Below are 72,089 nucleotides of genomic sequence, written 5' to 3'. Positions count from 1 at the left end.
GTCTACCAAACCATTGCAGTAACAATGACTGTGCGAATAAGACCCTTCTTTCAAATAAAGAACACCTGAGTATCACCTCTTCAAAGAGCATTTAGTTCCTGAAACATCAGAGTGGAGACTGATTCAACGTCAGTGATCACCCAGGGAGAAGGCTGTTCCTTGGCCTTTAACCAAAAGGACATGTGAAAATCAAGTGAAAAGGGGAAAGCTGAGAAGTGGGACTTTATTTCTAAACTACTTGGAAGAACAGAATCTGAAGCCAATACAATCTGCGACCCTAGGTAAAAACACCTCTCCAAGCCTCTGTGTTCTTACTTCTAACATGGGGATAATGAGACCATTCCTGCCCGCCTCACAGTTGTGTTACGTTGATCACATCAGGTCATGGATGGAAAAGCTCTTTGTAAATTTTGTGTGTAGTTGTCCTTATAATGACCATAAACTTCAAAAGAAGGGTTAGAGGAATCACTACATAAAAAGAATACCATTGCTGCTTTTTAAATGTGTGTATCTATTTAAGAGGGAAAGATAGGGGTGCCTGGGTGGCTTGATCCAGTTAAGCGTCTGACTTGAATGCTGGTAGTGATCTCGAGCCCTGGGATTGGGCTCTGCGCTCAGCAGGTTGTCTGCTCGTCCCTCTCCCTCCCTCTCCCCCTCCCCCTGCTTCTGCTCAGTCTTTCAAATAGATAAATAAAATCTTAAAAAAAAAAAAGAGGGAAAGAATAAAGTGCCTATGCCACTCAATACCTCAAATCATATTTTTTCCCTCTTCTTCCTTTAAAAAAAAAAACAAATTACTTTTTATTGACTTCCTGTTGTTTTTTTGCACATTTCCATCTGGTGCTCTTGGGTTCATATTCCTGCATTATATGCATGCATTGACCTGCTTCATTCCCTAAGCCTTGATGGTAAAGAAAAAATGAATATAACTCTACCTTAATGAGAGCTACTTTTTAAGAATGTCTGTCTGCAGACTTGCATTTGGCCTCATCAATCAAGCAGTGGCTTCTGTGGCAGTCCCGTACTTTGTTCCCTGATCTATTTTGTACTCCTACATTCCCACAAACGTTCCAGCTACAATCTTTGTGGAAGTTAACAATGACAATCAGAAAAAACAAAACATTACCTTGTACATCTGGTATTTGAGATTTTTAACATTTCATTACCCAATAAACTTTTCAGACAGCGATCCTTCAGTGCCTCGGCATCTGGAGCAGTTACCTCCTGGCAAAGCTGGCTGTGCAGCAGCAAATTAATAGATTAAAATCCAAGTGAATTCTCACTGGCAAGGAATCTGTGAGTAAGGACCATGGATGAGTCAGGTTGTGCACTAAGTGATGAGGACAAAGGCTCAGGGACGTTCTAGTGTTAGGCCTCCTCTTGGCGGGGGCCGTAATCATCAGGAGTGAATTAGAATAGCATTCGGCATTCAAGACTCTTACCTGTGGGAACACTCGGACCATCTCTTTGCCCTTTAGTGTGAAGCCATCGGCAAGGAACCTAGCCCTTATCTCTGCTGTGGTCTTACACCTCTCGAAAGGACAAGATTGCATACCTGTAAGGAACTTAGAGCCTCGCCCCCCAGAGACCAGAACTGAGTTGCTCAAGGGGGCCTGAAGGGCCGCAGCAGCATTGGAACAAGAAGGCTCGTCTCCAGACTCCAAGGACAGCACTCCCTCCTGTCCACCAAGCCGTTCTCCTGACCCTCTTCATCCTTCTCCCATCAGTGGCAAAATAAAGGCAATGGTTTTGTTGTGTGGCAACAGAGTCCCCCCATAAGACTTGGCTAGAATCTGGCAGTTGGGTCAGGGTAGGAGAGACTGGCGCTTGTGCTCTTGCTGTAGCAAGGCAGAGCAATGTCCCCCTTCGGATCAGCACAGGTCGCCTGAGGAGAGTCTGGGAAGACAGAAGAAAAAAGGGGAGGATAGGTGAGAGGAAAGGCAGTGACGTGGCTTCGGGGCAGACTCCCCCTGTAAGGGGAGACCGTAGCCACCACAGAGGAGAGCTCCATTCTGAGGCTGCCTTGAACATCCCTAGAGGCCCATAGGATTGCTCCTAGGACTGGGGAAACTGAATCATCTACTGCACAGAGGCACTGAGGCACGAACCTTCAATTTTGATAAGCTGGTTTGAGTCACTGAAGACAAATAAAAACCGCTTCCTCTTCCCACCAACCATCAAAAAGTGCTTCAGCAAATGCATTTGCCTTGCTCAAAGAAAGGAGATGATTTCAAGTTGCGAGGGAGAGAAGTTTGATTTGCTTTTATGTTTGCCGATCTTGCCACTGCCTCTCAAATATGTCTCTGCAGAGATGCCAGAAGCCCACATTTGGTGTTTGTAAGCACTGGGGATTTTCTGAGGGGAGGGGGCTCATAAATGGAAGCCAGCTGTGTCTCTTAGAGATCGGCAAGACAAAGGAGTACCTGGGTCAACAACTTGCCCACCACCAAATTGCACCATCTGCTTGTGACACTACATTCCTGGAACTCCTCTGTGTCTGGTAAAACAGCTGTCACGAGAACCATTTCTCCCTGACACTGATCCTTTTATTGGTGACCTATTGGTCAACAACACAGAGTAACGCTGTTTGTTAAACCTCAGGGATGACCTCATGATCTTTGCTCCCACCTTTTTATGTCAACCTCATAAGCCTCCCTTAGCACCCTGCAAATTAGCAGCAAATGGTATTGAAGGCAATGATAGAAAATATCACAAACACTGTCTGAAAATGATTAACCCATGAACATTAAAGAGACACAAACTCATAACAGAAAGATGCCCTGCAGGGTGTTGTGGCCATGTAGGCATCCTTGATTGAAAACTGGTTAGGAACAGAGAATTTTAATAGACTTAATTTAAACTGAGATGACTTAAAAATCGCAAACAAAAATTTTCTGCATGCAGCAGCACCATTCAATTTAGACTGAATTACCCAATGATGAATTAATTTGGGACAGTGCTCACTGAAAAATTGCCATAGATGTGCACCTGTCAAAGGAATTTGCCACAGATTGTCAAACCTTCGTGACATGAATGGCACAAATTCAGGGGGCTGCCCACTCAGTAGACCTCTTGCTTTTCTAATGAGAGTTGTCCTCATTGCCAAATATCACGAGCTCCAGTTAGAAGAAAGAGCAAAAAGGTGGGAATGGTACCTAGACTTGTACGAGCTACTGGGTAGCTTTTCATCTGGTACCTGTGACTCCCAATGTGGGTCACTGTGAGGCTATTAAGGTCACTGCATCTGTCCAAGAAGTTCTTAACAGTCACAGCCCCAGTGACCAGAGCTACTTCCTCTGCCCTGCACTTGGTAGCCAGAGGTCTGCCTTTGGGATGGGGTCAAGAGGTCCCACAGGCATCTGGGTACATCTGGGTTTGTCACCTTAGATTGTCTGAGTCTCTCCGGGTAACCACTGAGCTAGCCAGAAGAGTCCACTCATTCCTTCTGATCCACTATACAAATCCATTGAATTGACTCAATTACAAGAAGAGTAAAGGAAGGAAAAGAAAAAGAATAAAGGAAATAGGCCAATGCATTGGCTGCCACAGACAGAACTCGCACCAATAATCTGCCCCATGTTCTTTCCTTTTAATCACAGCACAAGACACTATCCTTAAACTCCTAGCAGTACCCCCCTTGCCATGGGTATGGCTGGAGATAGAGACCATGACTGCACTTGGACCATGACTTGACCTCCTTGGACCCTTGCCACTCCAGGGAAAGTCCAAGAGGTCAATTTGAATCCTAGGGCATGCAAACAGGAACAATATACCAACCTCAGCAGGCCTTGCTGGAGACCTGGACTCCTTTCTTTTTAGTTTTCTCCTTCTATCCTCTTCCACTCATTGCCCTACCCAACCCCCACTCACACTACTGTCTGTCAGAGAAATACCTACTCTTTACCAAACCCTTTCCCTCAAGCCTATCACATCAGAGCTTGGGCTTTAGTGCTCATTGGCTTATTTATCCCAAAGACCTACTCTAAGACATAAGGGTCTAATGTTATTGGCCCAACTACCTTACATTGCTTATGGACACAAAGATTAATTAAGGTTAGAATCTGAAACATTTTTGTGGTCACTAAATTATCTCTAAATTGTTTACTCAAATTCTTTAGTGTCTTCTAAAATTAAATCATCTCAATGCTTGACTTCAATACATGCCATGATGTCCTCATTTTATGTTTTCATAAAGAAAAATATCATAAGGATTCTTATTATATGGAGATTCTCCCTGCAATAGATGACTATTTGGATTGTGGGTAGAACCAAAAGAAGGTTCTAGTTTTGTAGTTTAAACAACTGTCTGCTCCTTTCCTTAATGATCAAGAATCTGGTTATTAGTTGCTGAATAACTTAGGCCATACAGCACATGAATGTAGAGAGCACCAAACATTCACTGTGGTATAGATCATGTGATGACAAGCTTTATAAATGGCTTCCAGACCATAACAAAGATAGCGGGACATAGCAGAAGGATCTGAAGCCAAAAATCTGGGTTCAAATGGAACCCTAACACTACCTAATCATGTGACCTTGAACAAATTACCAAACTACTTTTGAATAACAGGCTCATTGTTTATAAAATGAGAACAATAATAATACCTACTTCATAGTGTATTGTGAAAACCCCCTAAGATTATATTCGTTATAGGGGTGCCTGGGTGGCTCAGTCAGTTAAACGTCTGCCTTTGGCTCAAGTCATGACCTCTGGGTTCTGGAATGGAGCCCCGCATTGGGCTTCCTGCTCTGGGAGAGTCTGCTTCTCTTTCTCTGCCCCTCCCCACCGATCGTTCCCGCTCTCTCAAATAAATAAAATCTTGAAAAAAAGATTATATTCATTATAAATGTGAAAGGTAATGAGATTATTAGTTATGAGAACCATCATTAACACAACCAAACACAAATGAACAAGGTTCTAGCAATTAATTTCAATGCAACTACACTGAATCTCAAAGACTTGGACCTTCAAGAATCTTTCATGTGCCATATGTAGGCACACCCAAATGAGTGTGGATGAGAGATGCAGGATTTTTGTATTTCACATCTCTTCATCTTAATTGTTGTACTTATAAACCTCCTACTTTTCTTGAAATAAATCTATAGTTTCCCTTAAAAGTAAATCCACATCCCCAATATTAGCAAGAGTCCACATGGTTTGAGGTGGCTCGAACTCACAGGACTGACTCAAGTTCCCCCAAATTCACCATCCTGTCATTGGGCCCTCAGCTTCCCCTTTAGCCCTTCAGTGTGGGCATTGACCCATCTCATAGCTCCCTTTGAAAGCTTTTCTAGAGGACTGGAGATGACAGAAGGAAAACACACAGCAAATAACACACAACGAGATGATCTAGATTCCAAGTTATGACCAGTTTTCCAGAATCTATAGGCCTAGAACCACCCTCAGATGATACCAGGAAAAGAAAATGTGCTTAGTCAATTCTTGCCTTTAAACCCCTCAGATTTTCTCTTCTTTCTTTTTTTCTTGGGTTTGCAGTTCTGGAAGAACTCAAAACAACCCACCATTTACTTATGACTTACATTTGCTCTGGCAACACAAATCCTTGGTCCTGAATGGTAAAATCATCTAGAATTGGGTAGTGACTACACTCCTTATACGAAGTAGCCTCTCCAGTTTGTCACAGACCATGCATCTCTCCCTATTACTCTTTGAGGTTGAGGCCGAGTGTCAGATGCTCTTCATCACTGCATGTGTGCTGCCGTTTTTCCCATACAAAGTGGGAAATGAGATAGAATGTCTCTCACAAAATCAGGAAAACAAAAGCTAAGCAAAGAGACCCGTGTTTTAAGAAAATTAGACAAAGGCATATTCCTTTGAAAAACTGAAGAGTATGTGTAATTGTTTAATACACAGTGTATATCTGTGTTGAAAGGATACAATACATAGACCTTTTCATTTATATTACCTGCCCTACCCTGTTAAGCGTTTGTTTGCCAACCTTTTTTGAAAGTTCTGTTAGCTCTGGGATTGTGTCTATTTTCTTTCTAGCTGTCATTAGAACCTATAAGCACTAGTGCCTAAAAAGTGTTCATTAAATATTTGTGACTGCTGCAGTGGTTATTCACTGTTCTGATGTATTTGTTAACACATTTGTTAATTTCCTACCTCATCCCCCATAGGTTGTCATTTGGAAAAATTTGAGGTGCTCTCAAGATAGTTTCTAAAATTTGGATCCCAATACCTCTAAGAATATAAATTCTAGGAAGACAGGAATCTTATCTGATTAGTTCACTGTTCCCTCCAGTTCTGGCACATAAAAAATAATCTACAAACATTTTTTGAACAGCTTTGCCACTGATTAGCCATGGAAGCTTGAGATAAATCCTTCAATGCTTTGAGCCTCAGTCTTCTCACCAGTAAATGAAAGTAATGTCTTACTCAAATGGTGTTACAGGGATGAAGTGAAAATTGTGTAAAATTTTGAACTATGGCAGGTGTTCAGTAGTTTAGAAAGATGGGATAGGAATTTGGTTATTGATTACTGTTCTAATTCCTAGTTCTTTTATGAAACTGCCTCTTGCCTTACTGACTACTTTCTAAGGGTTAGGGATAATATAAAGATCTTTCATTGCCAGACAAACACTGCAATGGGAGGATGCTAAAGTTTAAAGCTGCCCATCTGTAACCCCCTAGTAGGAAGGCCATACTAATAGTTAATTTAATTTTCTTCCCTTTCTGAGTGGGCAAGAGATGATGTTTCTGAACTGCTTCCTGGGACTAATTCTAAGTATCATTGATTAAAAAGAGAATAAATATTTATTTAAATAAATAAAAATCTATAATAACCACTACAGTTGCCATGTTTTGATCAGAGTCAGAATATTCTTCAAATATCATCATCATCCCTTGAAACCCAATGTCCTTACTGAAAATCTTCAATATGAGGGTGCCCTTTAATGAAATGTAGCATATGTTCAGTAATAAATAATAATAATAATAATAATAATAATAATATTAATAATAATAGCAGCAAATACTTATTATGGGCCTGGAACTGTTCCAAGCATTCCAGGTACATGTAGTAACTTCTTTAATCCTTTCTCATCTGATGAGAGAAGCACTATTATGTGCCCCATTTTACAGATGAGGAAACCATGACACAAAAAGTTTAAGTAACTTTTCCAAGGTCACATAACTAAACATGATGAAACTGTGATTCAAACTTAGGCAGTCTACTCCAGGTGTAAGGTAGGAAGGAAATCTGGCAAATTGTGTATATTGCCTAGTTATGAATCAATCAACAAATATAATACTCCCAGAAAAGCCTAAAGTTAATAAGTCAGTCTTTTAGGAGCATCTAACTGTGTGGGTGTACTAATAATATTCTGGAGGCTGGGAATTAAACAGTGGGCTGATAGAGTCTGTCCCTCAAGGACTTTGTATTATATTAGGGGAGAGACTAAAAATAAACATGGAAACAAATACATAAAGTGGGTTTAGGTATTAACAAATGCAATGGACAAATTATAATAGGGTAATTATGTTAATAAGTGAAAGAGGGAAGATGCTATTTTAGCGAGAGTGGTCAGAGAGGGGGTGGGTGGGAGTAGGTTGGGGGGGGAAGCAGGAAGGGGTGAAAGGGACATATCTGAATTGAGACATAAATTATGAGAAGGCATCCATCCTGGGAAGAGTGTTCCAAACAGAAAGGAGCTAGCTTAATGGGCTCAGGCAACATGGCGGTTGCAGCAAAATGAAGAAGTTAAAGGTGGAGGAGATGTTAAAAAAATAAGCAAAGAATCAAATCATGCAGGCCTTTTAGGTAAGGTTAGGAGTTCTGATTTATTCTCCTTTAAATGGAAAGCAATTGGAGCATTTTAACCTGGGAAATGTCTTCTGACTTTTTATTTTTTTAGTAAGTATTTATTTATTTATTTTTTTAAAGATTTTATTTATTTGACAGAGAGAGGCACGGCGAGAGAGGGAACACAAGCAGGGGGAGTGGGAGAGGGAGAAGCAGGCTTCCCGCCGAGCAGGGAGCCCGATGTGGGACTCGATCCCAGGACCCTGAGATCATGACCTGAGCCGAAGGCAGATGCTTAACAACTGAGCCACCCAGGCGCCCCTAGTATGTATTTATTTTATTTTTATTTTATTTTATTATGTTATGTTAATCACCATACATTACATCATTAGTTTTTGATGTAGTGTTCCATGATTCATTGTTTGCGTATAACACCCAGTGCTCCATTCAATACATGCCCTCTTTAATACCCATCACCAGGCTAACCCATCCCCCCACCGCCCTCCCCTCTAGAACCCTCAGTTTGTTTCTCAGACTCCATAGCCTCTCCTGGTTCGTTTCCCCCTCCGATTTCCCCCCCCCTTCATTTTTCCCTTCCTACTATTTTCTTTTTTTTTTTTAACATATAATATATTATTTGTTTCAGAGGTACAGGTCTGTGATTCAACAGTCTTATACAATTCAAAGCACTCACCATACCACATATCCTCCCCAATGTCTATCACCCAGTCACCCCATCCCTCTCAACCCCCACCACTCCAGCAACTCTCAGTTTGTTTCCTGAGATTAAGAATTCCTCGTATCAGTGAGATCATATGATACATGTCTTTCTCTGATTGACTTATTTCGCTTAGCATAATACCCTCTAGTTCCAACCACGTCATTGCAAATGGCAAGACTTGGGGTTTTTTTTGATAGCTGCATAATATTCCATTGTGTGTGTGTGTGTGTGTATATATATATATATATATATATATATATATATATATATATTACATCTTCTTTACCCATTCATCTGTTGATGGACATCTTGGCTTTTTCCATAGTTTGGCTATTGTGGACATTGCTGCTATAAACATTGGGGTGCATGTACCCCTTCAGAGCACTACATTTGTATCTTTGGGGTAAATACCCAGTAGTGCAATTGCTGGGTCGTATGGTAGCTCTATTTTCAACTATTTGAGGAATCTGCATACTGTTTTCCAGAGTGGCCACACCAGTTTACATTCCCACCAACACTGTAGGAGGGTTCCCCTTTCTCTGCATCCCCGCCAACATCTGTCATTTCCTGACTTGTTAATTTTAGCCATTCTGACTGGTGTGAGGTGGTATCTCATTGAGGTTTTGATTTGGATTTCCCTGATGCCAAGTGATGTTGAGCACTTTTTCATGTATCTGTTGGCTATTTGGATGTCTTCTTTGGAAAAATGTCTGTTCATGTCTTCTGCCCATATCTTGATTGGATTATTTGTTCTTTGGGTATTAAGTTTGATAAGTTCTTTATAGATTTTGGATACTAGCCCTTTATCTGATATGTCATTTGCAAATATCTTCTCCCATTCTGTCAGTTGTCTTCTGGTTTTGTTGACTGTTTCCTTTGCTTCGCAAAAGCTTTTTATCTTGATGAGGTCCCAATAGTTCATTTTTGCCCTTGCTTCCCTTGCCTTTGGCGATGTTTCTAGGAAGAGTTGTTGTGGCTGAGGTCGAAGAGGTTGCTGCCTGTCTTCTCCTCTAGGATTTTGATGGACTCCTGTCTCACATTTAGGTCTTTCAAACATTTTGAGTCTATTTTTGTGTGTGCTGTAAGGAAATGGTCCAGTTTCATTCTTCTGCATGTGGCTGTCCAATTTTCCCAACACCACTTGTTGAAGAGACTGTCTTTTTCCCATTGGACATTCTTTCCTGCTTTGTCAAAGATTAGTTGACCATAAAGTTGAGGGTCCATTTCTGGGCTCTCTATTCTGTTCCAATGACCTATGTGTCTGTTTTTGTGCCAGTACCATACTGTCTTGATGATTGCGGCTTTGTAATAGACCTTGAAGTCCGAAATTGTGTTGCCACCAGCTTTGCTTTTCTTTGCAACATTCCTCTAGCTATTTGGGGACTTTCTGGTTCCATACAAATTTTAGGATTATTTGCTCCATTTCTTTGAAAAAAGTGGATGGTATTTTGATAGGGATTGCCTTGAATGTGTAGATTGCTCTAGGTAGCATTGACATCTTCACAGTATTTGTTCTTCCAATCCATGAGCATGGAACGTTTTTCCATTTCTTTGTGCCTTCCTCAATTTCTTTCATGAGTATTTTATAGTTTTCTGAACACAGATTCTTTGCCTCTTGGGTTAGATTTATTCCTAGGTATCTTATAGTTTTGGGTGCAATTGTAAATGGGATTGACTCCTTAATTTCTCTTTCTCTGTCTTGTTCTTGGTGTATAGGAATGCCACTGATTTCTGTGGATTGTTTTTATATACTACCACTTTACTGAATTCCTGTATGAGTTCTAGCAGTTTTGCGGTGGAGTCTTTTGGGTTTTCCACATAAAGTATCATATCATCTGTAAAGAGTGAGAGTTTGACTTCTTCTTTGCTGATTCAGATGCATTTTATTTCTTTTTGTTGTCTGATTGCTGTGGCTAGGACTTCTAGTACTATGTTGAATAGCAGTGGTGATAGTGGACATCCCTGCTGTGTTCCTGACCTTAGGGGGAAAGCTCTCAGTTTTTCCCCATTGAGAATGATATTCGCTGTGGGTTTTTCATAGATGGCTTTTATGATATTGAGGTATGTACCCTCTATGCCTATACTCTGAAGAGTTTTGATCCAGAAAGGATGCTGTACTTTGTCAAATGCTTTTTCTGCATCTATTGCGAGGATTCTATGGTTCTTGTTCTTTCTTTTATTAATGTATTGTATCACACTGATTGATTTGCGGATGTTAAACCAAACTTGCAGCCCAGGAATAAATCCCACGTGGTCGTGGTGAATAATCCTTTTAATGTACTGTTGGATCCTATTGGCTAGTATTTTGGTGAGAATTTTTGCATCCATGTTCATCAGGGATATTGGTCTGTAATTCTCCTTTTTGATGGGGTCTTTGTCTGATTTGGGGATCAAGATAATGCTGGCCTCATAAAATGAGTTTTGAAGTTTTCCTTCCATTTCTATTTTCTGAAACAGTTTCAGAAGAATAGGTATTAATTCTTCTTTAAATGTTTAGTAGAATTCCCCTGGGAAGCTATCTGGCCCTGGGCTCTTGTATGTTGGGAGATTTTTGATGACTGCTTCAATTTCCTTAGTGGTTGTAGGTCTGTTCAGGTTTTCTATTTCTCTCTGGTTTAGTTTTGGTAGTTTATACATCTCTAGGAATGCATCCATTTCTTCCAGATTATCTAATTTGCTGGCATAGAGTTGCTCATAATATGTTCTTATAATTGTTTATAATTCTTTGGTGTTGGTTGTGATCTCTCCTCTTTCATTCGTGATTTTATTTATTTGGGTCATTTTTCTTTTCTTTTTGATAAGTCTGGCCAGGGGTTTATCCATCTTATTAATTCTTTCAAAGAACCAGCTCCTAGTTTCATTGATCTGTTCTACTGTTCTTTTGGTTTCTATTTCATTTATTTCTGCTCTGATCTTTATTATTTCTCTTCTCCTGCTGGGTTTAGGCTTTATTTGTTCTTCTTTCTCCAGCTCCTGTAGGTGTAGGGTTGTGTATTTGAGACCTTTCTTGTTTCTTGAGAAAGGCTTGTATTGCTATATACTTTCCCCTTAGGACCACCTTTGCTGCCTCCCAAAGATTTTGAACAGTTGTGTTTTCATTTTCATTTGTTTCCATGAATTTTTAAAATTCTTCTTTAATTTCCTGGTAGACCCATTCATTCTTTAGTAGGATGCTCTTTAGCCTCCTTGTATTTGAGTTCTTTCCAACCTTCCTCTTGTGATTGAGTTCTAGTTTCAAAGCATTGTGGTCTGAAAATAGGCAGGGAATGATCCCAATCTTTTGGTACTGGTTGAGACCTGATTTGTGACCTAAGATGTCATCTATTCTGGAGAATGTTCCATGGGCACTAGAGAAGAATGTGTATTCTGTTGCTTTGAGATGGAATGTTCTGAATATATCTGTGAAGCCCATTTGGTCCAGTGTGTCATTTAAAGTCTTTATTTCCTTGCTGATCTTTTGCTTAGATGATCTGTCCATTTCAGTGAGGGGGGTGTTAAAGTCCCCTACTATTATTGTATTGTTGTCGATGTGTTTCTTTGATTTTGTTATTAATTGGCTTATATAATCAGCTGCTCCCATGTTAGGGGCATAGATATTTACAATTGTTAGATCTTCTTGTTGGATAGACCCTTTAAGTAGGATATAGTGTCCTTCCTCATCTCTTATTATAGTCTTTGGTTTAAAATCTAATTTGTCTGATATAAGGATTGCCACCCCAACTTTCTTTTGGTGTCCATTAGCATGGTAAATGGTTTTCCACCCCCTCACTTTCAATCTGGGTCTTTCAAGGTGGCTTTGGGTCTAAAATGAGTCTCTTGCAGACAGCATATCGATGGGTCTTGTTTTTTTATCCAGTCTGATACCCTGTGTCTTTTGATTGGGGCATTTAGCCCATTTACATTCAGCATAACTATTGAAAGATATGAATTTAGTGCCATTGTATTGCCTGTAAGGTGACTGTTACTGTATATTGTCTCTGTTCCTTTCTGGTCTATGTTACTTTTAGGCTCTCTCTTTGCTTAGAGGACCCCTTTCAATATTTCTTGTAGGGCTGGTTTCGTGTTTGCAAATTCCTTTAGTTTTTGTTTGTCTTGGAAGCCTTTTATCTCTCCTTCTATTTTCAATGACAGCCTAGCTGGATATAGTATTCTTGGCTGCATATTTTTCTCATTCAGTGCTCTGAATATATCATGCCAGTCCTTTCTGGCCTGCCAGGTCTCTGTGGATAGGTTGTTGCCAATCTAATGTTTCTACCATTGTAGGTTACAGACCTCTTGTCCCAAGCTGCTTTCAGGATTTTCTCTTTGTCTCTGACATTCGTAAGTTTTATTATTAGATGTCAGAGTGTTGACCTATTTTTATTGATTTTGAGGGGGGTTCTCTGTGCCTCCTGGATTTTGATGCCTGTTTCTTTCCTCAAATTAGGGAAGTTCTCTGCTAAAATTTGCTCCAATATACCTTCTGCCCCTCTCTCTTTTTTTTCTTCTTTTGGGATCCCAATTATTCTAATATTGTTTCGTCTTATGGTATTACTTATTTTTCGAATTCTGCCCTCATGATCCAGTAGTAGTTTATCTCTTTTTCTCAGCTTCTTTATTTTCTATCATTTGGTCTTCTATATCACTAATTCTCTCTTCTGCCTTATTTATCCTAGCAATTAGAGCCTCCATTTTTGATTGCACCTCATTAATAGCCTTTTTGATTTCACCTTGGTTAGATTTTAGTTCTTTATTTCTCCAGAAAGAGTTTCTCTAGTATCTCCCATGCTTTTTTCAAGCCCAGCTAGTATCTTTATAATTGTCATTTTAACTCTAGTTCCAACATCTTACTAATGTCTGTATTGATTAGGTCCCTGGCAGTCAGTACTGCCTCTTGTTCTTTTTTTTGAGGTGATTTTTTTGCCTTGTCATTTTGTCCAGAGGAGAATAGATGAATGAGAGAACAAAATGCTAACAGGGTAACAACAACCCCAGAAAAATATACACTAAACAAATCAGAAGAGACCTGAAACTGGGGGGAAAGAAAGGGAACGAAAGAAAAAACAAAAAGAAAAGAAAAAGAAAAAGATAAAAAAAAAAAGAATATGATCAAATATGATCAGGCTGGTGAATAGATCTGTGCCACACACTAGATTTTCGACGTATTTTGGTCTACTAGAAGAAACTGCCTCCCAAAATTTTAAAGAAAGAAAAACATATATGTACAAAAATAAGGGTAAATATGATGAGGGATGGAATATGATTGTAAAGATGAAAATTATAAAAGATTTTATAAAAGGAATTGATAAGAAGTTGGTTGAAAAACCAAACAAGAGAAATTTAAAAAAAAAAAGGGAGAGAATGTGATCAGGCAGGAGACCGGAACAGAGCCATACACTAGAGATTTAGGGTATATTTTCATCTGTTAGAAGCAACTATATCCCAAAATTTTAAAGAGAGAACATCTTATATATATACCAAAAACAAGGTTAACTACTATGAAGGGATAGAATATGACTCTAAAAATGAAAAATAAAAAAGATTTTTTTTAAAAAGGGATTGATAAGATGTTGGTTGAAAAAGAGAAAAAGAAAAATTCAAAAAAAAAGAAAGAAAAAGAAAATTAAAAAAAATTAACTTTGAAAGACTAAAGAATCATGGGGAAAAAAGCCATGAATTCTATGTGCAGTATTCCCCTAGTGCTGGAGTTCTGCCGTTCTCATTGATTGGTAAACTTGGTCTTGGCTGGCTGTTCTTGCTGATCTTCTGGGGGAGGGGCCTGTTGCAGTGGTTCCCAAATGTCTTTGCCGGAGGCGGAATTGCCCCACCCTTGCTGTCAGGGCTAAGTAATCTGCTCGGGTTTGCTCTCGGGAGCTTTTGTTCCCTGCAAGCTTTCCGTACAGCTTTGGAGGATGAGAGTGAAAATGGCGGCCTCCCAATCTCCTCCGGGAGAGGCTGAGAGCTCGGGGCCCCACTCCTCAGTGAGCCCCCAGAGAAAAGCAGTCAATCACTCCTGTCTCCCTGGTCTCCGGCCGCACTCCATGCTCACCCGGCCTATGACCAAGGGTTTCTATCTCTGGCACACGACCCTGTTTGGAGTCTCCAAACCCAGCAGATCCCTGCAGTGCACTCCCACACCACTCCTCCCAGGGGAGGAAGGGGAGTCTCCCCAGATCTGCTGCTTGTTGGGTCCTTGCTGGAGCAGTGGCCCAACTGTGCTGCAGACCATGGTTTGTGGCAACCCTGAGCTGAGAGCCCATTCCTTGACTCTGTCTTTGCAGACAGCTTCCCTGCTCTGATACCTGGGAGCTCTGCCGCACTCAGGCACCCGTGGTCTTTCTGTCACCCTGAGGGTCCTGAGACCACACTGTCCCAGCAAGGCTTCCACCCCCTGCTTAGCCACTGGAGTGACGTCCCTCAGCGGAGCCGACTTCTAAAAGTTCCGATTTTATGTTCCGCTGCTCTATCACTTGCCCGTATCTGGCTGACAGAGGCTCCCTCCCCCCACGGTCTATCTTCCCAAATATAGCCTCGGATTCACTTCCCTACACATCCTACCTTCCAGAAAGTGGTCACTTTTCTGTTCAGAGAGTTGCTATTCTTTTCTTCGATCTCCTGTTGAGTTCGTAGGTGTTCAGAATGGTTTGATACCTATCTAGCTGAATTCCTGGGACCCGATGAAATTTAGGTCTTCTACTCCTCCACCATCTTGCTCCTCCCCCCAATATTTATTTATTTTTAAAGATTTTCTGGCTACGGGGCGCCTGGGTGGCTCAGTTGGTTAAGCGACTGCCTTCGGCTCAGGTCATGATCTCGGGGTCCTGGGATCGAGCCCCGCATCGGGCTCCCTGCTAGGCAGGAAGCCTGCTTCTCCCTCTCCCACTCCCCCTGCTTGTGTTCCCTCTCTTGCTGTCTCTCTCTCTGTCAAATAAATAAATAAAATCTTTAAGAAAAAAAAAAGATTTTCTGGCTACTACAAGGAAGATAAACTGCAGAGGAGCAAGAATTGAGACAGGGAGAGCAGTTCAGAGGCTATCACAATAGTCAAGGCAAGAGAAGGTGGCTCCTTGGACCAGAGTGATGGTAGTAGAGATGGTGAGATGTGGTCAGATTCAGGGTATATTTGGAAGGCATAGTGGGCAGAGCTCTCCAGTGAATTGGCTATAAGACTTAAAAGACGAACTGACCCCTGGATCAATTTTGATGCCATTTACTGAACAAAAAAAGACTTGTTGGGTAACAAATTTAAGGGTAAGAAGTAGAGAAAGTAGGAGTTCTATTTACATAGGATTAACTTAAGATAAAAGCTCCTAGACATTTAAGTGGAGATGTTGAATACTGTCTGAAGTTTGGAGAGAGAAATAGATTATTGTACTTCTATGCTGTCCAATATAATAGCCATTAGCCTTACATGGATACTGAGCACTTGAAATGTAGCTAGTATGACTGAGCAACTGAATTTTTAAAATTTTAATTAATTTAAATTTAAATAGCCACATGTGGCTAGTGGCAACTATATTGGACAGCACAGATGAAGAACATTTTTTATTATCACAGAACATTTTATTGGATACCAGCCATTAGATCTGATGAGATTATCTACAGAATGAGTGTGGATAAAAAGAGAAATAGACCAAGGACTGAGCCCTGGACTATAATGCCATTAAGTCTGGAAATGAAGAGATAGTCAGAAAATGAGAGACAGTGGCCTTTGAGTTCAAGTGATCCATTTGTCACAAGGTCAAGAGAAGAAAACGTTTCAAGAAAAAGGGGAGTGGTCCAACGGACAGAGAATTCTCCATTAGCCTTGGAGAGATGTAGATTGTGGGGAAACTCATAAAGAACTATTTCAGAGGTGTGGTGAAGAACAAAAGCCCACTTAATGTAGATTGAGGAGAAAAAAATGGTGCATAGTGAAGATAGTTGGTGTTCACAATTTTTTGGAAGAGCTTTGCCATGAAGGGAAACAGAGAAATGCAGAAACATCTAGAAAGTTAAGGGAGATATTTTCCCTCCAGTTGGGCCAAATTAATGTGTTTTACACCACTGAAGTAAATGATTCAGTAGAGATGGGGAAATTGATTTCTCTTGATTGCAAGAAGAGAAAGTGGATAACAGCAGGAATGAGGTCCTTAAGAAAGTATGAGGGGCTAGAACAGGATTGTAGGCATTGGCTTTGGAGAAGACTAAAGGTTATAACTAACCCAAGAAGTAGACATTATCATATCAGTCTCACAGAAGTGAATACTGAGGCCCAAAGTTACATTAGCAGCAAATGGCATATTTGAGGATAGGAGGTAAGAAATCAAGATTTCTGTTTAATTATGATAAAATTCAGATTGTACCTATTAGACACTTACATGAAGATAGTGAGTCAGCAGTTAAAATCCAATTGTCTAAAGGTTGAAGAGAGATAGTTTTGAGCCCACATTTATCTACCTCCTTAGCTCATTTTCTTTTCCCTATATCTCACCCCAAATATGATGAGCCAAAGTACAGGGGATGAAAAACAGTAACTTCTCAACTCTAGTATTGATAAAATAAGAAAAAACAAAAACGAGCAGGAAGACCTGAAGTTGTTGCAAGGGAAATTTAGGTTAAATGCCATAAAATGTTTTGTTTTTAGTTTGGTTTGACTTCATCTTTTATTTATTTGTTCTGTGTTTGTTTTATAATTAATTAGGTTTCTTTCCTTAAGGTCTTTTAAAAGTGGAACAAGCCCTCTGCAACCAGGAAGATAAGGTAGACATATTTTTCTTATTCCCCCTGCTAAGTACAATGAAAAACCTTGGACATTAATATAAAACAAACATAAGAAGACTATAGAGGGCCAACTGGCCAGAAATCTCAAGATCTGAAAAATGGCAGTGGTGAATTCCACTGCCTCGTGTATTCCTGATTTGGAATGAAGAAGCCAGCAACCCAGAAACACCAATGGGTACAAACAAGCAAAAAAAAAAGTTCATCAAAAATCTGCTCTCTCTAGCCAAAGGACAAGGAAAAGGGAAACTTAGGCAAAATAACTTTTGGATAATAACTGCTTTATTCCAGCCAATCACCACAGAAAAAATTGTGGCCTCAACACAAATGATGCCAGCAAAGACTGAGTAGGGAGCCTAGACTTCCACCATTGTGAGGCTCTAACAAAAAAACCCAACATCTCTACCAGGATGATGTCAAAGAAGGCCAAGTAGGGTATGGGACTTTTATCCATCCTTTATTGAGACTCCCCTTCAGCAGCATCAGTGGAAATCACGTGGGGACTCTAGATTTTCCTCCCTACCTGAAATAACAAAGCCCCCCTCTCCCTTCCTGCTAGGGTATTGTCAGAGGATGCCTAGTGGAGAGATAAGAATTTTACCTTGCCCATCAGTAATGAGGTCATCCCCACCATGGTGTCAATGAAGACCACATGGGGAGCAGGAAGTCCCACTCCTGCCCAGCGTGAATGAAGAACTCTTCCACTACCTTGGGTGTCAATGTAGGCTGAATGGGCAACATGGACTTCTATCTTTACTTGGCAATAACAGATAAATCCATAATTACCATTGTAGATTCTAACACTCGTCTCACAACAATTGATAGAACAACTAGACCACAGAGCTAGAAGCACTCAACAACACCATCAACCAACAAGCCCTAATCAACATTAATCAATCATTCCACCCAACAACGGCAGAAGAGAGACACCTTTCAAGTGCTCATGGAACATATACCAAGAAAGACTATATCCTGGGCTACAACACAAACCTAAACAAATTTAAAAGAATTGAAATCATACAGAGTGTTTTTTCTGACCACAGTGGAGTAAATCTAGAAATCAATAACAGAAAGAGAAAAAACTCCCAACACTTGGAAACTAAACAATAAACTTCTAAAATAATCCATGGGTCAAAGAGGAAGTCTCAAGGGATATTAAAAAAAAATACATTGAACAGAATGAAAATTGAAATGCAACATGTCAAAATTTGTGAGACACTGTTAAAGCAGTGCTGAGAAGGAATACTATAGCAAAATTCCTACTTAGGAAGGAAGAAAATTCCTCAGCAATCAGTTAATCTCCCATTTCAAGGACCTAGAAACAGAATACCAGAATGAACTCAAAGCAAGCAGAAGGAAGAAACTAATAAAGATAAGAGCAGAAATTGATAAAATTGAAAACAGAAAAATACAGAAAATCAATGAAATAAAAAATCTGCTTCTTTAAAAAAAATCAATAAAATTTACAAACTTCTAGCAAGACTGACAAAAAAAGAGAGAGAAGACAAAATTATCACTATCAGGAATGAAAATAGATATATCACTATAAACCATGTAGACATAAAAAGAATGATAAGGGAATACTAGGAAAGACAAATTTGACAAGTTAGATGAAATATACCACTTCTTCAAAAAGCACAAACTGCCACAACTCATCCATTATGAAATCGATCATTTGCATCATCTTGTAACTAATGAAGAAATTGAATCTATAATTTAAAACCTCCCAAAAAGAAATCTTCAGACCAAGTCTGTTTCATTGGAAAATCCTACCAAACATCATTTTTATACAATCCTTTCCAGAAAACTGAAGATGACTTTTTATGAAGCTAATATTACCCTGATATCAAAACTAGAAAAAGATGGTACAAAAAGAAAACTCTAGCATTTCGCATGAATATTGACATAAAAATCCTTAACAAAATACTAGAAAATAGAACTCAATAATACACAAAATATTATACTCCATGACCAAGTGGGGCTGTTCCAGAGAAACAATTCAGATTCAATATTTGAAAATCATTCAAAAAACCATTTGACAAAATTCAATACCAATTCATGATTTTTTTAAAAAGTCCTAGAAAAAATGGGTATGGAGAGGAATTTCCTCCTGAAAGAGCATCTACAGAAAACCCAGAACTAACATTACACTTAATTGTGAGAGACTAATCCCTTGCCCTATGATCAAGAACAAGGCAAGGATATCTACTTATATCACTCTTACTCATCACAGTGCTAGAAGTTGTTGCCAGTGTCATAAGTTAAGAAAAGGAAATAAAAGACATATAGATCAGAATATAACAAATTAAACTCTCCCTATTTTCATGTGATATGATTGTCTACATAGATAAGTCCAAGAAATCTACTAAAAACTCCTAGAACTAACAAGTGAGTTCAGCAAGGTCGTAGGATATATGATGAACACACAAAAAGTAATTGTACTCCTATATTCTAGCAATGAACACTTGGACACTAAAATTAAAAATACAATACTATTTACAATCACTGAGAAAAATAAAAGAGTTAAGTATAAATCTGACAAAACATGTATAAGATTTGTATGCTGAAAATTACACCTATAAAATAAATCGAAGAAGATTCAAATAAATGAAGAGCATGTTGATGGATTGGAAGATTCAACATGGTAAAGATATCAACTGTTCCCAAACTGATATACAGGTTTAATGGAATTCCCATCAAAATCCCAGCAATAGGGCGCCTGGGTGGCTCAGTTGGTTAGGCGACTGCCTTCGGCTCAGGTCATGATCCTGGAGTCCTGGGATCGAGTCCCGCGTTGGGCTCCCTGCTCGGCAGGGAGTCTGCTTCTCCCTCTGACCCTCCCCCCTCTCATGTGCTCTCTCTCATTCTCTCTCTTTCAAATAAATAAATAAAATCTTTAAAAAAAAAATCCCAGCAATAAGTTTTTGTAAATATATATGAAATTATTCTAAATTTCATATGGAAAGATAAAGGAACTACAGATTTCAGAAAAAAGAATAAAGTGGGAGGAATCAGTCTACTGATTTCAAGACTTATATAGCTATAGTAATCAACATTCTGTGTTACTGGTAAAGAGACAGACATGTACATAAATGGAATAGAACAGAAAACCCAGAAATAAATCCACATAAATATACTCAACTGATTTTTGACAAAGGTGCAGAAGCAATTAAATGGAGGAAAGATACCTGTTCAATAAATGGTGCTGGAGTAACTGGACATCCATCCATAGGCAAAAATGAACTTCAATCTAGGTCTCACACTATACAAAAACAACTCAGCTAATCACAGACTTAATTATAATTTGTAAAATAATAACTCTTTTAGAAAAAAAAATGACATAGAAGAAAATCTTTAGAAAAAAAAGAAGAAAATCTTCAGAATGTAGAGCTAGACAAAAAGTTAAGACTTGACACCAAAAGCACAATCCATAAAAAGAAAAATTGGTAAACAGACCTTCAGCAAAATTAAAATTTTTTGCTCTGTGAAAGATCCTCTTAGGATGAAAGGACAAGCTAGAAAATGGGAGAAAATATTTGCCAACCATTTATCCAACAAAGCACAGTAGTTAAAATATATAAGAAGCTGTCAAAAGTCAACAGAAAACACACGTAAACAAACAAAACAATAATAACAATTAGAAGATGAGCAAAAGGCAAGAAAAGATTTCACCAAAAAGCATATACAGATGTCGAATAAGTAAATGATATTATGTTCAACATCCCTAACCATTAAAGAAATGCAAAATATAAGAAAGAAGCATTGACAAGGATGTGGAGAAAAAGGAACCCTTATGTACTGTTGGTGGGAATGTAAACTGGTGCAGCCACTGTGGAAAACAGGTTTCTCAGAAAATTAAAAATAGAAATACCATATGATCCATTAATTCTACTACTGAGTATTTACCCAGGGAAAATACTAACTCGAATGGATATATGCACCCCTATGTTTACTACAGCATTATTTACAATAGCCAAGACATGGAAACAACCTAAGTGTCTACCAAAAGATGAATGGATAAGGAAAATGTGGTGTATATACATAATGGAATATTATACAGCCATAAAAAAGGATGAGATAGTGCAATTAGAGGCAACATGGATGGATCTGGAGGGCATTATGCTAAGCGAAATAAGTCAGACTAAAAAAGACAAATACCATGTGATTCCACTTATAAGTGGAATCTTTTTTTTTTTTTAAGATTTTATGTATTTATTTGATAGAGAGAGACACAGTGAGAGAGGGAACACAAGCAGGGGGAGTGGGAGAGGGAGAAGCAGGCTTCCCGCTGAGCAGGGAACCCCATGTGGGACTCAATCCTAGGACCCTGGGATCATGACCTGAGCTGAAGGCAGACACTTAATGACTGAGCCACCCAGGCACCCCATAAATGGGATCCTTTAAAAAAAATGAACAATCAAAAAACAGAATCAGAACTATAAATACAGAGAACAAACTGATGGTTGTCAGAGGGAAGAGAGGTGGTGGTTTGGGCAAAATGGGTGAAGGGGAGAGGGAGATCCAGACCTCCAAGTAAGTCATGGGAATGAAAAGTAGAGGATAAGGAATACAGTCAATGATATTGTAATAATGATGTAACAGGACAGAGTAGCTACATTTGTGATGAAACACAGCATAATGTATAAACTTAGCTCACGAACTTCCACACCTGAAACTAATATAACATTTTGTGTCAACTATACTAAAAAAAAAGTAACAGTCTCATGAAAAGAAATTAAATCTGAACATGTTTTTATTCTTCTGAATAAATTAATTAACTTAATTAAATTAAAAAACAAAGAAATGCAAAATAAAATCATAATGAGATAGCACTACATACCATTCAGCATGGCTAAATTAAAAAATAGTGATGATATCCGGTGATGAGGATGCAGAGAAACTGGATCACTCTTACACTGCTGGTAGGAAAGCAAAATAGAAGTTTCTTAAAAACTAAAAATGCAACTGCTATATGGGCCAGCAACTGCACTCATGGATATTTATTCCAGAGGAGACATGTTCACACAAAAAAAGTTTGTTTTTGTTTTTTCTTTACCTGAATGTTTATAGAAGTTTTATTTGTAATAGCCAAAAACTGGAAACAACCCAGATGTCCTCAAAGGTAAGTGGTTTAACAAACTGGTACATCCACACCATGGACTACTACTCAGCAATAAAAACCAACAAACTATTGATATATGTAACAACTTGTATGCATCTTGAGAACATTATACTGAGCAAAAAGGGCAATCTCAAAGGTTATATGCTATGACAATTAGTTTGATGTATTAAATTGTAAGGGCCACTGTACCCAGATATTTGATCAAACATTATTCTGAATGTTTCTGTGAGAGTGTCTTGGACTAACCTGGTGGACTTTGAATAAAGTAGATTGTATTCCAGAATGTGGGTGGGTCTCATCCAACCAGCTGATGGTCTGATAGAACAAAAGGCTGATCTCCCCAGTGCAAGAGGGAATTCTCTAGCCTTTGGACTTGAACTGCAACTCCTTCCTGAGTTCCCAGCCTGCCGGTATCCCCCATCAGAATTTGGACTCACTGAGCCTCCACAATCATGTGAGGCAATTCCTTAAAATAAATCTTTTTCTCATATTCTCATGTATATACACACATCCTATTGGTCCTATTTCTCTGGAGAACACTGACCAATACACATACTAGCTAATTCCATTTATATTACATTCTTTAAATGACAATATTATAGGAATGGAGGAAAGATTAGTGGTTGCCACAGTTTGGGAGTCAGTAAGGATAAGAGGGAAATAGGTGTGGCCATCCAAGGGCAACATGAGGGATCCTTGTGGCAATGGGAATGTTCTGTATCTTTACTACTGATGTGAATATCCTGTGATATTATACTGTAGTTTTACAAGATGTTACCATTGGAGGAAACTGGGGAAAGGGTATATGGGAATTCTGTATTCTTTCTTACAACTACATGTGAAGCTACAATTATTTGAAAAAGTTTAACTTTGAAAAAGTAAAACAAAATATATCTGTTTTGATTATTTTATTGCAACCCTCCTTGAGGTCTGGGAGGTGAACTTAGATGATCACTCAGATGAATAAACAATCCCCCAGCACCTGTAGCATTAAATAGCATAACATCATCCCAATTTAACAAGCCAGAAACCTATCTGCCATCCCGAGTTTTTCCTCTCCCAAAACAATTAGGAAAAAGTCCAGCTTCATTGCCAAAATATATCTTGAATTTGTTACTTCTCCTTCCCTGCTACCACCATTATTTTGGTGGTCAATAGCAAGTATGAACTGTTGTAAGAGCCTTGCAATTAATTGTGTCTCTCCTCTTTCACAGGTACCCCACCCAATCCACCCCTCACTCAACAGCATGAGTAATATTAAAACATACAATGGATCATATCCCTGCCATGCTTAATCCCTTCCAGTGAGTTCCCATTGCCCTTGGCATGAATCCAAGCTCATTCCCATGGCTTTCAAAGCCCTGCCTGAATACAGCTGCTGTCTATTTCCCCAGTAGTATCTCTTGCCACTTTCTCTTGCTCCCTTGCTTTAACCAAACTTCTCTTATTCTTCAACCTAAGATTTTTCCTCCCTCAAGTTTGGCACACACTTTCCCCCTCCACCCCGCCTGCCCATTCTTCAGGTATCAAGGAAAAAGACATCTCTTCAAAGAACATTTTTCTGAACTCATTTTTCTAAAGTGGGTGCCCCCTGTTGTCCTCTTCCTCAGTATTCATTTTGTTTCTTTTATAGAATGTAAGCCCCATAAGAGCAGAGACCTGTGTGTTCTGTTCCCTGTTGTAACTGGTGCCTAGCAAAATGCAGTGTAAATACTGCATTTATTGAACGTTAAATCAATAAATGTCCAATGCCAGCCTCAGACTCCTCCTCCCCCACTGCAAGAAAGCACGTGGCAACTCTTCTTGAACTTCCTTTATTTATTAAACAAATACTTATTGAGTGTACCAGGCACTCTCACAGATGCTGGAAATAAAACGGGCAAGGTCTCTGCATTCATGGGACTTAGGCATGGTGGGGAAAGTGGAACACAATAAATAATAGACAAGTAAATAATAAAATAATAAATTTTAATTAAAATAATTTTAATATTTAAACAATTAAATATTTTAATTATTATTAATATAACAGCTAATATGTCATAGATAACAATTTTATATTGTTATAATTATTCATTAACTTATTATTTAAATGTTTAATGTTTTAATTATAAAATATTAGTAACTAAAATTTCAAGCATAAGTGCTATGAAGAAAATAAAGCAGAGTAACAAGACTGAGAATGAGTTGGAAGGTGTAGGTGGTGTCCACCTCAAGAAGCCTGGCTAGAGAGTCTGAGCTGTCATCTGAATGCAGAGGTGTCAGGCCACATACAAATCTGGAGCAGACAGCTCTAGGCAGAGGCCCATGGAGTACAAAGGTGCTGAGCCTGCAACACATTAAACAAGTCTGAGGCCAGTGTGGCTGAGCAGAAAAGGAGGAGAGGAGTAAGAGAGAAGGTCTCAGCGTCAAGAAATGAATGCTACACCAAATTCGCCTCTCCTGCCACAGTAAAGAATGTGGGTTTCCTTCTAAGGGTGATTGAGAAGCCTCTGGATACTTTTAAGCAAAGAGGGTTATGGTCTGATTTAATTTTTAAATCATTGTTGGCTGTTCTGTCAAAAGGGACTGTAGGTTAAGAATGGGAACAGGGAGGCCAGGTAGTCAGTCAGGAGAGATGCTGGTGGCTTGGACCAGAGAGTAACTAGAGAGGGGGAGAAGAGGCAAGCTACAATAAGGGCAAATCTGACTCAGCAATCTTAAAATACACTGAACTTCCTCAGGGACAAGGAGTTTCCAGTACTCCCTTGCGCTCCTAGTTTGGCCCAATTTGAACTTACTTGATTCGGTTCCCCAGAGATATCTTTGCATTACCCGCACCCGCCCCAATGAAAGAGGAATGCAGCATGCTCTTTCTTCCCTTTAATAGAAATAAGCTAAAGTCTTGTGTTACTGAAAGGAAGATAAATAATGAAAAAAGAAGAGGCTCTTTTCTATACTTGGAAACTCTCACCACCTACAGCTATTGGTATCTATTACGAAGATTAAATTAATCACGATGTAATCAAAATCTGACCTAATGGGTTTAAAGTGTGAAGCCTCAAGAACCATACAGAACTGGTTTCACCCCACCCAGCCGGGATCTCTTGGTGATTATGGGCACTGAAGCACCTCTCTGAGCGGCCCCCAGCCCGACAGCAAATCACAAAAAGCCTGACTTTATCACAGCCAGGGAAACACGAAGATACGTCCATGCCATCGGACCCGCAACTCCTTTGGTGGGCACTTGGGCAAACTCTCCTGAGAGGCCGAAATGGAATTGCAGTCTTCCCAGGGCTAAAATCCATCAAGGCAATCACCGTAGCTGACTCCCTCCACCCCCACCCCGGAGATAGTTTCAGCCCATCCCTAAACAGTGCAGAGATTACTCATTTCCGAGCAAGAGCAGAACAGGAGAGGTGCTGGCTAAACCAGAGGAAACTGGTCTGGGTGGCTCAAGGTCCCGCGTCTGTCCGGGTTAGCGAGAGCGCTCTCCCAATGAAGAGGAGGACAGCTTCCTGCACGCACGCGCAGCTCCGACCCGGCAGGAAAAGTTAAAGGCTCACCTGAACCCACGCCGCATTCAAGCCCATTTCTGTCTCTTAAAAGGAAGATTCAAAAAACAAAGGTTGGTAAAAATCAGAAGGTAACTCATTTTTCACAGCCGCCCAAAGACTTTTTTGCAGTGTCAGTGGATAGCAATCCTCCCAGGGCTAGGATTTTCTGTCCCTGGAAAATGATTGCTAAATTCTCTCCTGATTGTGGACGCTCTGACAAGTGGGCGTGCGCATCACCAGCCCAAACTGGTGCAGAAAGCCAGGCACTGGTTATGCACTAACGTCAGTGTGAGCTAACTGGGCTAACTTTGCTCCCCAAAGCTTAGCTCTACAACGGAGAGTCCCTTACGTTATGATGACCGGGTTAATCCATGTAAAATGCTGAGAGCAGCGCCTGGCAACAAGAAACAACTCAATAAAGTTTAACTATCACTAATAGTATTCGTTAGTATTTTTCTACAAAAAAAACAAAACTGTATGAGTGTTTGTGATTCCGTTTGTCTGTTCTTATACATTGTGAACTCCTAAGTGTCTTGTTGATCTCATGCATTTCAGAGCCTGGGACTGTGCTGGGCTCAAGTTTGTGGTTTGAGCTGAATTACTTATTCAGTTGGGTTGCCCCATAGAGGTAATAGAAATAAAAGGGTGGTGGTGAAATAAAAGACACATTAAATCAGAGTCTCCCTTACCTCTTCATTTTGTCACTGCTTCTTCATAACATCCTGGTTTAGGGGACTGTCAGTTAGAGATCTCCTCTGCTGGGAACTGGTTCCGGCTGAGCCTCAGTGGAACCAAGTGACAATAGTTGCCACATACAGTTCAAGCTCAGCAAATTTTGATACTGTCTGGGCTCCCACAGGGACTGAACATTATAGAGGAGACACAGAAGGGTACAGACTCGGGGTGCCTGGGTGGCTCAGTCAGTTAAGCCTCTGCCTTTGGCTCAGGTCATGATCCCAGAGTCCTGGGATCTAGCCCCACATCCACACATCCGGCTCCTGGCTCAGTGGAGAATCTGCTTATCCCTCTCTCTCTGCCCCTCCCCCCAGCTCGGGCTCTCTCTTGCTTGCTCTCTCTTAAAAAAAATAAATAAAATCTTAAAAAAAAAAGAAGGGTACAGACTCAAGCCAAATGAGCAGATTTATTTGAGACTCTACACTCCAACAAGCACCTCTAGACATACACCAAACCAATAATAATAATTGCAAAAACAATAACAACCTACATTTTGCTGAGCACTTATTATGCACTAAGCTAACCACTTTCCTATCACATTTAATCCATATAGCAAAACAAAGTGTGTTCTGTTTTCATTTTATTCAATGAAAAACTAAGGCACAGAAAAGTCACTGGGAGCCAACTGCTTAAGGTGATACCTACCACCAGTAAAACGTTGAGATTCGAACCCAAGTTCATAGCTCTCGGAAGCTCATTCAGATAATCCACTCAAGCCTACAATGGCCTCTGGCCAAACAGCCCACCTCTAAAGCACAAACAACACAGTTCTGGTTCTCTGTAGAGCAGAGTGCAGCATGCCTCCCATGTCCCTCGTCTTTGTCATCCCCACAACATGAAACGTCAACCCAGCATCTCATCTTCTACAGAAGACCCCAAAGAATTCTTTTTTCACCTGTTCCTGGTTACTGGTGTACTTAACGTGTTAAAGTGTGACCACCTCTGGTTTGTGACTTATGCCTGAGGGACCTGCTCCCATTTTCTTTTGCTGGTGCACAAGTTTGAAGCCACAAGTCATTAAGGCAAAGCATTTATTGATTAGATTCTCCTCCATATTCAGCCTCTGCTGAAATCAGATTTTAAAGGTAATGGCCAGGCTGCTTCATTGCCTTGCTCCTCCTCCTCTAATGTATAACTAGTAGAAAGCTGGAGAAAGGCTGGCCAGCTGCATGTGCCACACTCACCACAGGACTTGGAATTACGAGGAGGACTCTCAACCGATAAAATGACAGAAGATAAGGTAAAGTAGCATTATGTTCGTTTTAAATCAGCTTGAGGAAATGGATAGGGGGATTTGTTCAAGTCGGTGACCCTAGGGAGGATTTGGGGGATGTTGGGTGTAGCTACCACAGATTGAAGCTACTTCTCTTGGCCAACTGATAGTTCATTTAGCTGCAAAAATATGTATCATATTCAGTATTTTATATATCTATTCAGAATTTTAAGGATATTTGCTCTGTTTTCTGAGCAGTCTGTGTAACTTTCTCAAGTGATTCTGCATAACCATATTACTGAAGGAATGTGCAAAAAAAGGGTAGATTAACCTGAATCTAACTAATCATGAAAATTGGTCAGAAATTTTCAAAAATGACAATGAATGAAAAACAAGAAGCAGAAGGACTGTTCAAGATAAAAGGAGACTAAGAACTGACAACCAAGTGCAGCAAGTGATCTTAGATCCTGGAAAGAAGAAAACAGCTGTAAGGGACAATATGGGGACAGTTGGGGAAATTTCAAAAATGGGCTGTTATATTAGATAATATTAGTATATCTATTACATTCTTGGATATGATGATGGTATTGTAATTATGTAGGAGAACGTCTTCATTCTTAGTGAGTACATGCTAAAGTATTTAGGAATGAAGTGACGCTAATATCTGCAACTGATTTTCAAATGATTCCAACCACACTACATACATACCTGTGCATGCACACACATACACAGTGAAAGTTAAACAAATGTAAATGTTAACCATTCCTGAACACAGGTTATGGGATGTTCACTGCCTTACTTTTTCAACTTCTCTATAGATATGATACTTCCCAAAATAAAAACTTAAAAAGGTCATAGTGCTGTCGTTCTCTTACAAGTTTTCCCCAACCAAACACACCCCCCCTTCACACAATCACACAAGTAGGTAAATCTGTAGCCCTCTTAGAGTAGGATATCTAAAGTTCTGGCCTGTTGTAACTTACTCTGCTGAGCATTTCTTCATGTGAGTAAGTGACAAGGCTAGGAGCACAGACTTGGCGGTTAGCCAGGCTTGGATTTGGAGTGTGATGATGCTACTTACCTGCTGTGAGACCAAAGTTAAGTTATTTACCTGAGCTTGGGTTTTCTATATTGTGACAAAATAAGAACATATTGGGATATAATAAGAGGATATAAGATATACAGGGATTCTAATAGTTCTTTATAGTCTGGGAGTATTTAAATGAGCTAGTATTTGAGAGACAGATGACAAATATTTTAATGTTAATAATCATGCATTTGCATGATGTATTTTAAAAATAACTAGGACTTCATGATTTCCTATTATAGCCCAGGATAAAGCTAAAGTAGTTAGCATTTTAAAGGTGATATAAAGACAAATATTAAGTTAATAACTATACAGATAGTATGTAGATTTGGCAAAAATAATAAAGGTAGTGTTCAAATAACTAAAGTTTGTAAGAGACTGCAAAAGGGAAGGTAATATGCTTACCACAGTGTCTGACACATAGTAAACGCTCAAGCTCCATTTTGAACTATCACTAAATTCCCTTTAGAAATTGTTGTAGGACTTTTCTTGAGAACCAAGGAATCGCTTAATAATGGAACCCAGAAATAATGAGAACTGATGTAAAGCACGATGTTTCAGCTTTGTAAATCTGCCCAGACTTTGAAAGAAGTGGGATAAGCATGGAACTGAGGGTTAGGAGACCTGAGTTCTCACACTGAATATACCCAATAATGTACTGTCTAACTCAGACAAAGGACCTGAATTCAGTTTCTTCAAGTGGAAAATGAAGAACTTAGATTAGAATCCTCTGTTCTCTAAGGTCCCTTTCAACATGAAAGTTCTATGGCTTGAGAGGCCCCTGGAGTTTTCCAAAGTTGGGTGCAAGATCACCTTTAGGTTGGCATTTGGAGCCATGCAGTTTAGAGGAAAGACATCAGCTTCTCCTCCCTGCCAGTCAGTCTGTAGCTGCTGAAAATCTGCTTTTTTGCTTAGAAATGGGAGTTTAAGAACACCAGCACTGGGTTCAAATGCTAGAATATCTGTTACTTACTAGCTGCATGGTATTGAGCATATCACTTAATCTTCTATAAGCCCTGGTTTCCTCACCTGTAAAATGGGGATAATTTCTTTTACTTTGTAGTATTGTTGTGAAGATTATTGGTGACATATGAAAAGCTGACAGGTGGTTGGTTGACAAGAGAGATAAATGATGTGCTAATGTGATTAAAGATGTAATTGTTTTATAGCCCTTTCATTATTTATAGGAAGACCACATTAGTATCTTTTTTTTTTTTTAAAGATTTTATTTATTTATTTGAGAGAGAGAGAATGAGAGACAGAGAGCACGAGAGGGAAGAGGGCGCAGAGGGAGAAGCAGACCCCCTGCTGAGCAGGGAGCCCGGTATGGGACTCGATCCTGGGACTCCAGGATCATGACCTGAGCCGAAGGCAGTCGCTTAACCAACTGAGCCACCCAGGCGCCCCACATTAGTATCTTATTTAATCTTTATGATATCCATTTTTTGGCAAAGAAGCAGATTCAGGGATATTAAGGGCCTAGCTGGTAGTCTTCTAGGTTTTCTGAATTCCAAGTCTATTTGTTTTTTCTAACAAACCCCATCTAATTTCTAAGCCACAAAATAAATACCACATTTTGTTTTATGTTAGGGTTCAGCCACTTGCCCATTCTGTGTACTCCCACATTTATCCTGTGGCATATCTTTCATTGGATGTGGAACCTGGTTTCTCTAACTTAAAATTGTTAAGCTCTAAGTGGGGGTAGTCTTTCTAAGAGTCAGGGTTAATATCTTGTTGCCTATGAAGAGGTGAGAGACAAAGCTTGAAGATCTTCAGCCACTTTGTAGGTATATGGCTTTGGACAAGTTCCTTACCCTTTGTGTACTGGTTTTTCCATATGTGACATGATAATAATAATTACTACCTACAGAGTTGTTGAAAGAACAGAGCCTAGACAAAGTAAGATCCTAAGTTCTCACTGTTTCATTAGCTCCTATGTACCTACCCTCAGTCAACCTCTTGGAAACTAGATTAATGGATAGGATTGATGGGCTAATTCAGACTTAACAGTCTTCAGAAATTTCCCTTCTCATAAACAAAACTTTTCTGTCCAAGCCTAGTACCAAAATATATAGAAGATTGAATATAAATGTTATCTCTTTCATTTCACTACAGAAAAAGAAAAGATGGAAAGCAAAGAGCCAGTTTAAGGTAAGGTTCAGAGAGGGAAATTAAACCTAAAAGTAAAAGAAAAAAAGAAAGAAAGAAAGAGAAAAAGAAGGAAGGAAGGAAGGAATCAAAGTTTCAGAGACTTCTGTATTTGGGATTATCACTTTCGTTGGAAATTCAAGTGACCTTCTTAAAATTGATAACATTGTTCCTTACCTGACCGACTAGGTAAAATTCTTATCTTAGGAAGTTAAAGTGGGGAAACTGCAGCCCTGCCCCCGCAAGATGGCAAGACCAAAGCCAACTCTGAAAAAAGAAGCCAGGAAGACCAGAGGACAAGGACTTTAAGGACACTCTAAGATTTCTAAATGTCTAAAAATTCTATTTCCTTTACAGTTCCTTTTTTCTGTTACTCCTATAACATGAGAAATTGGTCTTAGGGGCAGCCCCAGAATTGCTATAGTAATGACTTAGAACAATTTGATTAGAAAGTAATGAGACAGGAGCTCCAGAGAACTTAACTCTTTGAAAATTAAATTTCATTTTTATCAAAGTAATGTGGAGCAGCTAACACTGTTGTGACTTAGAGTGTGTATTTGGAGTGGCAGAGGAGAGCCGATGGAGATTATGGGGAACCAAATCTGCTACGGCCACCACCTTCACCCCTAACTTCCATTTCCATAGCACCCCTGCTCACCATTGGCATAGTGACTAGTTGGGTTGTTAAAATAAGAAGAAAGGAGCTATATGATTGTCTGGTGGGGGCAGGAGAAGAGAGCCAGTAGAGAGCGGAAGCCCAGGGATGGAGTGGGAAGCGCAGTCACTAAGACACCAAGTGCTTGGACATTCTGCTACAGGAAGAAAAGGAGATGCAGGGATGCAACTGGCCCTGGGCTTGGTGGTGGGAAGGCCATGAGGTTCTTCTTCAGCTGAGCTACAGAGGAGCAGTTGAGTAGTTTTTTCCCTTTAGTATTTTTGTACAGAAATGTCACAAAAATTTTCTGTGGATAGATGAGGAAGGAGGGGATTTGTGTGGTGGGTAGTGGGAAAATGCACTTGAAACTGGTGGGTGTTGGTGAGTTGGCTTCAGCATCACACTTGGCAAATTCTACGAATATGTGTGCTCTTAGATTTTTTTTTTATTTAGAAAGATTATGATCCTAGATTTTTAGATGTGCTTGACTTTTGAATGTCTGTTTCTGACCAATGAGAAATTCAAAATAACCAATTAGTTAAAAGCATAGGGTCTGGATCTAAGTCATTATTGCACAAGTTACTGACTGTGAGACTGTAACCTAGTCTAGTTATCTATAAAATAGGGTTATAGTGCTGTCATGAGAAGTGTCCATTACTTGGTCTCCAGGATGTGTAAATATGTTACCCTAAAAGGCAAAAAGGACTTTACAAATGTCATTAAGATTATGGACCTTGAGATAGGAAGATTAACCTGGATTATCCAGATAGGCCAAATCTAATCTCATAACTTCTTCAAGGGGGAGAACTTTTCCGGCTATAGTTAGGATCAGAGAGATGCAACGTGAGGACCTGACCAGCCCATTTCTGGCTGTGAAGATAGAGAAAGGACACCACTAACCAAGGAATGTGGTGGCCTCTAAAGCTGGGAATGGCCCTCACTTTACAGCCAGCACAAAAACACAGATCCTGGTTCTACAGCCATGAGGTACAGAATTCTACCATCAACCCAAATTTTCCCCAACAGCCTTCAGAAAGGAACACAGCCTGCCAACATCTTAATTTTAGTCGTACCAGACTTCTGATGTACAAGAACTGTAAGATAACAAACTTGTGTTATCTGTTTTAGCTGCAAGAGAAAACCGATACAGTTAAAAGAGACAATCACATAGAGCAAAAGATAGGCATGCAGTAGGCAGAAATATTCAGGATTAGGCCTTGAAGTTGTGTTTGCATTGCACCTAATATCAAATTGTCTAGATTGTAGTGACGGAGACTATCAGGGAAGTGGGTGGAAGCCTTGTCAAGGTGCCCTCTGGTCCCCTCACGGCTGATGATGGTTACTTACTACAAATAAAATGAAAGGATAAAATTTTCTGTCCCTGGAAACAGCTGAAGGATAAAAAGGATTTGAGGAGAAACCAGCAAGTAAATGGAACCCATTTTAGCTTTGGTTGCCTGAGGCACTAGGTATTAGATATCTAGTTACATATTAAAGGATAATTCAAAATCTCTGGTAATCCCATACCATGTAGCATATTTGTGTGTGTATGTGCACACACACACAAACCTGTGCACACAGGTACATTTTACAGTTAACATACTTTGAATTTATTTGTAATAATTTTATTATGTATATGCATATATGATTTATATCTCAATATATATAATGTATATTATATTATATATATATATGCTTCTTTCAGGATATATATAGATACAGGATATATATGCTTCTTTTAGGATAATATAATATTATATCTTTGGAGAAAGTTTTAAGTCCTTTCAGGAAGGAAGTTGCTGGGAAGAAAAGCCTACAGAGGTGCCACCTGAAATTAATTCTGAATTAGTGGAAAGAGAACAAACCTACAGATTCCCAATTCTCACCACAGAGATTCCAATCCAATAGTAGGTCTGGGGTAAATCCCAGGAAGCTACACCTATAACAAGCTCTCCAATGAGGGTCTGGTTTTAGAACCCCTAGATTCCGTAACTTCAAGGCTCTCAGGCTGGTTCTGTGATAATACTTTGTTGATGATGACACTGAAATTTCTAATCTCCGGCTTTATTAGGGAATGAGAGGACTTGGGTTAATAAGCTACTTTTCATGCTGGAGTAGGGATTTACAATCATCCCCCTACTTAGAGAAAAACTGAAGATCCTACAGGAAAAGTGATTTGGGTCATATGCTCCCTAAACATGAGAGTGGGAACTAGAATTCATGTTGATATGACTCATTCATTTGTTCAGTGAAGCTTCTACAATATCCCATGTTATTTATTTAAACATTTAAATTATGTAATTATACAGGAAATCATTCCCTTATAAAATGTCTGATAATATAAATAAAAGAAAAAATACTCGTTTATCCCCCTTCTCTAGTCTCACATTCTTCCTCAGTGGTCATCCTTTTGTTATCTGTTCTTCAAGAAAATATTCTGTGACTTACATACAACATACACAAATCAAAGAATGCTCAAGTTTAAGCCTTTTAAAAAATTAATGAGATTACACAGCTTCCTTTATCACTTAACAGTAAATCAGTACAAAATGATCACATTACTCTAGCTGCAGCACAGCATAGTTGTATGTGTCATGATGTATTTGAATCTATCTGGCCATTTTCCATTGAATGACATTTTGGTTCTTTCTACAATTTTTGCTATCTCTCACACACACACACACACACACACACACAATGCCACAATGCTGCATAAAATATCCTGATATGAGATTCTATATGCATGATATGATTTCTCTAAGATGGTTAGACATGTAACTATGAGTTGAAGGGAATGAATGTTCTGTCCCTTTCTACACTGAGTTTTGTAGCTACATGGAGTTGGAAAGAAAATAACATCCTTCAGTCCATAACTCTAGATTCAACTAGTTGCAAATCTTAGAAATTATCCTTACCTGGATATTGATGTGGTCATGATAAAACCTGGCTGATGCTTCTTGTATGAGTTTTGAGGTGTTTTTGTACCATAACAATGCCCAGGAGACCTCCCTATCTTTTTGTTACTGGTGTCTTTTTTACCTCTCCAAATGATATAAATTGACTGTTTTTATCACAGTGGTTTCCTTTGGTCAGCAGCAATTCTAGTCTTCAAACCTCATTTTGAATCTTAAATATATGTATGGAAAAGGATATTTGGTTCCTCTCTTGGAAGAAATTGTCCCAAACTTTTCTCAGCTTTAGCAGTGTAGGGCCTTTGATGAATGGCTCTTGCATTCTCATATGAATGAGGCCTGTTGGGAGCATAGGGCACACTGTGAATGAGGACCAAGGAGCAAGAACCAGCCTGTTGAGACTGTCAGAAGTCCAAGCTGCACACTGACACGATGGTAGGTAACTGAAATTGCCTTGTGTTTCGCAGCCCTGTGTTTCATTCCCCACAGATCACCGGGACCTTGGTTTTCACTGTCTTCACTGCTGCACTGGGTTCCTTCCAGTTTGGATATGACATTGGTGTGATCAATGCACCTCAAGAGGCAAGTGACACATGTACAATTCAAATCTCTTTTTGGCAATTTCTGTCAGTGACTGAAAGATCTGTGTTCCTCATACCCAGAGATAAAGTGTGTCCACGTGGGGAACATAGGGTAATCCCAGCATTCTGTCAGGCACCACGTGTGTGGTTTCAAAGCTGATAACTTGGCCTTGGCTTCTCAGTAACCCTCACAAAGAAAGGGCAATAAACAATTCTTGATCTCTGACTCTGCTGTTCGCTGAGCTCACAGAAAACTCCAGCCAGAATACCACGTGCCTACAGATGTTGTTTTAAAAAACTTAAGAGCTTATTGCAACCTTTATTCAGAGCTCCCAGCCATATGTAAGTAAAAAAATGAACGAAAAATGCTGGGGAGTAAGAGGAAGCAATAGAAGGATTTATTTCACTTTATGCATAAGCTTTTACTGGGCACCAACTCACTGTGCATCAGGTGCTTTAACATATGTTCTCCTTAGTCTAACCTCCAAAAACCTTATTATGCCCAATCACAGGCCAGATGAAACACTTTAGGAGCCCTAACACTAAGAAGGTCCTATCCTTCCCCCTAATTCTGTCCCTCCTAGCTAATCCAAAGTAAAATAATATATAACTGCTAAGTAATAGTCTGGAAGTCCAACAAAATTTGGATTTCTCCATGATAACTATTTGGATGGGTGTTTTTAAAAATATTGAATAATTTCTATCATTTGTCTCATTTATTTTGTGCAGCCCTACTCTGGTATACAATGAATAAACAGGAGTGGGATGCCATTTTTCTCAGCTCCCACAGTCTGTAAGTGGGGGAACCAAGACTTCATTCCCTTTGCTCTAATTAAGGCTGAAAGGTCATTTAGGGCAGGATTGTCTTCCTCTTCCTGTCACCAGTGCCAAGCAGAATGATTAGCATAAAGGTGTTCAATAAAGTGGTTAGTTAGGAAAGAGAGGAAGAAAGGAGAGAAGCTGGGTGGGGGGGAGCAGTATAAAATGAAGGTCCAAGGATTTGTTGGGTGCCTTCTATGAATACATCATATTTCTTTTTTTTTTTTAATTATGTTATGTTAGTCACTATACAATACATCATTAGTTTTTGATGTAGTGATCCACGATCCATTGTTTTCGTATAACACCCAGTGCTCCATGCAGTACATGCCCTCCTTTATACCCATCACCGGGCTAACCAATCCCCCCTCCCCCCTTCCCTCTAAAAGCCTGCTTGTTTCTCAGAGTCCATAGTCTCTCAAGGTTCATCTCTCCCTCCAATTCCACCCCCCTCATTTTTCCATTCCTTCTCCTAATGTCCTCCATGCTATTCCTTATGTTCCACAAATAAGTGAAACCATATGATAATTGACTTTTTCTGCTTGACTTATTTCACTAAGCATAATCTCCTCCAGTCCCATCCATGTTGATGTATAAGTTGGATATTCATCCTTTCTGATGGCTCAGTAATATTCCATTGTATATATGGACCACATCTTCTTTTTTTTTTTTTTTAAAAGATTTTATTTATTTATTTGAGAGAGAGAGAATGAGAGAGAGCACATGAGAGTGGGGAGGGTCAGAGGGAGAAGCAAACCCCCTGCTGAGCAGGGAGCCCGATGTGGGACTCGATCCCGGGACTCCAGGATCATGACCTGAGCCGAAGGCAGTCGCTTAACCAACTGAGCCACCCAGGCGCCCTGGACCACATCTTCTTTATCCATTCATCTGTTGAAGGGCATCTCGGCTCTTTCCACAGTTTGGCTATTGCGGACATTGCTGCTAGGAACATTGAGGTGCATATGGCCCTTCTTTTCACTATATCTGTGTCTTTGGGGTAAATACCCAGGAGTGCAATTGCTGGGTCATAGGGTAGCTCTATTTTTAAATTTTTGAGGAACCTCCACACTGTTTTCCAAAGTGGCTGTACCAACTTGCATTCCCACCAACAGTGTAAGAGGGTTTCCCTTTCTCCACAACCTCTCCAACAATGTTGTTTCTTTCCCTGTCCATTTTTGCCATTCTAACTGGTGTAAGGTGGTATCTCAGTGTGGTTTTGATTTGGATTTCCCTGATGGCTAATGATGATGAACATTTTTTCATGTGTCTGTTAGCCATTTGTATGTCTTCTTCAGAGAAGCGTCTGTTCATCTCTTCTGCCCACTTTTTGACTTGATTATTTGTTTTTGGGTGTTAAGTTTGAGAAGTTCTTTATAGATCTTGGATACCAGCCCTTTATCTGTAGTGTCATTTGCAAATATCTTCTACCATTCTGTGGGTTGCCTCTGTTTTGTTGACTGTTTCCTTTGCTGTGCAGAAGCTTTTTATCCTGATGAAGTCCCAAAAGTTCATTTTTGCTTTTGTTTCACTAGCTTTTGGAGATGTATCTTGAAAGAAGTTGCTGTGGCTGATGTCAAAGAGATTACTGCCTATGTTCTGCTCTAGGATTTTCATGGATTCCTGTCTCACATTGAGGTCTTTCATCCACTTTTAGTTCATCTTTGTGAATGGTGTTAGAGAATGGTCGCGTTTCATTCTTCTGCATGTGGCTGTCCAACTTTCCCAGCACCATTTATTGAAGAGACTGTCTTTTTTCCATTGCATGTTTTTTCCTGCTTTGTCAAAGATTATTTGACCATAGAGTTGAGGGTCCATATCTGGGTTCTCTATTCTGTTCCATTGGTCTATATGTCTGTTTTTGTGCCAGTACCATGCTGTCTTGGTGATCACAGCTTTGTAATATAGCTTGAAATCGGGCAACGTGATGCTCCCAGCTTTGTTTTTCTTTTTCAACATTTCCTTGGAGATTCTGGGTCTTTTCTGATTCCATACAAATTTTAGGATTGTGTTCCAGCACTTTGAAAAATGTCATTGGAATTTTGATCTGTATGGCATTGAAGATATAGATTGCTCTGGGTAGCATAGACATTTTAACAATGTTTATTCTTCAGATCCATGAGCATGGAATATTTTCCCATCTTTTTGTGTCTTATTCAATTTCTTTCATGAGTGTTTTGTAGTTCCTAGAGTATAGATCCTTTACCTCTTTGGTTAGGTTTATTCGAGGTATCTTATGGTTTTTGGTGCTATTGTAAATGGAATCGTTTCTCTAATTTCTCTTTCTACAATTGCGTTGTTAGTGTATAAGAAAGCAACTGATTTCTGTGCATTGATTTTGTATCCTGCCACATTACTGAATTGCTGGATGAGTTCTAGTAATTTGGGGGTGGAGTCTTTTGGGTTTTCCACATAAAGTATCATGTCGTCTGCGAAAAGAGAGAGTTTGACTTCTTCTTTGCCAATTTGAATACCTTTTATTTCTTTTTGTTGTCTGATTGCTGTTGCTAGGACTTCTAGTACTATGTTGAACAATAGTGGCGAGAGTGGGCATCCTTGACGTGGTCCTGATCTTAAGGGAAAGGCTCTCAGCTTTTCCCCATTGAGGATGATATTCGCTGTGGGTTTTTCATAGACAGATTTTATGAACTTGAGGAATGTTCCCTCTATCCCTATACTCCGAAGAGTTTTAATCAGGAAAGGATGTTGTATTTTGTCAAATGCTTTTTCTGCATCAATTGAGAGGACCATATGGATCTTCTACCTCCTCTTATTAATGTGTTCTATCACATTGATTCATTTGCGAATGTTGAACCACCCTTGCATCCCGGGGATAAATCCCACTTGGTCTGGTGGATGATCCTTTCAATGTATTGTTGGATCCTATTAGCTAGGATTTTGTTGAGGATTTTGGAATCCATATTCATCAGGGATATCGGTCTGAAATTCTCCTTTTTGATGGGGTCTTTGCCTGGTTTGGGGATTAAGGTAATGCTGGCCTCATAGAATGAATTTGGAAGTTTTCCTTCTGTTTCTATTTTTTGAAACAGCTTCAGTAGAATAGGTATTATTTCTTCTTTGAATGTTTGGTAGAACTCCCCAGGGAATCCATCAGGCCCTGGACTCTTGTTTTTTGGGAGGTTTTTGATCACTGTTTCAATCTTGTTACTGGTTATTGGCCTATTCAGGTTGTCAATTTCTTCCTGTTTCAGTCTTGGCAGCTTATAGGTTTCCATGAAGGCCTCATTTCATCCAGATTGCTCAGTTTATTGGCATATAGTTGTTGATAATAATTTCTAATAATTGTTTCTATGTCCTAGGTGTTAGTCGTGATCTCACCCCTTTCATTCATAATTTTATTAATTTGGGTCCTTTCTCTTTTCTTTTGGATAAGTCTGGCCAGTGGTTTATCGATCTTATTAATTCTTTCAAAGAACCAACTTCTAGTTTCGTTGATCTGATCTACTGTGTTTCTGGTTTCTAATTCATTGATTTCTGCTCTAATTTCAATTATTTCTCTTCTAATGAGTAGCTTAGGCATCATTTGGTCTTTTTCTCTAGTTCTTTATGGTGTAGAGTTAGTTGGTGAATTCAGGATTTTTCTATTTTTTTGAGTGAGGCTTGGATGGCTATGTATTTCCCCCTTAGGACCGCCTTTGCAGTATCCCATAGGTTTTGGACCGATGTGTTTTCATTCTCATTGATTTCCATGAATTGTTTAAGTTCTTCTTTGATTTCCTGGTTGACCCAAACATTCTTGAGCAGAGTGGTTTTTAGCTTCTAAGTGTTTGAATTTCTGCCAAATTTTTTCTTGTGATTGAGTTCCAGTTTTAAAGCACTGTGGTCTGAGAATATGCAGGGAATAATCTCAATCTTTTGGTATCAGTTGAGACCTGATTTGTGACCCAGTATGTGGTCTATTCTGGAGATAGTTCCATGCACGCTTGAGAAGAATGAGTATTCTGTTGTTTTAGGGTGGAATGTTCTGTAATGTTCTGTAAATATCTATGAGGTCCATCTGGTCCAATGTATCATTCAAAGCTCTTGTTTCCTTGTTGATTTTCTGCTTAGATGATCTGTCCATTGCTGAGAGTGGAGTATTGAGGTCTCCTACAATTAACGTATTGTTATCAATATGACTCTTTATTTTGGTTAACAGTGGCTTATGAAGATGGCTGCTCCCATGTTGGGGGCACAGATATTTACAATTGTTAGATTTTCTTGTTGGATAGACCCTTTAAGAATGATATAGTGTCCTTCTGTGTCTCTAATTACAGACTTTCGTTTAAAATCTAATTTGTCTGATATAAGAATTGCTACCCCAGCTTTCTTTTGAGGTCCGCTGGCATGGAAGATGGATCTCCATCCCTTCACTTTCATTCTGGATGTATATTTAGGTTCAAAATGAGTCTCTTGTAGGCAGCATATGGATGGGTCCTGTCTTTTTATCCAATCTGCAACCCTGTGCCGTTTTATGGGAGCATTTAGGCCATTCATGTTGAGAGTGATTATTGAAAGACATGAATTAATTGTCATCATGTTGTCTGTGAAGACGTTGTTTTTATAGATTGTCCCTGTAAATTTCTGTTGTAGATCACTCTTGGGATCTTTCTCCTTTTATAGAACCCCCCTTAATATTTCTTGCAGGGCCAGCTTAGTGGTCACATATTCTTTCAGTTTCTGCCAGTCGTGGAAGCTCTGCATCTCTCCATCCATTCTAAATGATAGGCTTGCTGGATAAAGTATTCTTGGCTGCGTGTTCTTCTCATTTAGTACCCTGAATATGTCTTGCCAGGCCTTTCTGGCTTGCCAGGTCTCTGTGGATAGGTCTGATGTTATTCTGATGTTCCTCCCTCTGTACGTGAGGAATCTCTTCCCCCTAACTGCCCTTAAGATGGTTTCCTTGTATCTAAGATTTGCGAGTTTTACTATTACATGTCAGGGTGTTGGCCTGTTTTCCTTGATCTTGGGAGGGGTCCTTTCTGCCTCTAGGACATAAATGTTTGTTTTATTCCCCAGATTAGGGAAGTTCTCAGCTACGATTTGCTCAAATACATCTTCTAGTCCTCTCTCTCCACTCCCTCCAGGATTCCAATTATTCTGACATTGGAATGCTTCATGGTGTCACTTACTTCTCTGATTCTATTTTCATGGATTCTGAGTTATTTTTCCCTGGCCTCCTCTTTTCCCTTTTTATCTATTATACTGTCTTCCAGATCGCTTATTCTCTCTTCTATCTCAGTTACCCTATCTGTTAGATTATCTAGATTGGATTGGATCTCATTGATAGCATTTTTAAGTTCTGCCAATTCACCTTTTATTTCTGCCCTTAGAGACTCTATGTTGCCATTAATTGATTTCTCCATTCTAGCCATTGTCTTCACAATTGCTAGCCTGAATTCCATCTCTGACATCTTGGTTATATCTGCATCCATTTGTAAATCTGCAGCATAAGTCATAACCTCTGAGTCTTTTCTATTTTGGGGATTCCTCCTCCTAGTCATTCTGTTGATGGGTGTTTGAGGCAATGTATAGAGTCCAAATTATTGACCAGAACCCAAACAAGATGCACCTGCTTTCTTGGGACCTTAGTGTTGCTGGCCTCTTGTTTTCCCAGCCTATCTTCTCGGGGAGGGGCCTGCCGCTCTGTTACTCAGGCAACCCTGTTTGGGCAGAGTTGCCCTGCGCCCCTGTGGCGGGGGATGGGCTCAGCAGGAATCAGTCTTTGGGGCTTTTGTTCTCTGGCGGCTTTCGCTGGTGGCTTTCCGTGTCTCTTCCACGAGTCAGAGCAGAAGAGACCGTTTCCAACCCTCTGCCTCAGAGCAGAGAGACTGCAGTCTGTTCTTCAGTGAGCTCTCCAGGCCACACCATCTCCATTTCTGTCCGTGCTGCTATAAACTGCAGCGTCCTGGGTTGTGCGCCCCTCCGCAGCACTCCCAGTCCTGCCTCCAGGTCAGGGCACGTCTCTGCCCTTTGTGCTTCTAAAACCGCCAGCCGCTCCCAGTTTGCCCACCCGACCCCATTGCTCTAGGTTCCACCCCAGGGGCTGCCCTAAAGTCCTTTCCCCGCCGCTACCGGTCAGTGAGTCTGTGACCCATCCCCAGCGTGCGAGGCTATCACTCACCGGTGGTGTAGGATCCCCATGTCCAGGCACCCTCCTGCTGCCGTTTATCCTCCGATATCTGCTCATGGAATCACAGCTCCCCGCTTCGTACCTCAAAACCAACAGCCTGCGATATTCTGTTTGTAGAGATCCAGATCTTCTTACATCTCAGGCTGGTTTCTTGGGTGCTCAGAGTGGTCTGGTAGATATCCAGCTCAATTCTGGGGACCAGTTGAAATAGGGTCCCCTACTCCTCCACCATCTTTCCTTCTCCAAATATATCATATTTCACCTTCTTCCCTTACAATGTTGGACTCCAAGGAAAATGTACTGACCACAGTCTATCACCTGAAAGCGTCGCTCCTTGGGCCAGAAGATGTGCTTTGGTTGGGTGCCACATATTATCATGAGTGTGGTGGTCTTGCTGTAGTTGAGAGATTTAGATAACAATGCTGGGGGTCACCACTTTTTTCTGTGGGTTATGACAACATGTGCCGATTTAGCAGCCTTCTTGAAATTTGGTTCAGCATCACCGTAATTTAGGATCAGCAGAGTCTCTTTGTGGAAGACCTTTTCACATCCTATTTAAACCATCTTCTCCAGGGAAGGAGAGAGAAAATTAGGCTAAGGTTTCCCTTCCTTCAATCCAAGTCCTAGAGCCAGACTTGAAAATAGGGATCCCCCACTGGCATCGGGCTTCGTGTCCTCTCTAGAGCCCCTCTTTCTGTGTTTAACAAGCTGCTTAAACATCATTATAGAAAAATAGATGTTCAGCTTCATTTGTGTTTGTTAGTGGAATGACACGTGGCATTGTTTAAGGGTATTTTAAAATCACACTTTTTTATGATTATAAAAACTACACATACCTGTTATAGAAAGTATTTGGAAAAAATCACCTATACTAATTCTACCACATAGAGCAAACAGCTGAGAACATTTCAGATAGTTCCTTCTAGCCTTTTTTCTATGCATATTATCCATGTAGAATGGTCTGCTAATGAGGCAAATGTCTTGGTCGGCCTTCTTTTATCATAAGAGGGTATCAATTCCCTCCTTCACTCAGCTGATTTTACCACATAGGGCCTTGCCCATGACTGACAACCTAGAGCAGGTTCGTTCCAGGTTCTTGTCAGAGGTCCTCCCATGCCACTGAATAGTAACCAAATCAGCACTGAGAGGAAGGACGAGGGAAGAAGCCCGAAGGCTGTGGCTTTACTCAATTATACTTTGGTAGGATCTTTGCCTCTTCTGAAACACAGGATAAACTATGGCTGTGATATTTAATTTTGAGTTCTGTTCATTCTATTACATACTGAAATTTGTGAGGACATAGAGGAAGAAACTCCTTCAGGTATCAATCCCTTCTCAGGGGCCACTGAGTTATTTTTATCTTTGAAATTCAATATACATGATTGTTTTCCTCTCTTTGCACTGGCTTCTAGGAAATTTACTGGTAAATTTATAGCATATTTCTAGCAAGGATATAGCACCGAGGGTTTATATTTTGTATACTAACTTTATTTTTGGCTTCATCTTATCTTTCCCAAACTTTTTTCTTACAGCCATTTTTATGCTTCTATTAGAATATTTACATAAATCAATTTAAACCCTGCTGTGCAGAGGTAACATGGTGTGAAAATGTATCTTTTTATCTGCAGAATAGTTTCAATTTGAATAGATGCCTGCACTTAAAACTTGAAGAATTTTACATAAAAACCCAGATTTCTGGCTTTTTTTAAAAAATTAAAGGTCATGCAATACTAGTCTCACATTTGCAGCTTCCTTCTTTAGGTGGGGGAAATGCTCTCCAGTGCTATAATCTTGCCCATTTGCTCTTATATTCCCAATATACAGTATTTCAGTCCTCTAGTTATCAAGGTTCTCCTTCACTTATTTGTTCCTGCCTAGTTCATGTGGGCACTGGAATTTGCAACCTCTGTTTTACAGGATATGGTCAACTATAAGTAAATCTATCTGTGTTTGTATGTATATAATACATATAATTGGGATGACCCTTTTAAACACCTAACAACATTCTAAGGGAAAAACAAACAAAAGGTGTATAGAATATTTGAAATGTTGGAGCTATTTTTCTTTATTTTATTTCCTCAGGTAATAATATCCCATTATGAATACATTTTGGGTATTCCACTGAATGACCGAAAAGCTATCAACAACTATACTATCAACAGTACAAAGGAACTGCCCACAGTCCCATACCTAGGGGATTCAATACCAACACCTTTGGTGGAGGAAGAAACTACAGCATCTACTAGCCTCGTCACCATGCTCTGGTCCTTGTCTGTGTCTAGCTTTGCAGTTGGTGGAATGATTGCATCATTCTTTGGCGGGTGGCTAGGGGATCGGCTTGGAAGGTAGGCAAGTTTCATAAATAAGCATAAACATGGAAACTTTAGTATTTGGGATTTCTAAAACTTTGTTGAGAAAGAAATCATCTTTCCTTTTGTGGAATAGTTTCAGAGTTGTTCTTTTCAATTCATGAACCTATGAATTAGGTTTTAGAACAAATAATGGAGAAAGCTGTTGCCCTAATCTGCTTAACCATAGAGGCATTTATAGCAAAAGTGGGTTTGGTGTGTATTTCCACAGAACTGATTTGATTCTCTAAATTTTTTAGTTTTAAAACATATTGGGGTGCCTGGGTGGCTCAGTCAGTTGGGTGTCTGACTCTTGATTTTGGCTCAGGTCATGATCTCAGGATTCTGAGATCCAGCCCCCACCCCCAAGTCAGGCTCAATGCTCAGTGGGGAGTCTGCTGGAGATACTCTCTCTCTCCCTCTGCCCCTCCCCCTGATCACTCTCCCTCTCTCTCTTTCTCAAATAAATCTTTAAAAAACTAAAATAAAATAAAACATGTTAAGAAACCACTACATAGGGCGCCTGGGTGGCTCAGTTGGTTAAGTGACTGCCTTCGGCTCAGGTCATGATCCTGGAGTCCCGGGATCGAGTCCCATATCGGGCTCCTTGCTCAGCAGGGGGTCTGCTTCTCCCTCTGACCCTCCCCCCTCTCATGTGCTTGCTCTCTCTCATTCTCTCTCTCTCAAATAAATAAATAAAATCTTAAAAAAAAAAAAAAAAGAAACCACTACATAAATGGTTAACTCAGGAACTCAATGGCAGAGCTAAGAGTAAAATTTTTAACCAGGGAATCCATTGTTTGCTTCACCAAATCACTCCATTTCTCAGACATCCAGTTTTTCATTTTCAAATTAGAATTTGGCATTTGGATCAGTCAAGTCCTAAGGTCAAATCAATATCCCTAACTCCCAATTGCCCAATATACTTGGCATGGGTTTCTAGCTGTTGCTACTGCTCTCTCAAAGCCCCAACCAGAGATGAAGCAAGTAGTGTCTCCACTTCTTTACCCTGGTTTTTATCAAGTGTATTGGATTAAAAATGTCATTTAAAAAAAAACTCCCTGGAACTCCTTTACACTTAAATTTCATTCACTTAGTCATGTGGCATACTAAAAATTGGGATTCCACCCCCACACACAGAGAGAGGAAATAAAATCAGAAAATCAAATGGGTTTTTTTTTGGACTCATTTTCTGTTTTGAGGCCACCTTTTGTTTATTAATTTCTTTTTCTCTGATGATAAAAATAAATACGCAAATATGGAAAATTTAGAAAATGCAAAAACCTCTAAAGATGTATATATATATATAGGTAACTATTTTAGTAATTCTAGATTACAATTCATTTAGTTTTTTAAATTCTTACTTTAAATTATAATTTTATCTCTCTCATTATTAAAATTCTGATAATTTCCTTCTCTTGCACTGGAGATTTTATATAAGACTATAAGAAGTTTTCTTAAACAATGAGTATCATTGGGGCACCTGGGTGGCTCAGTTAGTTAAGCATCTCGGCTCAGGTCATGACCCTATCAGGCTCCCTGCTCAGCGGGGAGTCTGCTTCTCCCTTTGCCCCTCACCCAGCTCTCATGCTCTCTCTCTCTCAAATAAATAAATAAAATCTTTTAAAAAAATGAGTAGCATAATAACCCAAGTTTTATTCTTGTTCTTACTTGAAAGGGACTTTCCTCTACCACAAAAGATAATAGTTTCTCACATTTTTATCAATTTGCTGGTATTTAGCTGAACTTAAAAATCAGAATCTGCAAGTTACAGGGTTCATAAACTGACTTTAATTGTTAAAAAAAATTTTAAATCATTTTAATTTGAACCAAACTGGTTTATGCAATAATTGGAAAATTTTCTAGATTAATATTTCTACAATAAATAAAATTAAGCAAAGTTAAATTTTAAAATATGAATCAACCAATTCTTTTAGCAGCTACTAATGTTTTATACCTCTTCCCCCCTAAAGAGAAAATTTAAGGGGTGCCTGGCTGGCTCAGTTGGTGGAGCCTGCGACTCTTGATCTCCGGATCGTGAGTTCAAGTCCCAAGTTGGGCATGGAGCTTACTTTAAAAAAAAAAAAAGAAAGAAAGAAAAAATGTAAGCCCTTGTTCTCATCTCATTTAGAAATGAGATTTTGACATGTCTAGTGATGTACTCTAAAGCATTTAATTCATGTCCTCGTGATAGATACAGGATGCATACCCTCTCAAGTCTTAGAATTTAGCATCAACAATGGTCATACCCCAAAACAATGTCAAATGATCATTTATCAAATGACTTTGGTAAACTAAAAGTGAGGCTTCTTCCAAGTATCAGTAGAAAAATGATTCTCCATGAATAGCACCCACAAAATTAATAATTTTAACATCAGGGGTGCCTGGGTGGCTCAGTCGTTAAGCGTCTGCCTTCGGCTCAGGTCATGATCCCAGGGTTCTGGGATCGAGCCCTGCATTGGGCTCCCTGCTCCGCGGGAAGCCTACTTCTCCCTCTCCCACTCCCCCTGCTTGTGTTCCCTCTCTCACTGTCAAATAAATAAATAAAATATTTAAAAATTTTTTAAAAAATAATTTTAACATCAAAATTAAGACAAAAGAGTTCAGTCTCTATATAAACTATTTTTCTAGGAAGATTCATTGAGAAATGACATGATTTTCCTTATTGACCAGGTCATTGCTCCATCAATTAAAAATAAGTAAATAAAAGCTTATTTTTCCATTACCTCTTTAAAAAAAAAAGTCTTTCCTTATAATTGTGTAATAGGCAATAAATGTCTGTGGCCACTGCTTCATAGATTTGGCTTCTCAGGGTCAATTTTTCCCGAAGTTGTGCACTTAAAATTTAATTACAATGACATGGTGGAGAAGACCATGGTCTGTGCAATCCACACTACCGTAAATGAAGGAAGGTATACATAGCCTGCCTTTAAATGCATTCTTTCTTTTGTATAAAAAAATGGAACTCACTAGAATCAAGCATTAACCTTTGGTTTCATACAGATCAAGCCCCAGCTCTAACACTTAATAGTTGTGTGAAAATGAGCAAGTTACTTAGGTTCTCTAAGATGTTTCCCCATCCATCTACAATGTAGGAAAAAATAATACCTAACTCATGGCATTATTGTGAGAATTACATGAGAGCACAGACAGAGGATTTATCACAATGCCTAGCACATAGTAAGCAGGCACTGAATGTAGCCTTACTTTGATGCTGATGCTGATGAAGACAATGATCATGACAGTGTTAAAGCCTATGCTAACAGGAGTATTTAGAGCAAAATTTAAAGAAATATACTTAGAAATATATTTCCTTCTCCCTGATTCAGTGATTTCATGTATTTTTGGATTATTTATTCTTGGCCATTTCTCATGCCCGAGCAGAAGTTAAAATCCTTTAAGTGGTACAAAGTGCTCTAGCACCCACTGATGATAAGGAAGAGGGACTTTAGAGCAATCTGGCATCAAATATACTTTCAAACTATCTCTTTTACGAATTTTTCTCCCTAATAGAATATATTCCCTAACAGAATATATAGTACTAGCCAGCTAGTAACAATTTCTTAAGGTAAATTATTGAATTTGTTTGCCCTCTGAACTTGAGTAGAGAAAGGGTACTTCAGAGAGAAATAGCCCTGTCTTTTTCTGCTCTGCAGCTCTGAAACTGACCAGCTCTAAATCACTATTTCCCCTCCCTTTGAGTAGTTGACATTTTCCTATGTTGGTTTTCTATTACTGCTCTAATGAGTTACCATAAACAGTGGCTGAAAACAACAGTTATTTTCTTATAGTTTTGGAGGTCAGAAGCTCAAATTCAGTTTCATTTGGCTGAAGCCAAGGTGTCAGCAGGGCTGGTTCCTACTGCAGCTTCTGAAGGAAGAACCCATTTCCTTGCCCTTTTTCAGCTTCCGGGTGGTCACCATATTGCTTGGCTTGTGGCCCCCCATTCAATCTTCAAAGTACATTACTCCAATCCTATTTCTGCCATTACATTATCTTCTCCTCTGCCCTCCTCTTACCAGAATACTTGTGATTCCATCACTGGGCCCACCAGGATAATCCAAGATAATCGCTTTATCTCAAAACTGTTAATTTAATCATATCTGCAAAATCCCTTTTATTATATAAGGTAATATATCCCAGAGTCTGAGGATTAGGATGTGGACTCTTAACGGGATATTATTAAGCCTATCACATACTTGTTGGGCAATCATTGCAGTATAAGACTACATAATTTTACTCTCCAGAAAAAAAAAAAAAATCTGTCTGGTATTAAAGATACGTGCTTAGAAAAAGCTCACCTATTCAAGTTTGAAACATTGACACAGAACATAACAAGATGCTTACATTTCTTTGTGGCACAAATATTTCCACACCTGTCCATTCAGGTTCTTTTACTGGTCTTAGCATCATCTACTGAACTTTAAAGAAGGTTTTTGTGCCCCACTTTCCCATTTAATAGGAATAAAAGTATCAGATATCTGCAAATGTTGTTAATTTTCATATGATTAATTTTGAAAATGATTTTTTTTTGCTATTGTCAGCTTTATACATATTTTACATTGGTTGACATTAATTCATAGGTTCTGGAAATATGATGACATGCAATGTTAAAATAAGAATAATTATAATTCTCTATGATAAAACACTTAAAGTAAATTTTAATTTACTTCCAAATAATTCATAGTAAAATAAATTTAACTTTGAAAGTCCTTACATCATCTACATCAACTAAAACCTGCACCATTAAGAACGAAAGAAAGAAGGTGGGGGAGAAAGAAAGGAGAGGAGAGGAGGGAAGGAGGGGAGGAGGGAAGGAAGGAAGGAAGGAAGGAAGGAAGGAAAAAGAGAAGAGAAGGAAGAAAGAGGGGAAAGAAAGAGGATGTAATAGATTACAACTACAGTGTTGAATATAGCTATCACCAGACAATTACTTAAAACAAGCAACTTGTAGAAAACTTAGTTAACTGTTTGAAAAAATTTCAGAAGTGTTATCTTAAATCAAACCAGTCATCACCAAAACTGAGTCATCTCTAGTAAACTGTGGAGATCACATGCATGAAACCCAGATTTTTTCATTATAAACATTATTTACTGTTAATGCTTTAGCCCACAGATAAATCAAACTAGCAATCATGGCTTAAAATTCCCCAACTAACTTTTTCAGAAAAATTAAAATAACTGCTCTTAAGTAAATATCTTAGCATACTCTGAAAGCAAATAATTTTATCAAATTTTGATGCTGAATTTTTAATTCTTGGTTTTTAAAATTTCAGAATCAAAGCCATGTTGGTAGCAAACATTCTCTCATTAGTTGGAGCTCTCTTGATGGGGTTTTCAAAACTGGGACCATCTCACATTCTTATAATTTCAGGAAGAAGCATATCAGGACTCTACTGTGGTAAGTCAACCATGCACACACGTGTGCACACACACACACACTTGTCTTAAAATTATTCTAAAGGCAGATATGGTAACATGCAGGGAAGTTTTCAAGCCGGAGGTGGCATCACAAAAGGGAAAGGCAATAGCATAAAATTGAAGTCCTGAGTCAGGGAGGTTTGGGACCAGTAAGTGGGAGTTGTGAAACTATCTTCTTGCTCATGGCAATTTCCAGGGGTATAATCGAAGATAAATAATTTAACTCATAGCTTCCTGATCTGTTAAATGAAGGAGATAGTATGTATGATGTAGGGCACTTGTGAGAATACATGTAAGATGTTCAGCATAGAGTCTGCCTATAGTAAGCTGCTGAGAAAAGCCAGCTGTTGTTACTGCTCCTGCTCTGCAGTAGACAGTGGCACACTGCTACACCCAGAACCTCCACCTTGGCTCTTATGGCCTACTTGGCCACCTAGGTATCTATCTCTCCTTTCTGAAAAGACCTTGACACCCAAGCCCATCCTTCAGACCACATTCCCTTAGCGGTTGGATTTCAGACGCGGCTGGGTGAAGCATTACAGTGGCAGTGACCACAGGGACAGGGAGTCAGGCAGGAGCAGCTGGTAGAGGAGTTCATAATGGACAAAGGATGCGCCCCTTGCGAACCTCACATCTGAATATCTGGAATCACTAGTTCTTGGAAATAGCTTTTCAAACTTTTGGAAGTTTCAAATTTTCAGAAGCAAATTTAATCAGCAGAGGTCTGAACATCTCTAAAAGGGAGGATCACTTCATCTCTAAAATAGCTAAATCTTTAGCTTCTCAATGCCAGTGAAGCCCTGATTCTGATGGTTTGGAGCCAAGGTTTTAACCCATTGTCCCAAATCATAGAGCTGTCTTTCAAAGCACTAATATCCACTGGGGCCGGGGGAGGGTGTGAGAGCACAAAATGATGTATAAAATGTTTATAGTTTTTACTTGCAAAGAGAAAAGACTACAGCTTCATGTGTCTTCAATGATCCCCTGAAACAAAAGTCCAAAATACCCACAAGTTAATAACTTAATTAAAAGTCTCTTTTCATTGTTTTCAATGTTAATACAAATAGCTGAAAGCTAGGATAGCTTTATCAAGGTGAAGAGGCAACCCACATGTGGAGAGATTTAGATTCAGAATGAATTAATCCTGGCACTGTCTCTGCCTGGCCTTAGATATATTAACTGGATGTTCTGTAAAATGCAAAGAATAACACTATTAAGGAGTTCCAAATCATGATTCTTCTTTCTTCTTTCTCCATTTTAAAAAATACAGTATGAAAAAAAAATCACAAATATTTTTGGGAAAATTGAAAAGAAATGCTATAAACATTGTGGAGCAACCTATCACTAGCATAGCCAAGTAACTTGTACTCCCCAATTATCTTTTTAAATTATGCCTGGTCCTGTTCTGAGCATTAAAATTGCTAAAGATTATAGGAAATACATTTTTTTAAAAAGATTTTATTTATTTATTTGAGAGAGAGAGAATGAGAGACAGAGAGCATGAGAGGGAGGAAGGTCAGAGGGAGAAGCAGACTCCCTGCTGAGCAGGGAGCCCGATGCGGGACTCGATCCCGGGACTCCAGGATCATGACCTGAGCCGAAGGCAGTCGCTTAACCAACTGAGCCACCCAGGCTCCCGGAAATACATTTTGACTTTAAATTTGTGTGAACTCAGACCTGTGAGCTTATCTACATTATTATGTTCTTGAGCTACAATAGGAGGTATTACACAGAAAGTACAGCCTGGAAAAGGGACAAATAAATGGGCTTTTTCTTTTTTTTTTAAAGATTTTATTTATTATTTATTTGACAGAGAGAGACACAGCGAGAGAGGGATCACAAGCAGGGGGAGTGGGGAAGGAGAAGCAGGCTCCCTGAGGAGCAGGGAGCCCGAAGAGGGACTCAATCCCAGGACCCTGGCATCATGACCTGAGTCAAAGGCAGACGCCTAATGACTGAGCCACGCAGGCGCCCTAAATGGGCTTTTTCTCATTTAAGTTCAATAGACCACACATTAGAGTCACATGTAAATGTCAGCCAAAATTCAGATGCCATATCAATCATGCAACTGCTCATGTGAGATATTAAGAACAATTTAAAGCATTAAAAACATATTGAAAGAGTTCCCAAATTAATCTTTTACACAAAAACCATATATTTTCATTTTATAGACAAACTCTCTAAGAGGAAGACTCTAACAAGTCTTATTTTTAAATTCTCAAGAAAATGCTAAACATTGCATTCAACCTTGCTTGTTGATAGTCTCTAACCTTTTTATGCACTCAGCAAATGGCTGGATACTCCACCATTTCCAACATGACTGAGTACATCTGTGTTTAAGAAAGCTATAGAAGGCAGAATTGCCTAGGGCTTTTCAATTTTTTGGTATTCCTTTAAGCACCAAAATCTTTTCTGAAGCCCATTGTTAGGAGAGAATAAAGAAGAAGCTGGGTTGCTCTGGGTGGAGTAATTGAGGGAAGAGTCCCTGAATTCCTTAACCTCTTCCACCTGTCCACACCTCCCTCACCACTTTAACAGTGATCTTGAGGTACTTCCACATTGTGTAGACTCAGGGCTTGTAGTTCTCGTGCTAAAGCTCTATTGCACTATGATCTTGGATAAACTGTTTCTCACCTCTATCAAGTAAAGAGATTGGCCTAGATATGTTCTAATTTCCTTTAATACTATGAGTTTAGATCAAGAATATTATTAAAGCATTCTTCAGTCTCTTTTCTGAAGACAATTTGAGGCATTATGATGTAAAGTCAATTTTAACATGGTTTTAACTAAATAAGGCAATGCTATGAATAATTGTCAAATCCATGACTAACCATTTCTTTCTATTGCTATATCCAACTACAACTTCAATCGAGTCTTATCAACAAATATTCTTTGCATAAACTGTGTCTATGACTGGGGACAAGGGGTCTTCCAACAGACTCTGACAGGACCTTTTAGTCAGGATATTGACTATACTTAAACCAAATTATTGTTATTGAGATAGTCCTGGCTGTACTTTCACATTTATGTTCATGTTTTATGCAGGACTAATTTCAGGCTTGGTTCCAATGTACCTTGGTGAAATTGCTCCAACCACACTCAGGGGTGCTCTTGGCACACTTCACCAGCTGGCCATTGTCACGGGCATTCTTATTAGTCAGGTAAAAACTCCCATCCCCTACTTCACCCATCCTCTACTTTATCCAGCTTCTTCCTCCCTGATAGACCAGCACAGCGGAAAAAACTAGTTCCACCATTGGGAGTGGGGATGCTGTAGAGACTTAGGCTTTTTAGCTCAAAGCTAAATTATTACTGCTTCACTCCTCACTTCTCCCCTTGGATCTGTGGTAGGGTTGGCACTAGAGATGACCCAACATGCCAGGTGTTGAACTTCTGGAGCTAGTCTAGAATTAAATTATTCTGTTCAGATTTCAAAGAATTGGAAACTTCACATTTTTAACTGCTGGATTTCCTTTGTTTTGAGCATTTTACCTGGACAATTAATATGTGTATGATTACCATAGCAGTTTTTTGTTCAGCTGGCTCTATCCTTCCCTTCCATCCCATGGATTCAGAGTCCTCAGAACCCTTAACCTAGGATTATCCAGAGGGTAAACCACTGCAATAAGGATGATAAATCTGGGTCTCATTATAATGATTGTTTTATCTATATAATCCCATTTTATTTTTCTGGGTAATCTAAGGAGAAATTTTTTAGGGTCCAAAGTTACACATGGTTTTTGGTGTTGCTTTAGATGTCAAATGTGTTCTTAAAAGTTTGGTTGTTTCCCATCCTAAATGGCCCATATGCGTTAATGAAAACAAACCTAAGTGAACTCTTTGTAAAACAAATAGTCCCAAATTTAGTTAAGTAAGACACACTAGTAATAGTTTCTGCTTTGGGCATACTTGAAGCAAAGTTGTCAGGGATTACTATTAAATAACCAACGTACTTTTTCAACAAATGGTTACAGAAGGCAGACCCAAAGTGTTGTGCAGTTGCCATGCTTCCTCCCTGCCTTTTCAGATTGTTGGCCTCAACTTTATCCTGGGCAATCATGAGCAGTGGCATATCCTGCTTGGTTTGTCTGCTGTGCGAGCCATCATCCAATCTCTGCTGCTCTTCTTCTGTCCAGAAAGCCCCAGGTACCTTTACATCAAGTTGGATGAAGAAGTCAAAGCAAAGAAAAGTAAGCCTGTGGGTGGTTTTCTTTCTTCCTATTGTTTTGGAACTATCAACTAATGAAAAACAATGTGCAAGAATGTTTACTGGTCAAGTTGGTATGAGCGCTTTCCAAATGAAGTCAATGATTACATGTAAGAAGAATGTGCAAGATCACTTCAATATGACTCATGCATGCCATTTCAAATCCATAAACACTTGATCCCAAGTGGGAAACCCATGTGCACAGGATTGGACTCAACCAGAGGCTTCTAAAAGGCCTTTACCTGCATTATGCTTCTATGATAACAAAGATCGTAGTTTTCTTTGTCATTAGATAAAGCAAAATGTTTTTCTCAAAATTTAAAAACAGGATTTAATTTAACAAAAAGAATTGCCAACACTCATGCTGTAAAGCAATAGAATGGGCTATGCAGAACTATAGCTCTTTCATTAACATAATAAAAATAAACTTGCTTTTGTTTTGACCTGAGTTGTATCAATCTGATCATTTTGTGGGCAGGCCTGAAAAGACTCAGAGGAGGTATTGATGTCACCAAAGACATCAATGAGATGAGAAAGGAAAAAGAAGAAGCATCCAGTGAACAGAAAGTCTCCATAATTCAGCTCTTCACCAACTCCAGCTACCAACAGCCTATTCTAGTCGCACTGATGCTGCATGTGGCTCAGCAATTTTCTGGAATCAATGGGGTAAGTTTAAGAATACTCTCTAACTCCCTAAAATAGGGAAAGAAAGGGGTATAAATTTTTTTTTGTATTAGAATTTCTTGAGTTATTTTAGTTAGTTCAGTTAGCCACTGTAGAGTACATCATTAGTTTTTGATGTAGTGTTCGATGATTCATTAGTTACATATAATATCCAGAAATCAGAGAGGGAGACAAACCATAAGAGACTCTGGACCCCGGGAAAGGGGTATAAATTTAAATAACTAAAGGCATTTTAAAATGTTGATATCATGTTTTACTACAATAAACATATACTGAGCATTAATTTTCTTTGTTTTGCCTCATCTGCTTTCTAAAATTGGATTAGAATTTTTAAAAATGTCAACAATCAATGACACTGTGACTATTAAGATGGAAGGTAAAAAGCAAAAATCATAATTAATACAAAAGCGGGAAAAGGAGAATAATTATACAAAAAAAAAAAAAAAAAAACACCTTAAATTAAGGGGCTTCTAGAGTTGAATAGCAAGTTTAGGATTCCGGATAGTCCAGGCAAAAGGAGTCCATGGTTCCCTTTATCTATGTATCTTTATTATTTTTTTTTAAAGATTTTCTTTCTTTATTTTAGAGAGAGAGAGGGCATTTGGGGGGGCAGAAGGAGAGGGACAAGCAGGCTCCCCGCTGAGCAGGGAGACCAACGCGGGGCTCAATCCTAGGACCCTGGGTTCATGACCTAAGCTGAAGGCAGACACTTAATCCACTGAGCCACCCAGGTACCCACCTCCCTTTACCTATTTAAATGAAGTATACCAGGGGCACCTGGGTGGCTCAGTTGGTTGAGCATCAGACTCTTGATCTTGATCTTGGGACTGTGGATTCAGGCCCTATGCTGGTCTCTGTGTTGGGCTCTGCACTGGGTGTGAAACCTACTTATAAACAAACAAACAAACTAAACTAAACAAAACAAAATCAAACCAAATGGCTAGGTGCAAAGAAATTTCCTGCCATGCAAGAAATTTTTCATTCTAGGGGCGCCTGAGTGGCTCAGTCATTAAGCGTCTGCCTTTGGACCCCCTGCTTGGCAGGAAGCCTGCTTCTCCTTCTCCCATTCCCACTGCTTGTGTTCCCTCTCTCGCTGTGTCTCTCTCTGTCAAATAAATAAATAAAATCTTTAAAAAAAAAAGAAAAGAAAAGAAATTTTCTCTCTATTTGGGGAGCCAGCATACAAAAGAAACTACAGTGTGAACTGGCATGACAGTGGTGAATGAGGGCAGTAGACAAGACATGATTAAGAAACATACTGAATGTTAAACTAGCCAGTTTTTAGGTTTTGAACTGAAATCACCGCATTACACAGACTAAAATTATTCTACTGGCAATTAGCTACTAGAAGAAAAAAAGTAAGCAATTGCTAAAAAAAAAAAAGATTTAAAAAATCACTTATCCTCTTTTACTGCTGTTAAAAATGTGGTTTGGGCTTCCTCTATTATGAGCTAATTACAGATCCACAAGGGGGTGGCTTATGGATGGGCAGAGTCTTGGAAGAGGTAAAGAAAGTAATTCTCATCTGTTGAAACAAAAGGAGACCTGGACCTCCATCAACAAGGTGAATACTGCTCTTCTGTCATCTCTATCCTCCTTTAATGGTTCCTTGATGTCCGTTTTAATCTAATACTCTATATAACTTCGGGGTTTGTAGGCCAAATTTGTATCCGTTTTCCCAGCTCTGCCTGTATATCCCAACGAACAAGACTTAGTCTTTCTGAACCTCCCTGCTTTAGCTACTATCCCAGTGCCTGACTTAGAGGCATCCAGGAAATGTTGAACTGAGGCTGTTGGGCAGCCTAAAAATGTGGGATAGTGTACAGTGTGCTATAAGCTACTCCTCTCTGAGCACAGTCTGTACAGTCCTTCTCCATTAGCCCTATCTGCAGGAAGAGGTGCCAGCAACAGGACGTGTTAAATGGGGAAGGAGGGCGCCTGGGTGGCTCAGTTGGTTAAGCGACTGCCTTCGGCTCAGGTCATGATCCTGGAGTCCCTGGATCGAGTCCCGCATCGGGCTCCCTGCTCAGCGGGGGGTCTGCTTCTCCCTCTGACCCTCCCCCCTCTCATGTGCTCTCTCTCTCTCTCTTTCTGTCTCAAATAAATAAAATCTTTAAAAAAATAAAAAATAAAAATAAATAAATAAATGGGGAAGGAATGAGAGAGGATGAGAGCATGACAGAATGGCCTTAAAAAGACCATTATAAACGTAAAAACATAATTAATAATAAAGGCCATTAGAGAGATTTTGAAGATTTCTCCATGTCTACAGAGATTAGTGAAAATTTTTGGATTAAAAGCAATAGCAACCAGAATTCTTATACACGCTGTCAGGAGTGTCAATTGACACAACTTTTCTGGAAAACCATTTGCCATATTTATCAAAGCTGAGCATATGCATACACTATGGTCTAGTAATTCTATTCCTAGATGTAAATGTGTACATATTTCACAAGGATTATACTAGAATGTTCATAACAGCACCTTTCATATTCACCCAAATGACAACTACCTAAATACCCATCAGTAGTAGATTGGATAATAAATAGTGGTATATTAATACAAAAAAAATACTAAGCAATGAAAATGAACAGTGTACAAATACACACAACTATATAGATAATTCTCGCAAAGGTAATGTTGAAGCCAGATACCAAATAATTCACACTGTGTGGTTCCATTTATAGCAAGTACAAAACTAGGCAAAATTTATCATGATGTTAGAGGCTGAAGAGCTTCCTTGGAAAAATAGGGGGATAGTCTGGGGGGTTCTGGAAGACTGGAAATTATTTATTTCTTGATCTGTGTGCGGGTTACACAGGTGTGTTCAGTTTGTAAAAATTAATCTGTATACTTATGTTGTGTGTACTTTTTTGTATTTTATACCTTAACAAAAAGTTTAAAAATAAAAAAATACATATCAAGATAATGCAGACCCCAAGTTTTCAGCTAAATTTAAGGAGAACTTTAATCAGAAATTTCAAACACTAAAGGTTGATAGTGGTTTCTCATTGCCTGGAAGAAGAGGACAGATAAAATGTTTAGGGCATTCTAGGGACCATGGTTCCATAGAAACTACTAAAAATAAACAACCTAAAATATTTCTTGCTTTCAAGCTACAGTGCTAGGATTCTTGATTAAAGCTAAATTGTTATTACTTTACAGATCTTTTACTACTCAACTAGCATTTTTCAGACAGCTGGAATCAGCCAACCTGTTTATGCAACCATTGGAGTTGGTGCCATCAACATGGTTTTCACTGCTCTCTCTGTGAGTTAATACCCTAGATAAATATGCTACTTGTTCTTCAGTTCAGAAATGGGGGAAGGGGGTACCTTGTGATCTAAAAGCAACCAGTGATTTATTGCTCATGTGTATTGGGTGTATAGAACCAAGTGGGTCACAGGAAGAGTCCTATATGCAAATAACAAACTACTAAGCATGGCTGAACAAGTGGATCACTGGTTGTCCCCATTTGCTGGGATGCCATTTAGTCACTCATTTGTGAATTAATAACTTACTTGGGGCACAGAGGACTTCTTCCTTGTGTAAATAGATGGAGTCCTTTTCCTTTGCTCTGTACTTGAATCCGTTGGGATCAGGTGACTACTTGTCATTCCTATCAATATTGGGTCTTCTACCTAGTTTCCTCTCTTTCCATGGTTGAAATCCTTTTTTTATCCTGATGTCTTGGCAAAAACACTTTAAAAAAAAATAAGGTCTTCTGTAACGTATCTATGCCCATGACAGGGTTAAACAGACTCAGCAAATGCTAACGATATTAGGTTAATGAACAGAGCTTCTAGATAGCTCACAAGGCCATAACTTCTGGTGATGCATTAAAGTGTGTGTGATATTATAAGAGATGGAGTAGAAGTGGTATAACTTGAAATGTTATTAGTTTTGAAATGTTATTTTTTTTTCTCACAAGGGGAAAAGTCATATAGTCTTTTCAAGACCGAATACCTTATATAATGAATGATTCAGTATCTTGACAATATTTAACATAAATAATCTAAGAATAAAGTAAACAAACAACAACAAAAAAAACCCCTAAAACTTCCCAACTCATGTAATTCACTCTAAAATGAGGATAATTGGGCTTATTTTTATCTTTGAATGTAGGATATTCAAAAAGTTTGTGCTTTTAAATGTTGGTCACCATGTTATATTCAATATACTTCAGTCACTTGTTTTTCATTCTCTGCACATGGACTTTTAACTATTACCTTAGGGTAGTCAATAAATTACAGCCTAGCTACCTAGATCAAAAAGCAGATTTGTCCAGACTACATTAAACAGTGCTGGACCTTGGAAAGAGGAGGTAGAACAGATAACAAGGGAACACCAGCAGTTCTGTAGACATGCCTTTAGAGATAATGCCTGTTCAAGCCAAAAGGCCACTCAAAATCGATGAAGGCCTGCTACTGGGATGTAATCCAAGGACTGCTCACATTCTTTTGTCTCCTAAGATATATTTTTTACAAATCCTACTTCAACATATTTTTCTAATATAGAAATTATGCTTAAAACATTTTATGTGTAACAGGATTTGCTGTGTAAAGCAACAAGTTGTCAAAATTGGGTAACCCAAATTCTAAATGCCTATAAAGGAAACTACTGCAGAATTTCATTTTTGCCCCCCTCCCTACCAACCCAGCTGGAGTAGGAGTAGTTGTTTGGAAAAGTTTCTTGATTATTTTGAATATGCCTTTTTAGAGTTTATCCATTTATTCTGTGAAAGTTTTTGAACAGATGAGTGACACTTTAAATGTCAGCTCTAATCATCTGTCTAATTAACCCTCCAGGGCTACAGATAACATTTAAGATTTTTAATTATATTTATTTTTGAAAAGTTGTTTTAAGGATCAAAAAGTACAAAAAGCATAGTCCTTCAGTCATGCAACTCCTCTCCCCTAAATTAACCAATGTTATTGAATTCTGTGTATCTTTTCAAATAAAGATATACAAATAGGAATATGCATTGATAAGTATTAAATGTTTCACCAACTTGGAAGGGACATAATCAATCAATTTTTTTTTTGGAATGAGTATTTGGGAAAAGAAAGACTTTCCTAACTCCATGCTGAATTATGTTTCCACATTCCATATTTTCTCCCACACTGATGGGTTGGTAGAAGAGAGCCTGTAAACTTGAGAGAAAACAAAACAGGAAGAAATGTGGAGGGAATGGGGACATAGATGGGTCTAGAGGAGAAGCAGTGGCATCCAGGATCTGCATGACACACACTGTCTTGGGCAAAGACAAGGGTTCTAGGTCAGGCAGACATCTCCATCCTCAAGGAGTGAGTTCATAATTTATTATCCTATTAGTAACAATTGTTCAAAAACAGAAGAAACATAGTAAAGCCCTCATTCCTGAAGAAATGCTTCTATTTTCTTGATAGCTTGACATGGTGTCATCAAGTCAACTTGGAAAGTCATAGAGTCAAATTATACAGATAAATGTTATGAACTTGGGTGCGAGGTGTTTTTCATACTACCTTCTCAACAGTAAGTGTGGGCTCTTTGCTCATCATCCTGAAGTGATCTGAAACCCGAATATGAATTGCCTCTGAAATGAAAGGGGCTTTTACTATAGGTGAAAACAAATGTTTCTCAGATATTCTCAGAGCCAGAGCTCAAGGCTGTTGAATTGCTGTTGAGTCACTGATAGATTTATGAGCCAAGCCAATTTACTCATTGAAGTGAGGAATTATGACAGATAATTTTTGTGTGTGATTCACCAACCTTGGCAGTATCCCAAGGATCAAGCAAGAAGAGTCTGTATAAACAAACATTGGTCTTGTCTAATTGTAAATGTTAAACATTAATGCAAAGGTCCACAGACCCCAAGGTACCAATGATCTATCTCCTAAATTAGGGTAAGAAAGCACTTTAAGCCTTTGCTTTAAAGTCTTATCTTTTCAAATGGATAATTCACTTCCAGTACCAAATACACTTTAGGCACACCAGAAAAATGCAGATCTGACTATTTGGTAAAGTGATCAAATTCTGTAAGTTGTCAGGTCGTAATTTGACTTTATTAGCAGTGAGAAAGTTGGATGAGAATGGTTGACAACGCAACAGTTATACTACTTCAGGTTGTCTGCTGTGCACAAAACCTTGTACTTAGAACAGGATAATTATCAAAAGATAAATTAATGTCCTTTTTTATGTAGAGCCATTTTAAATGTACAAGAAATCTATTGGAAGAGATCCAAGATGTACAGCCTCTTAATACTGTACTCAAGTGATAATTGCAGAGTGATGGTAAGGTTATGGCTCTTTGTCCAGAATGGCTATTCAAATCACTTTGACTAAATGAAGCAGGTATCTGTTAATTACTTCTGCTCACTGAGACCAGTTCTGCCGCCTAAGGCAAGAGTCACCCCCCAACTCAGTTCCACATCTGTAAAACGGGATTATAGAACTGCCTCCTTCCAGCTGTATAAATTAAAATTACCTCTTCAGCAGTAAAAACTAAGTCAGTATGTTTTAAAACTTTCCTAGGTATTCCTTGTGGAAAAGGCAGGGCGACGCTCTCTGTTTCTAATAGGAATGAGTGGGATGTTTGTCTGTGCCATCTTCATGTCTGTGGGACTTATATTACTGGTAAGTGTAGATTTTTGCACTGAGATTTTTGGTTACCATATGATAGCACTTCTGTGTTCCAGGCTAAAGTGCTCTGTATGTCAAAACATTTGAGACTGACTTATGAAATAAAGCCAGAGGAACAGCATAGAATACAAGGAAGAAATGTAAAGTAAAGGGGGACTAGCTTTTGGGGTTTAAAGACTTAAATGTCACAAGTGAATTGCACTTGTTACCAAGGAAGGCAGTGTCGCCAAATGGTCAGAGTATAGTCTCTGGGGTCAGCCCCGCTCAGGTTCTAACACTGGCTCTGCCATTTGGCTACCTATGTGACCTAGGGAATGTACCAGGACCTCTCCAACCCAGCATCCTCATCCACTACTTCATGGAGGGTAAGGCATCCTGTCTAGTAATCTTGGTATGAATAGGAGCAAAGCTCATAGATTCTTGCCTTGCTTCTATCACAGGAGAAGAATGACTGAGAATCAAAGTCCTAATCCAGAGGATTTTCTAATGACAGGATTCAAAAGATTTAAGCGTGACTGAGACTAGAATAAACCAGTCTCAAACCAGAATAATCTGTAGTTATTTGCACATAAACCTATCAGGCAGAGAGCCGCGTCACCTCTGAACTCAGTGAGAGGTGAATTTAGCTAAAGGAAGCAGCAGCCAATAATCCCAACCCCACTTTTGTTTTCATTTTGTTTTTTCCTCAGGATAAACTGGCGTGGATGAGTTATGTAAGCATGGTAGCCATCTTCCTCTTTGTCAGTTTCTTCGAGATTGGGCCTGGCCCTATCCCCTGGTTCATGGTGGCAGAGTTCTTCAGTCAAGGACCCCGGCCTGCTGCTTTAGCAATAGCTGCATTTAGCAACTGGACCTGCAATTTCATTGTAGCTCTGTGTTTCCAGTACATTGCGGTAAGCAGCCTAATATTGTGTAAATTTGCTGAACAGAGATGGAGTAGAACAGCTGCTAATTGGAACTCTGTTTGTTTCTATGCAGAAGTTCTGTGGACCTTATGTGTTTTTCCTCTTTGCTGGAGTGGTCCTGGCCTTTACTCTGTTTACATTTTTCAAAGTCCCAGAAACCAAAGGAAAGTCCTTTGAGGAAATCGCAGCAGAATTCCGAAAGAAGAGTAGCTCGGCCCAAGCGCCAAAAGCTGCTGTGGAAATGGAATTCCTTGGAGCTACAGAGACTGTGTAAAGATAACCTGCTTTTTTGACAAAAAGAGAAACAGGAAGGAAGTTGTGTGTTTTTAATTGAGGATTCTTTGAGAATTTTATATCTACGTCTTGAAGTATTATTTTATTTTTTAGGGAGCTTTTATGGGCTTTTCTCAGAAATGTCATCCAAAATTACCAAAGAAAGTATTTTTTTTAAGTTAGAGCATCTATTTTTGATAGTAAGACTCTGTAATTAAGTAAACCAAAAAGTCTAGCTCAATTTACTACACCAAAGGGCAAGTACATTGTAATGTTCCTAGCTCTGTTCTTTATAACCAGGTTCTCCTGAAATGGAAGCAGTGTCAATGTATCATGTTATTGCTTCAGTAAGCATGTGACTGGAAACCTGGAGCTGCAGCTCATTTACATATTTGAACATGATTATATTGGCATTTTCTTACCCACAGACCTCATACTAAAGGAGGTTTGGCTAGTGGTAATAAGGTCCATGTTAAAATTGATAACTTTTCTATTGCTCCCATTCAGCTTTTTTCTTCTGTATTAGAATTTATATTTTGTTTAAAATTTTATTTTTTCTGTATTTTCACGTGGAATGGTTTATTGAGTATATTAAGATATGTTCATAAAAAAAAAAAAACTTATTTTTGGTAGGCTTACCAAAACTTTTGGTACTCAGAAAAAAAAATTAGTTCCTTTGCTTGATAACCAAATGATTTTTATAAGATTAAACACTGAAAAGATTTTACCAGTCATACAGCCTGGGTTATCAGTTAATATTAATATCTATTATAAACCTATGTTAATTCCTTGCTAGTTCAGTCCTTTGAGCTCTATTTTGGTTTGCTTTTAAATTGAGCACAGCATGGTTTTCTCAGCTGTATTTTTTATAAAGTACATTCAAACAGTGATTAAGCTGGACATTTTTTTTTTTTTTTAAGATTTTATTTGACAGACACAGTGAGAGAGGGAACACAAGCAGGGGGAGTGGGAGAGGGGAGAAGCAGGCTTCCCATGGAGCAAGGAGCCCGATGCGGGGCTTGATCCCAGGACCCTGGGACCATGACCCAAGCCGAAGGCAGACACTTAACGACTGAGCCACCCAGGCGCCCTAAGCTGGACATTTTTATATCTCCTCAAACCCTAAATAAGTTAGAGCAGTCTAAGAGAAGTTTGAAATAAAGGATTGCTCTGTTTGTTAAAACATATTTTCTGTATTATGTTTGAAGACAAATTGAAAGAGTAGGATTGCAGGAATCCTAAAGGTGGGCTCCTGAAACTTCATGAATGCTCAATTTCAGACTTTATCAAAATCCCTATTTACTTTTCTGGTTAGATAGTCATCCCCTTTGACGTTCCTTCTTTGTCATGGCAGTATACAGATGCTATCTAAGCCATTCTATTGCTATTGCTAACATTTCCTGTGTACTATCTATGTGCCAGGCACTGTTCTAAGTGCTTTTACCTATGTAGGCAAATTGGAAATGCACAGATGATTAAACAGACTTTCACTTATAGTCAATTTTACAACTATGGAAATACAGTTCTGATGGATACCAAAGGCTTAGCAGGGAGCTAAAGTATCTCCAGGCTGTCTTCCCCACAAAGTGGAGCACTGAGTCAATCCTTTTTGTTTGCTTTAATGTGCATAAAAGAAAGGCACTTTTTTAAAAGTACTTTTTATGAGTGGAGGGGGAAAAATGCTTAACACTTGTTTTTGTTTTTTTCCCCTAGAGTTGTTTACCTTTATATAATTTGGCAGTCCAGACAACATAAAATTATTTCTTTTCACTTTGCTTTTTATTCCCTTTGGACCAATTTGGAATAAATTATTTTTACTTAGGACTTCAGGACACAGTTAAAGTGAGCTTAAATAGTTCAAAAGACTTTTGTGCTAGCTTGCGAACTCTAGAAAAATTGTGGGGACTCTGAATTGGGCAAGAGCAGGAGAATGGCTCCTGTGTGGCTCTTGTCCTCTTCTTCAGGATGCTGGTGGTCTTTGAGAAGCCCAAAGTTACAATGATAAAGAAGTTTAACATTTTTATAGGTGATGAATGTGATTTAATCAAATCGCTATTCCTGATCTCATTTACTAAGAAAATAAAGTAGTAAATGTTTAAATAAAGAACCCAAAAGACCACTTTTAAGTTCTAATTATTTCAACTAACACATAAACACCAGAAATTCATAGCCCGGAGTTCTCTGCCTCAGAGAAATTGAACTAATTTACATGGTTTCCCTTCCATATTTTTTTCCTTGCTGAGATACAAATGAGTTGAAAAGAAACCTTAAGGTGAAGTAAGAAGCTGTTAAAGATTTATAGGAGGACAAAGGAACTAGCTTAACATAATAGAAACTCCCTGGTCTTCAATATCATACATCATAATAAATAATAAAATTGGCACTGATTAATTAGATGTAATCATAGGGAAATTAGATGTGAGTTTGAACATTTAATTTTCATAGTACTCTATCATTTTTGTGGAAGTCTTTTCACACTCTAATGTCCTAACAAATGTGATTTTTCTTAGCTTGTGTGAAGCATTACAATTCTGGTCTGGCCACTCAACCTGCTACACCTAGCTATTACCCACTGTCATGACACCCAGTGAAAGGGTCTTCTCTAACTTTCTCCTCTATGCAATCAGCACTGTAATGGTACTGAGATACGCTAAGACTCTGCCCCCTTCCTCCTCAAGGAGCTCACAGTCTAATAAGCAGTTCAGGAAGACCAGGATATGAACGTCCCCATGTGTGCCTTTTGCCATCCATGAAACTTGATTTGGAGACCTTGTAAAATGGGCACAGTAATATTACCTACCTCAGAGAGTTGTAAGGATTAAATGTAAAGTGCTAAGCAGAGTTCCTGGTACAAAGGAGGTACTCAATAAATGTTACCTAGAATTAGTATTCACAAAGATACTGCTAAAATAAAAGTTTGTCATATATATTGATAGTTCCAAATTTTTCTTTTCTTTTTTCTTTTTTTTTTATTTTTTCCAAATTTCTTTTGAGTACAAAAATTTTATAAATTCAAGATAATATTGTCTTGTTTCAAGCAACAATTTCAGTGACAAGGGAATGGTAAAAAATAAGGGAGATTTTAGGCTATCTAATTCCTAAACCCAAACTTGATATTTCTAAGTTGGTTTTGAGTTTTTATTGTATTTTTAAAGTTTGCTTTTGTCTAAGTTATGTTATTTTTTAAAAGGTTGCTATGTAATATTATTTCTTGAATAATACTAAGTATAGAGTAAAATGCTGTATATTTAAATGCAATTCCACAAGATTATAATCACAGGACAAGACCAAACCTTCTTGATAATCCTCAAAAACTGCAGAAGTGCTTTATACATGTAAACCAGTTTGCATGCATAAGCTACTTCTTCTTGCTAGATTATAGCATATGCAGCAAATAAGGCAATGTTAGGCAATATCTTGTGCTTATGGTGTCCTAAACAGAGGTGCTGAGTAAAGCGCAAAAGAATATATAATTTTTCATTACAATTCTATCAGTGACCTGAGGAGAAAAGGTTTGTTGCCAACCACTCTGGCCCATCTGCTGGTGTTTTTACTGCTTTCTAATTTGGTGCAAATTAGAAAGAATCATCATGAAAAGACACTGGTTTTAGTTACAGGTATATATACACTACAGTTTTATGTCAATAAATACATTTCTGAATGCTTAAATGTTGCTTTATTTTATATAAAAAAAATCACATTTAAGAAAATATATTTGGTTTACTATAATATATCCTTGTTTCTTTCTTACAATATTGTTCCTATTCTCATTTTAAAGATAATACGTGAGTTACTTTCTAATTCAAATTTTATTTCCATCAGGCAGTTGTTCTGATTATCAAGAGTAGGAAAAACTAAACTGAAGTCTAGGTAAAAACAACTGACTCTCTTTGATAAAATAAAAATAATTTCTTCAGTAAATATTTAGTTGAGCTCCCACCGTGAATAAGACACTTTGTTAAAATTTTGTGAAAGACACAAAACTTAGAAAACATGGTCCATATCCTCAATCACTCGCATTCTCATAAAAGGGTTAAAAGTTTAAAACAAATAGTTACAGTATGAAGGAGAAAATAGAAAAAAACTATAGTGGTTTTTAAGTTGACCTCTAAGTATGCTGCAAGGATGTGATTTTAAAAATATAGTATATACTGATATTTAAAATTTGTTGTGCTCTATTTATCCAATGGACTTTAAATACCATAGTAATTTGTTACCACAACCATTAAAATATATATAAATACATATATATATATACATATATTTTAGCAGTTGGAAATTTTACTGCATTCTTTTCTATTCTCATATTTCCTTTTCATTTCTCCCAAAGAATTTTATCCTAAATAACAAACTTAAATGCTTTTAAACCAACTTTTTGATGATTCTATTATGAGTATCTATAATTTGAATTTTTATGTTTAAAAATGTCACATGTCGGGCACCTGGGTGGCTCAGTTGGTTAAGCGACTGCCTTCGGCTCAGGTCATGATCCTGGAGTCCCGGGATCGAGTCCCGCATCGGGCTCCCTGCTCAGCAGGGAGTCTGCTTCTCCCTCTGACCCTCCCCCCTCTCATGCTCTATCTCATTCTCTCTCTCAAATAAATAAATAAAATCTTTAAAAAAAAAAATGTCACATGTCAAAAAGGTCAAAATGTTTAACATTTTTTTCTGGATTGAGTTAGCATTTATGATTATTAGTAGTACACAAATGATGAAAAAATCTGTATTGCAGATTTTGATAGAATTATTAATTTTTAAAGTTATTATTTTAAATTTCATCTCAGTGAGAAACATGAGTTATTTATTTTTCAATCAATTAAAATATTAATGGATGGATATTTCTTACTGCTAAAGTTAAAGAGTGCTCAGCATAAATTCTATTATTACACTTTGCTATTATAGATGTATTTAAAAATCTTATTTTCGGGCACCTGGGTGGCTTAGTTGGTTAAGTGTCTGCCTTCAGCTCAGGTCATGATCCCAAGGTCCTGGGATGGATTCCCACACTGGGCTCCCTGCTCAGCAGGGAGTCTGGTTCTCCCTCTCCCTTTACCCCTCCCCCTGCTCGTGCTCTCTCAAATAAATAAAATCTTGTAAAAAAAATCTTATTTTCATAAATAATAGTATAGAAATGGGATATCCTTTCCATAAACTATTCCCAAATCACAAAAAGCACATAAAAATTAATCATAAAAATAAATTTGATTTTTTAAATAAACTTTAATAATCTATCAGCTAACAACTCCATTGGACCCTTCTTCTTTAATTTTGTTGAAATCAAAGAACTTATATTGTGGAAGGATTTGTTATCCAGCTGTTATAATCATTCTTTTGTTAGTTTCTGGGCAGTATACCAAAAAGGTTTTACCAAGACTTAATAAAAGGCTATTAATTATACTGCTGAAACTTTCACTTAAAGGTAACTTGCTTAACCTGATATACTGAGAAGGGGTTGGGAGAATTGAAATACTAATTTTACATATTTTCACATATGTAATAAAATTCTTCTATTTTATCACATGCCGTATTTTCATCAAACCATTAGAAGTTGGATTTAGCTTGTTAGCTTGCTCAATTCATGGAAAATATCATAAATAACCTAGTGGGCAAATTCAGTCCTCATTGTCAAACTACTTTTCCAAATCAGTTTTACTATCTGACTTAATTTTTCACTTCCAATAATTACCTTAGTACTCATTCTTGTGACAGCTATCTCATGTTTGAATTCCAGTAATTCCACATGGATACTTGCCATAAGTCTGTCTCCTGCATTTCTAACAGATGCTTTACTTTCTTTACTTTTATGGGTCTTTCCCTCAGGAGCAATACACATTGAAAATAATTGGGTAAGGTCTGCTAAACAAAAGTGGTCATTATCCTGTTCTACAAAGCCCGAATTCAAAATACCGTAACTTGGGCCAAAATATACTATTTCTTATGCCACTTTAATTAAGGTAGTCTTCACAGGTAACATTATTTCCAAGTATTCCTTTGTTTGGTATCTCTAAAAGTGTAACGCTCTGGGGCAACACACCATGGCCAGAGTCAGGATCCATTGAGAAGGACAATTATGAAAAGTGTTTGGAAAGAAGAACTGGTCTAACGAACATTAGGCACATATTGGGTATGAAAGTGTATGTTTTTGCCTATTATAAGAGATAATACGTCCAACTTTGAAAATAGTTATTACAAGTTATTCACAAACTAAATGCTGGGGTGGGGGCAGGGTGCAGAATAAAACTTAGAGAATCAGAAGATCCAGCACCCAAACAACAGGAGTTCAAAAGAGAGGAAAAAACAAAATGGGGGGAAAAATTATTAAAGACACATTATATTGGAATTTTGCTGAGCTGAGCTGAAAAACAAGATGAGATTGAAAGGTTATTATGTGTCAAACACAATAAACAAAGTCCAAAATTTCACCATGAAATTTCAGAACAGCAGACATTAAGAAAGGAAAGACAGGTCACATAAAAAGGAACAAGAGTCATCGCAGCATGTAATATGTGAACAGCAACTATGGAAGCTAAAATGTTGTGGAGCAATGCCTATAAAATTCTGAAGGACAACGATTTTCAACCTAGAATTCTATCCTCAGATGTATTATCAATTGAATGTGAATGTAAAATAAAGATATTTCCAGACATGCATGACTCAAAATTTTACCTCTTCTGCACCTTCTCTCATGAAACAAGTAGATAGTGTACTTTACCAAAACAAAGAAGAAAACCACAAGAGTAAGACATGGAATTCAGCAAAAGGGAAGAAAGAAAGATAAATCTGAGGACACAAGTCATGGGTGGACAGCTAACATCAGGGACAAGAAAGCAACTGATTCAAATTGAAGCAAGGAAAAGAATGTTCCAGGGGAAAATAGAACTGAAAGATTCTCTGATGTGTTTGGCCCTATGAAGAATAATTTTGGACATTTGGGGGAAAAAATAGTGACAAACACACAGAAAACTAAACAAATGAAGATATGGGGCAATTATGAATTTCCGGAGATAGAGTAAGGTAAAGAGTGGTATAAAATGGAAACATCAGGGTGGGGAATGGGTTAGCCAGGTGATGGGTATTAAAGAAGGCATGTACTGAATGGACCACTGGGTGTTATATGTAAACAATGAATCAGGGAACACTACATCAAAAACTAATGATGTAATGTATGGTGATTAACATAATAAAATAAAAAAATGGAAACATCATAGTACACTACTTGGCTCGGCAGTGAATAATTATTTACATAATTATGCAAAACACTGGATAATTGCTACAATTTTGTTTCCAAATAAAATTTATAAAGTACAACATTATGAGATATATGAAAAGAAAAGGTGAGAAAGTGTGAGAAAAAGCACTCAATTATTATTATAGTTAGTTGTCAAGATATAAATCCATAAAGCAAAAAATATTAGTATAGGCCTATGTGTTGGTAATTTTCCCTGTGCTCTTGCAGATCTATTGTAACCCTTTCTAACCTGCTCTGTGCCTCAGAAGGCTGGTCTCTTCAAACTATCATCTGGGTTCCTTGTCTTTAGTTTCTAGTTGGGTTTGCTTAATGGGATGTATTAGTGGGAAACAGGAGGACAGGAAGAAGTAGAAAGTAGGCTATTTGGTCCTGTAGCTTCCACCCTCCCACCCTAGGTTGGGCAGTGTCTGCATTCCACCACCTATGGTCACAGCTCTCCAAGGTGGGCCCTCTCTTCCACCTACTGTTCTTACTGTGTTCTGGTAATTACTTCTCTGACCTTGCCCCTGTCAATCCTAGAGTTGATAATGGCATCCTACTATTATTAGTTCCACTAATACAAGTCCCAGGTGTTTTATTATCCCTTCCTGCTTCCTTAATTTGGCCTTCTCCTTTGTAAATCATCTCTTCATTAAACTTCTTTAATCATCTCTTTTTCTACTGGGACCCCGAGCAATACAGCATATGAATTAGAATATGAAAATTAAAGTTTTAAGGGATACCTAAAAACTTTTCAAGGTTCATCTATAAGGAGATGAATGGGTGGAGAGGAATGGGGCAAGAAACTACTGTGAGTGGTTTTTTAATATGTTTAATATAAGCCTGTATTATTATTGACTTTATAGACTTGCATTATTTTATAAAAATAAAAACAATAATTCAGTAACATTTTGATTTAAAATATTAAATCTATATGGCACAAAAGCGGATGAGATTATATATACACAATAGATTTTAGATAGATGAGAGAGATTGAGAAAGTAAAAGAGGTAGAAAGAGAGGGAAATAGCTGAAGAGAGAGAGAGGGTAGGAGAGAGAGAGAACAATGTTAACAGAGGTTGATGGTTATCCATGGATGGTAGGATTTCAGATAGTGTGTGTGTGGTATGTGGTCTAAGTTGTTTTCATTGTGCATGTATATTATGTTTGTAATAGGATAAAAATAAATGTGGGAGAAACTAACTTTCTTTTAGAAATAGATGGTGAGAAAAAGAAGAGAAAGGGGTCTGCGATCTGAAAACAATATGAAGCTTTATTACAATGGGAAGCATGTGAATGTGTTTGTAGACTAAAAGAAAAATAGAGAAAGAATTTTAGGATACGAGGAGGATAAGGAGAGCATGGCAAAGTTTGTTACAAAAATCACAGGTAGTGGGATGCCTGGGTGGCTCAGTCGGTTAAGCGGCTGCCTTCGGCCTGGGTCATAATCCCAGTGTCCTGGGATTGAGTCCCACATCGGGCTCCTTGCTCAGCAGGGAGCCTGCTTCTCTCTCTCTCTCCCTCTGCTTGTGCTCTCTGTCAAATAAATAAAATCTTTAAAAAAAAAAAAAAATCACAGGTAGTGATATTAGGAAGGAGGAGACGGAAAGGTGAGAGAAATGTGAAAAATTAATAAAGGTATGGAAACATTTTGGGCCAAAGAGTAGAAAAATTGAGGTTGCTTGTATCAAATTAACTGTCCATTTTCAGCAGAGACAGTGCTAGATGAGTTCATACCCAGAGCAGGAATCCTGGAGATAAATGATTCCTGGACTAACCCCAAGAAATCAATTGCACCCCAATGTTCAGCCTTGCTTATAAAGTTAACAGCTGAGTTATTTTGGTTAGGTTACATAATCTTCTAAAGTGTCAATCATTTGCTCGTACGTAAAATGAAAATTAAGATGGCAAAAATTTTGCTTAAATTATAGGATTTTTTGAAACAAAAATAATTGTTTTAAAAATTTTTACCTGAAATTTGCTCTAAAATATGCAAATAGTTTAGTCAGCAAATGGTGTATTAATGAGCTCAGGCTGCCATAACAAAATGCGATAGACTATATGGTTTAAACAACAGAAATTTATTTCTCACAGTTCTAGAGGCTAAAAAGTCCAAGATTAAGTTTCCAACTGATTTCGCTTCCTTGGTGAAAGCTCTCTTCCAGACTTGGAGATGATCACTTTATCGCCGGGTCTTCACATAGCAGAGCAAGGGCCCTAGTGTTTCTTCCTCTTCTTATA

General features: G+C 38.5%; 1 protein-coding gene across 1 annotated transcript; it reads left to right on the top strand.

Moving 5' to 3' along the window:
* The first annotated feature begins 27,841 nt into the window (after positions 1-27,841).
* Positions 27,842-62,778, top strand: SLC2A2 (solute carrier family 2 member 2). Its single transcript, XM_034989899.1, has 11 exons — positions 27,842-27,856; positions 35,121-35,213; positions 44,244-44,506; positions 49,786-49,910; positions 52,976-53,091; positions 53,958-54,120; positions 54,616-54,803; positions 57,987-58,091; positions 61,335-61,436; positions 62,132-62,335; positions 62,421-62,778. Exons 1-11 carry the CDS (start codon positions 27,842-27,844, stop codon positions 62,619-62,621), a joined length of 1,575 nt encoding a protein of 524 aa, XP_034845790.1. The 3' UTR covers positions 62,622-62,778.
* Positions 62,779-72,089: the final 9,311 nt, after the last annotated feature.

The sequence above is a fragment of the Mirounga leonina genome, unplaced genomic scaffold (genome assembly GCF_011800145.1).
Source record: "Mirounga leonina isolate KUSES-001 unplaced genomic scaffold, KU_Mleo_1.0 Mir_115, whole genome shotgun sequence".
Classification (NCBI taxonomy): domain Eukaryota; kingdom Metazoa; phylum Chordata; class Mammalia; order Carnivora; family Phocidae; genus Mirounga; species Mirounga leonina.
This window is presented reverse-complemented; position numbering and strand designations above follow the sequence as displayed.

Coding starts and splice junctions, on each gene's coding strand:
- SLC2A2 (XM_034989899.1), top strand. Junction 44,507..49,785: donor CTAGGGGATCGGCTTGGAAG/GTAGGCAAGTTT, acceptor TTAAAATTTCAG/AATCAAAGCCATGTTGGTAG. Junction 62,336..62,420: donor TGTGTTTCCAGTACATTGCG/GTAAGCAGCCTA, acceptor GTTTCTATGCAG/AAGTTCTGTGGACCTTATGT.